Consider the following 70,797-nt stretch of genomic DNA (forward strand, 5'->3'; position numbering starts at 1 on the left):
ACAGAGGAGGAAAGGACTCAAACTGGACTTTCCACGGAGGAAAATCCAGTGTAGAAGAAGAATTAAGTAAGGTATACACCTCCTCCACTGACCCGTCAATATCAAAATTTTCAAACCCTAAATAAGCTAGACAAGCCTCTAGAGGGTCCTTTACAAGAATGGAAAGTAAAGCCTCCTCCATAATCCCATCCACAACATCCACAAATAAGCACTCCTCTCTCTTATGGGATTGCCGGATGCTTGGAAAATATTGAGTTTCACTTGCATATTCCCAAATGAAACATCCATAATCCCGGTATGACAATTTATGCGGGCATTGGCCGTAGCCTGTCGGCCTAAGATCACAGGGATTTGTTTCCTAGAGCTGGCTACTGGTTCCATATCTAAAACCAAAAAGTCAACAGGAAAATAAAGCCTATCGATCTTTACTACCACATCCTCAATCATGCCACGTGGCACTTTGAGGGATCGGTCAGCCAATTGGAGAGTAATAGTAGTGGGCTTCAACTCACCAAGCCCGAATTCTTCGTACACAGAGTACGGTAACAAATTAACACTAGCCCCTAAATCTAATATGGCCCTATCAATGAAATGGTCCCCTATAATGCATGCAATGGTTAGGGCACCCGGGTCTTTAAGCTTAAGGGGTGCGTCATTTAACAAGATGGAGCTTACTTGCTTCATGAGTATGACCTTTTGGGACACATGTGTCCTAGATTTACATTTTTACGTACAAAGGTCCTTCAAAATTTAGCATAGGAGGGTACTTGCTTAATCACCTCCAACAGGGGGAGGTTGATTTTAACTTATTTAAAAACCTCCATCATCGCTTACATAAATGCCGCCTTCTAATTAAAAGGGGACGGTATATCAAGGCATTAAGGAAAAGGTGCCTTAGGCACATATGGTGCCTTAGGCTCATGTGAAGTGCTAGGGACTAAGTCATCCCACTTAGGTGTTTTTTCCTTACCCTTGCTCTCATTGGGTGTACCACCGTGGTCACTCTTCTTAGCCCTAGTTGCATCAAACGTAACTGGCCGAGGCTCTAACTCCCTCACACTTCTCAAGGTAATCACCACTTGCACCTGCTCATGGTGTTTTCCATTCCCACCTGACCCCTCTACCACATATTGACCCTTAGGGTTGGCCACAGTCTGACTAGATAATTTTCCCTCCTCTCTCCTATTCATGTTATTAGCCATTTGACCTAATTGGGGCTCTAGCTTGGCAATGGAGTGAGTATGTGAGTGAACTACTGGTGCCAACCCCTTAAGTTCTGAGAGAACTTCCAACACCTGAGCCTCAAAGGCAGAGTTGACTTGAGGAACAGGTGGAGGTTGTGGTTGTCGGTAAGGTTACAGTGGTCAGTAAGAAGATTGGTTGGCAAAATTATTAAAATTCTGCCTTGGTGGTAGATGGTCATAAGATGTGCCTTGTGAAGGAGGTCTGCATGAAACGTTATGGTGGTTCCTCCATCCCGGATTGTATGTATTGGAATATGGGTTATACTCAGGTTAGAGAAACCTTGAGCCACATTCACATGCTCTTAGACTAATTCCGGGAATTGTGATACCGAAGGGCACTCACTCAAGTCATGAGCAGGGCTCGCACATATAGTACATGCCTCGTGAAATTGAAGCTGATCTTGTTATATAGAGGCATGTCCCGTAGCTAATAATTGGTTCATTTTTTGGGATAATGCCTCTACTGGTTGGGTTAACTCTAGGTTTTGCCTTACCTCATAAATGCCCCCTCTTTTCGGGGCTCAAACTACTTGTTGCCGGACTTGCCGGGCTGCAGAGGCATAGTGAAGGGAATTATTACTTAAATTCTCAAATAATTGCAATGCCTCGGCATCATTTGTATACATGAATGTCCCACCACAAGAAGAATCCACCATTTGGCAGCGAGGCTTAGTTAAGTCATAGTAAAAGGTTTGAACAAGTTGCCAATCAGACACTTGGTGGTGGGACACTGTTGGAGAAGGTCACGAAGTCTTTCCCATGTCTCATGAAATTGTTCACCATCAATTTGAGCAAAATTGGTGATAGCTTGTCTAAGTTGGTTGGTCTTACCAATGGGAAAGTACTTCTCCAAAAATTTCTGCTGTAATTGGTCCCATGTTGTGACAGAATTAGCGGGTAAGGAGTTCAACCAATATTTGACTTTGTTCTTTAATAAAAATGGAAACAAATGCAACATTAGGGCCTCATTGGTGAAATTCTGGATTCTCACTGTAGAGCAAATTTCCAGAAATTCATGCAGATGTTTATAAGGGTCATCATGAGCAAGTCCATGGAATGATGGGAGCATTTGTATGGTGCCAGATTTAATCTCATAATGAGCAGCAGTGGTGTCGGGTAACTGGATACATGATGGTAATGTATATGCAGTGGGTGTGAAGTAATCCTCAAAGGTCCAGTTGGGCCCATTTAGGCCATTTAGATTTGCTATCTCTATTGGTTTGAGGTATGGATATGGATATTCAAGCCTAGGAACACGAGAAGAGGCTTTAAGTGTTCTAAGAGTCCTTTCCAGTTCAAGGTCCAAATTCCATAATTCAAAAATGGTGCTCGTGCATACATTACTCTCACACACACACACACACACACACACATACACACACGCATTAAGTTCCAACTCTGTGCATTAAGTTATGAAAGCAAAATACCAAAGGGAGAAATACTCATAGCGATTTAACAAACACCCTTTACTCGTCTTGCGGGTGCCTGACGTATAGACGTTATCCCCAATTTCAACTTAAGCTCTCTAGTTATAGCACTTTGGTATTTTGCTTGTGAGTATTTGCTTTTGTTTTCTTTTTTTTAGCACTTTGGTGCTGCGGTTTGTTTTTAAAGCTCAGTCGCGTTCCGTTCGCACTTCGGTGATAGCTCGACTTACAAATACTTCGCACACTTAGCAACACAAAAGCATAAAATCCTAAACTAAAAGTTAAAATAAGAATGTAACTTTAAATTAACTAATTTCGCTAGAAGTCCCTAGCAACGACGCCAAAATTTGATGGGTCGTTTCACACACCAAATATAAATACTAAACTATATCAAATTCTTTTAGAATAATGACAAGTCCAGGTATCGATCCACAGGGATAATTGTGAAATTAAACTAATTTAATTGCTAAATTCCTAAATTAATTTTGATTAAAAGGATTGAGGGATATTATGACTAAACAAGAATTAAATGAAATTGAGAAATTAAATTGACAATTGAAATTAGGGTTTAAGATACTGATTTTTGAGAAAATCTTAGGGCAAAGAATTCACCACTAACTATATAAATAAGACTTAACAATAACCATCAATTGCAATCTAGTTTGAACTACCCAATGTTTCACAACTACAAGTTTAAAACATTGATCAAGGGGATGGTTGTGTTCAATGTATAGGCATGAGTCATCTCAAGTAGCACGACGTGTTTGCTTTAAACTATGGTAGCAATACGACCCATCTCTCGTAGCATGACTCATCTTATACTTTGAATACAACAACAAAGAAAACTAATGTATGAAAAGTATTAAACAATCACAGAGAGTAAAATACTTGAAGAGATGGAAAAGAAAAATATTATAAACTTTTAAAGTATCCATACATTTATTCAAATTGTTTCACAATCAAAGCTTTAAGAAAAATCCCTTTATGTGGTTAGGATTTCATCAAAATCCTAAAATTGGAAGACTAGCCACTCATGGAGAAGTGGGAAGAGGAAGAGGAAGAGGATGAGAAAGAAGCCCCCATCGAAGTTGTCCTTCAAGCTTGAAGAGAATCACTCTTTTCAAACCCTAGTCTCCTTTTTTCTTCAAATAATTTTCCAACCCTTTTACAACCCATTTTTCTTCCTTTTATTTCCAGCAGAATAGACTGAAAATTTCACGCATGCAACCTTAGGTGGGCGTTCGAGTGCCCATATAGGCGGCTCAAACGATGATGGGCCGCACGTGCGGTGAGATGGCAGGCCGGACTTTTTCGTTCTTCACACGGAGAATCTGCTTTCGCGCCCTTTTTGATTGAATATGTGTGTTACCTGTCAAATCTGTACAAGTGTACAAAACACATCATCTCCACCAAATAAACAATATTGAAAGACTAAAAATGTAACTTAAATGGCCTCAATGTGATACCTTTCGGCCTACATCAATGTGATATCCTTTGGATTAAAAAATGTACCTAGTAAATTTCAAAATATAATGAATGAAATATTTAATGCATTTAGTCATTTTCCCATGGTATACATTGATGATGTTATATATATATATAATTTGATTTATTTTCATCTTTAGTGAATTTTTTTACTCAATTTTTAATTTTTAAAATCATATAATTGAAACAGATCTAAAAAGTAAAAAAAAAAAAAAAATCGTGGGGAAAAAAAAGAAAAATATGTTTGGTTTCACTTTTCAAAAAACACTTTTCAGAAAATTTTACTTTCTTATTTTTCATGTTTTTTTGTTTTTACTGATTTTTTTTAATATTTTAAGCAATTTTTTTAATTTTTAGGCATACCTAACTTAAATGTATCTAAAAAGTAAAAAATTTGTGAAGAAAACCTTTTAAAAATTCACTAAATACCCAAAATGCAAAAAAAAAACGAGAATTTAGTACATTTTTTTGTATTTTTATGTATTTATTAATTTTTTAAAATATTTTTTCACAATTTTTTTACTTTTTAGATATATATAAGTAAGGTGCATCTAAAAAATAAAAAAAAATATTTAAAATTTAAAAAATATTCACTAAAAATAAAAAAAAAATACGAAAACTAAAAAACTCAAACCAAACACACTGGTGGTGTAACTCAGAGCACGGGTAAGATCATCCAAGATAAAAAGGCTCAGGAAAAGTATATAAACATATCAAAATAAGGAGAATTGATGAAAATAATAGTTTGATTTCTAATAAGATATATTTATAGTCTTTTCAAGTTTCTATGATAGTAGAGTTGATTAGTAACATTTAATGTATTCTTAACAAATACCCAACTCTTGATGATATTTTATATTTTAAAAAAACAAAAATTGTTATCAATGCTATCATATACATAATTTTCAATGTATATCATCATTTATATATTTTTAAAAAAAAATTAGTTGACCTAATAATCACAAATGTTTGATTTTATAGTATTTGTCATTGAAAAAATAAATGACAAAATAATAAAAAATATTACCATTATCCAATCGACTTATTTTTTTCATAAATAATATATATTGATAATAGTCATATAAAATAACTGATTCAAGTTATGAAATGAGACTTATGAGGGAAATTATTCAATACTTCCAGAGCACCACGTGTTCATACTCCAAACTAATCACCAATTAATTAGTCCCATGTTATTTCCTTATTTTCAACCTAAATCGTGGGCCCTTGTGTCTCTCCACCAATCAAAACTTTATGAAGCACCACGTGTTCATATTCCGAAAATACTAAATAATCACCCAACGTATGATAAGTCCTGTGAACCTCAAAAATTTTCTCATAATGACAAATGACCTAAGAAGAGTCCAACTCAATCAAAAATTACCCTTATTTCGATTTGAATTCGAATTTCACTATCTTTTTTTTTTTATTTTTTTTATGGGAAATTGATATTAATGCAATTTGCAAAGCATCGAAAGGAAGATACCCCCCAGTGCTACCCAACTGGAGTGTGAAGGGTGATGGGGTGAATGCCTTATTGGCACTGACAAATGCTCCCTTCCTCGTTCACAACGCCTGCTGCCACGTGGAGAGCATTTTTTGGCACTATTAATCATAAATATATATATATATATAGCAGACTTCCCAAGCATCTTCATCAAATTTCTTTTTCATAACCATCATTTTAGAGAGAGAGAGAGAGAGAAAGAGAGAGATGGAGATGGAACTTGGAGGTAATGGAGGCTTCCATGGCTACCGCAGACCCCCTCAAACATCCTCTGGTACGTATATGCATACAAAATACATATTTCTCTAAAATCTCTCTCTCTCTCATAAAGAATTCCTAATCCTAAATATTTATATGTATGTCCTGTTACACCATCAAAAAAATAAAATAAAAATTATATATATCATCTATATGTATATATGCATGCTTTTTTATAATCTTTTAATTAATGGGGCAATCTTCTTCTATAGTCTATTTCACCCACATGCAAGTGTCTACAGTTAGTTTTAGCTCTCTCTCTCTCTCTCTCTCCATGAAAACAAGCTTCATTCATTCAAGGCTTTGTCACCCACCTTATGTATTTTGTGTATTCTATGTGTATTCTAGGATTTGCCATTGAGCTCAGTTCATAAACATGTAGGCATTGTTCTGCATATAAATATTCTCATATGTGATTTAAGATTTATATATATATATATATATATGTATGTATAGAGTTTGATATGCATTTAATGTTATACAATGAATTTGATGATCATCATTTGTCTTTCACGACCTACTTTATCTTTTGATGTTTGATTCTTTTGTTTTGGGCGTTTTGTTTGGACATGGACCACAAAGTAACTAACCTCATTTAAGCTCATAAAACTGACGAAATTTGAGTGAGAAAAACGTGAAACAAGTGGCATGCATGCAGTGTGTAGCATAGCATCTCACTTGAACACTGCCTCAACACTTGTCTTTCATGCAATTCCCACCCTCATCTCTCTCTCTCTCTCTTCCCTTTTTCTCATGACCCGGAAACTGCACTAGCTGTTTCCATCTTCCGGGCAGGTTTCCCGCATTACCCATTGATTTCTATATATATATATATATATATCAGTTTTTAATGCCAACCGTTACATATGGAGATTTTGAAATTTCAATATCGATATTTATCAATGTATCAGCTAATATGATTCGATATTAGCTATATACAAATGTATCGCCTATACTATAACACTCACCTCCCCGCCTCACATTGAAAGATAGCATCAGTGATGTTGGGCATACAAGGACTACTATTACCTACTAAATAACTTAGTTTTAAGTATTTGGATCATATTACTAGATTCACAAGTTATTTAGGCCAATAAACGGTGGAGCGTGTGGTTATTATTTTGAACTAATCATGAGTTTGTCATAATATTCGGATTAATTGTTAGTACCCGGACGAGGACGTAATTGTATAATGGTCGTCTCACATTGGAAATTTGTATGGATGATCTTAGACATATAAATAATCTCTAATTTGTTATTAAATAACTTAAACTTAGGATTTTGGATCTTATTGATAGACTTACAAGTTATTAGGTCTAACTTATAAAGCATGGGTACTAAGACAAACATATCATACATGTACCGGATATTTATTGGCGTATAGTATTTCGTATTATATTTCTGCATATGTACTAAATACACGAAACACATATTCAAAATTTTTCTTCTTAATTTTAGGCATATCTAAACGTACCTAGTATATACTCAAGTTATACCGTACCTTAGTCAAAATAATATTTTCTTTTACTGCAGAGATAAAATTCTCTTCACTAGATTTCTTTTTAATTTTTAATTTTATACTTAGTATGATTGTAAAATTAAGCTATGATTTTTAATATAATGACATTTAATTTTGGATTATACCTTTACTTTTGATATTAAATGTTAATTGTAGATTGAATCTTAATAAATTAAGCCATTTAATCAATTTTTGTATTACTCTAAATACAAATGTACCAAACTGTACCTGTATCTCTTTTTTTTTTTTTTTTTTTTTTTAATCGATTTACTCATATTGGACCAATTGTGCCCGTACCGTGCTTGATAGGTCCAACTAACAATGGGGTGTTACAAACCGATACGAATATGATGCTATTTAAAACGTGATATATATATAGTAGAACCCTTACATGCTACAAGATATCTAAACAATTTTATTGGCTAAAAACACACTAGAATTTAATGTTATATTTAGATTATAAATTTATATAGAAATTTAGAAATTGAGAAAAAAAAATGACCTTACATTTTATTTATATATATATATATATTATTTAAATTCGTGATCCAAATGTAATGTAAAAAAAAGAAAAGAAAAGAATACTGTGTTGGAAACGGGATGTGAAATGAGTCCTTAATAAAAGAAACGAAAAAATGTTTAAAAATGAAACCGCAGCCAGGTTGCAAAATTTGATTCTCGATTAATGTTTGCCTGCGGTCTCGTTTAAAAATATATTATTTTAATTTTTTATAAAAAAAATATATAAAAAATAAAAATAATAATGTAATAATTTATTATGACCTTTTAATTTTTTTAATTAAAATATGTAGGCCTTGTTTGGTTTGATTTTGAGAGAGTAATTTTGGAGAAAATTTTTTAAAATTTTGTTTGATTTAATGATTTTAGAAAAAAATTTCAAAATTACTTTCTCTCTTTTACACATCAATCAATCACTTTTTCTCTCTCTTCTCTCATTGTCAATCACTTTTTCTGTCACACACATCTACTGAACTACAATAAAATATCAAATCATTCCAAACTTCCATACTCCAAAACTATTTTCAAAATATATAAGCAAATAAATTAAAAAAATTTCTAAACACTCTCTCTCTAAATTTTTTTTAAAAAATTTAACACGTAACTAGAAGACAGCAGATAAGGCGAAAACAATGAATTTGAACCGCTCTGTGCAAGGTTGTCTGGTTGTGTTTGTGTCAATGTTCATTTGTCGGTACTTAGATTTGTCTTCTTGTACTTGATTTACTTTTGTTCTCTATTGCCCACCTCCAACTCATACACTCACGTAGTGTGTGTGCTCTCACATGCACTGCACGTGTCAGAGTTCCATCAACATTAAGGGGTGTTTTGAAAAGATGGTTAAAAATTAATTTTTTTTTATGAGAAATGATATGACTCAAAATAGATTAAAAATTGATTTTTGACTTTTTTGACATGTTGCCAAAATAGCCCTAAGGTTGATTTGGAAATTGGTTATTTTGGTTAATTTTTTAATTGATAAATTATGTTGATAGTTTTTGCATTTATCTCTTGTATTATTTTAGTTCATGTAATTTTAATTAATTCGATTTTGACATTTAATTTTAAACTTTGTATTAATTTAATTTAATTGATAATGTCGATTGTACTTTTTGAAGGAAAGAGATTGACTCACTGAGTTAAACACGTTTATAATTTTGCCTATAAAATTATTATGCATGTTGTTTATGTGCACATTTTTTTTAATCAAAAAACACTAACTTACCGTTGTAATCAATTAGATTAAATTGAGACAACATTACAAATTCAAAATTAAAATCGAGTCAATTAAAGTTACGAGGTTCAAAATGACATAATGGCCAAAATATAAAAGTTATCTATATAATTTACCTTTAATTTCATATTTTTAATGAAATTATTGTATCATGTCATAATTTGGTTTGCATTAAAAAATAATCAATCTTAACACACTAATTTTTGTCATTATATGTTTTGTATCGTTAAATACATATTATGTTTAAAAAAAAGTCGTCATTAATATTGGAAAAATGATATGTAATTCTATTTTTTAGATTTATTTTTTAGACTCAATGATGTATAAGTGAGATGACTGGTTGATAATTATAGAAGATATAAGAGAGATAACAAATAAGAGTGATTAGTTGATTGATCATTAAGTTTGAAAAATAAGTCTAATTTTGGATTGAATAACACTACTCTTAATCTTTGTCTTCTCTAGTGCATTCTATTCTTGAGCTAACCTTCTTGCCAACTGGTCAAAAGTTGGATTAGTGCAGATTAGTTCAGTAGATCCACTATCACTCACAATTTTTTTTTTTTTTGAATAAAAAAATCTAAATTTTATTAAAAATTTGAAATTAAAGGTACAAAAAATAGAATGCAATGAGAAAAATTCAAAAAATATAAACTACCCCTATGCTAACTATCACACTCATTGATGATCTAAATGTGTTTGAATATAAAACAATGTTTTTAAATGATGTCCTTGTAGGTAGGTCATATAAAACAATGTTTTTGAATGATTTATATATTCACATAATTCTAGAAGCTTTGATTCGAATTTTTGAATTTAATTTTTTAAAAATTGAATTTTTTGTTTTTCTTACTTTTTTGTTTTTAGTGATTTTTTAATATTTTAGTCAATTTCTTTTTTATTTTTTACATGCACCTAATTTAGATGTACTTAAAAAATAAAATATTTGTAAAAATTCAATAAATTCACAATATTACGAAAATGTACTGAATTTTTTGTTTTTGCATTTTTGTTATTTAGTAAATTTTCTAAGAACAAATTACACTAACGATCCCTATAGTTTGAAGTTTGTATTATTTTGACCCCTAATTTTTCAATTGTGATATGTTTGACCCTGAATTTTAAATATTATTCCAAATAAGGATAATTGAAGATACCATTGCTTAATTTTAACGGTAAAAGTGTCAATTTGATAAAATGTAAATTAATTTGACAAAAATAAATGCCAAAAAATATTTTTGAATTTTTAAAAATTATTTCTACATACTAAAGATAAAATTATGTAAAATTTATATATCTTTTAGACATTTATTTATTTTACCAATTAATTTTTATCATGTGTTTGGATGATATTACGTAATGGGTGGTTGTATTTATTTTTATTTAATTAGTTTATGTTTTGCCAAACATCAAATATGGCGACAACTTTGATATCATTATTAAACGAATCTATTAAATCAAAAAATTCAAAATTAAAAATATTTAATATATTAAACATATAGATTACGCATTAAAATTCTAACAACCACCCATTACACAATCATCATCCAAATACATAATAAAAATTAATTTGGTAAAAAAATAAAAATAAATAAATGTTTAAAAGATTTATTAATTTTACATAATTTTATCTTTTGTGGGTAGAAATAATTTTTGAAAATTTAAGAATTTTTTTTTGATATTTATTTTTGTCAAATTAGTTTATATTTTATTAAATTAACGATTTTGCCTTTGAAATTAGGCAATAATATTTTCAATTGTTCTTATTTGGAACAAGATTCAAAATTCAAGGTCAAATGTGTTACAATTGAAAAGTCGGGGATTAAAGTGACACGAGTCTTAAATTATAGGAACTATTAATGTAATTTGTCCATTTTTAAAATAATTAAAAAAATCTCAAGTATTATATTTTTTTAATTGTATTTATATTAAGTGTATCTAACAAGTAAAAAAAATTATTCAAAATATTAAAAAAATACTAAAAAAAATAATTGAAAAATAAAAAATTCTATTTTTAGAAAATTGAATTCAAGAAATTGGAACCAAACAAGGTGAATAATTCAAATCATTGAAGTAGGCCTAATGGTAAGTTTACTTAACAAAACTATGAGTTTAATCCTCTCCCAGATGGAAAATGATAGATATTCCTACTTAGATTAGGAATTTTTTCTTTACCAACTATACGGGTGTGGTCTCGGTTAGCTCTTAGATGATCTTCACATTCCAAAAAAACTCCTCAATCCTTTACAGATTGAACATTTGTTGTTCCATAAACAAACTCATCTTCAAAAATGGAAAATGAGAAAAAGTTTTGTGAAAGGATCGCTAATCTTAAACTTGTTCAAGAGGTTAGCCTCTCTATCAAGTTTAAGAAATCAAATTATAAGACTCTTATGAAATTGTAGGCGTGTTCGTTGATTGTTGCTTGGCCTAGCTTTTGGATTATCCTTGTATGTTAATTTACTTGTTAGATTTTTGTGTAGAAACTAAGCATGTGTTTCCCCTCCTCGAAAGATGTGTTGCCTTTAGGCATGTAATGAATCTTACTGTAATATTTATTTTTAGTATAAAACTTATGACTTGTCTATAAATAAATAAAAAAACGTGTGTGGTTTCACATGGGTGTGACATTCAAACCATGTAATTGGTACAAAAATTTGTAATTTAGCCGGATATGTATCAAAATTTCTTTGGAGAGAAATTGGACCTTTATTTATTTTTATAAAAATAAATGCTAGTAATATATTGTCTCCCGATATTAATTATTGAAAAATAATTCATCCCTTTAATTTTGCCCCCTCCCTCCAATTTCACCCAAATGATGTAGAATTAGAGGAGGTTAAAGATGAGAGAAAATGAATGTGGGATTGCTTCATATGAGTCTTAGACACGTCATTGGGAGTAGAATTGAGGAAGCAACAATTAGAGAGATATACTGGGACGGTTGATTATTACAACAATTTAAAATTTTAGAAATAAAAATTTATAAACAAAATTATTTTTTAGGAAGAAGATATTTTAATTATCAAAAGTGTCATTATTATATTTTTAACGAGAAATTAAAATTTGGTAATGAATTACTATTCTTTTGAAATGAAAATTTTCATCTCAAAAATTTAATTTTTTTTGCCCGCAATCATTTTTGTACCTAAAAGTACATTTATTAGCAATATTTTAAAATTGTTACTAAAGATCCTTTTTTAACTTTTCAAGACAAACGTTTCGTAATGACTCACATGTTAACCAAAGGTGGTCTCCTAATATTTTTTATAATAAAATGTTTACTTTTGAAAGTGAAAATGTTTAGTCCTAAAACTTTTATGTGTCGTAGTGTTGTGAATGAATTGAGTTTCAGGGCTTGTTGAATTCTACCATCCACTTCCACTATGCAGTTATTCAACACACTAACAATAGTAATTATCTTTGTCTACTTTTTATCAGGAATGAAACTGGATATGAAGCTGCCTGAGATCAACAACAACAACAACAACAACAACAACAACTACTTCAACTACCACCACTCAGCCACCACCGATGACAACGAATGCACCGTGCGCGAGCAAGACCGGTTCATGCCAATCGCCAATGTCATCCGAATCATGCGCAAAATCCTACCTTCACATGCCAAAATATCGGACGATGCCAAGGAAACAATCCAAGAGTGCGTGTCAGAGTTCATCAGCTTCATCACAGGCGAGGCGAACGAGCGTTGCCAGAAAGAGCAGCGAAAGACCATCACTGCCGAGGATGTCCTCTGGGCAATGAGCAAATTGGGCTTCGATGACTACATCGAACCCCTCACTCTGTACCTTAACGGCTATCGTGAGTTTGAGGGTGATCGCGGGTCCTTAAGGGGCGAGCCCTTGACCATGGTTAAGAGGCCCGGTGAATTGGGTGGGTTGGCTTTTGCACCTGCGCCGTTTCACTTGAGTCATCACCATGGTTTCTTTGGATCAGCAGCAGCAATGGGTGGGTTTTTTAAGGATGCATCGAATGCAGGTTCGTCACAAGCTGCAATGGCTAGCGTTGAACACTATGTCCAGGCTCACAAGTGAATAAGAAATTGGTATGAGAATCCTAGATCTGAAGGGATCAAATGAAGAAAACTTTGGTTCTGTTAAGTGGTTAATTCAGGTGATGTTTGGGGTCTTTTTTTATTTTTTATTTTATTTAAGGTTGGTTATTGTGTAAGCACAACTAAGGTGCCTTTGTCATGCATGCAAAATATTGCTGCTTTTAATCAAGTGCTCCTTATTTCAAGTTACAAAGGCCTTGCAACCTTCGATGCTGATTTTGCACTTTATTTATTTATTTATTTTGGTAGTAATTCTATGTACACCAAAAAAACAAAAAACAAAAAAAGGTAATTAAAATATCATAGAGTGTGTTCGGTTTGTGTTTTGAGATAAATTTTTTTTAAAAAATAATTTGGAGAGAGAGTTTAGAATTTTTTTTGATTTATTTGGTTGTATATTTTGATAGTAGTTTTGGAATTTGGGAGTTTGAGGTGATTTGATATTTTGTTGTAGTTGAGTAGATGTGTGTGAGAAAAAATAATTGAGAATGAGAGAGGAGAGAGAGAGAGAGAAAAAGTGATTAATTAATGTGTAAGAGAAAGAAAGTGATTTTAAAAAATCATAAGGTGTGTTTGATTTGTATTTTGAGATAAATTTAAAAAAAAAAAAAATTTTGGGGAGAGAGTTTAGGATTTTTTTTTGATTTATTTGGTTTTATATTTTCAGAGTAGTTTTGGAATTTGAGAGTTTGAGATGATTTGATACTTTGTTGTAGTTGAGTTGATGCGTGTGAGAAAAAATGATTGAGAATGAGAGAGGAGAGAGAAAAAGTGATTAATTAATGTGTAAGAGAGAGAAAGTGATTTTGATTTTTTTTTTTCAAAAAAATTGAACCAAATAAAATTTTTAATTTTTTTTTCAAAAATTATATCTTGAGATACAAATTAAATTAGTCCATAGTACATCATAAAATCATTTTAGAAATAAGATATTAAATAAAATAAGACGTGTGATAAAATGAAGTTAAATTAAAAAAATAAAATAAAATAAGGTGGTTTGGGATATTCTAAATAAAAGATTGTTTGTCATGTACTAAAAAAGTCAAAAAGTCACTATCCTATTTAAGTCCATCATCTTATTTAAGTCACATCACCTCTCTATTTCATCATTTCAAACCCAACCCATATTTTATAAAAAGTCAAAAAGTGCATTTATTTAAAACATCCCAAACCACCCCTAAGTGTACTTTTTAACTTTTTATGAAATATGAATTGAGTATGGGTTGAATTTAAAGTAATGTAGTAAAGTATTGATGTGACTTAAATAAGATAATAACTTTTTAATTTTTTAAAATTATGTCAAATAAAATTTAAATTTGACCAATGTACATGTATTGCCGGCTCATTTAATATAAAATATGAAACAATCTTTACTTACATGACATGTGATAGAGTGAAGTGAACTTGAATAGAGATGGAATATAAAATATGAAATAAGTGGACTTGAATAGAGATGGAATATAAAATATGAAAGGGTAATACTAGATACCATTAAAAGTGGTGTTCTAAAATAATTATTAATGATGTGGCATTTACTTTTTCAAAAAAAAAAAAAAAAAAAGACACAACAAAATTGTGACAATAGATACTGCTACATTATTAATGATAGCACTAATTAGTACTCTTACTCATTTTCTAATATGAAATCATCTTTACTAACAAGACGTGTGATAGAGTGAAGTGAAGTTAACGATGGACATCGTTCAACAAGAGTCCGAATCCTCTCCAGCCAAAAGTTCCTCCTGTCCTCCGATCAAGGGCCACGATTTGGCCACGTGGCCCTTTGAAGATCTACGGCTTAGATAAAAAAAAAATGAATTTCGTTTCTCTGCAAAGCAACAGAAATGAAAGGAAGAAGAACAGAGAATGCATTTTTTTTTTCTTTTTTTCTGCATTTTTCTGATGCAGATATTTTGGAAGAAGAAAAAGAAGAAAAATCAAGATGATGAAGATTTGTAGATCTGGATCTGCAGAGGATTTTTTTTTTTTTTTGTTGATGAAGATGATGATGATGTTGAAGATTATGATGTTGAAGATGATTTCATTCTTTTCTTCTTCTTTTTTCTTGTTTTGGGCTTCAAGAACAAGCTATATGGATCTCAAACAGAGCTATATACATACATACAAATGAAGATGTATTTTTGACTTTTTTGTTCATAAGTTGTACAGTTTCAGATTTGAATTTCTGGGGAAAAAATATTGTTCCTATAGTTGTTTTGGACATAGATTTCAACTAGGTATTGATATAAAGTGTTTTTGGCTTGTGGGTTGTTGTTGTTGATGTTTTTGTTAGTTTGGGCATTGATTTCAACTGGGTAATTTTTTTTTTTTATTCTTCTTCTCATTGTGATAAAGCTAAACTGAACCAAAAAATTCTTCTTCTTCTCACTGATAACTCTCTCTCTCTCTCTCCCTCAAAACACTTAATTGATTATTCCCCTTCACATTTCAGTTCTGTTTTTTTTTTAAATTGATATTTTCAATACAGATCTGTGAGTAAATCTGTAAAAAAAAAAAAATCAGATTTCAAATCTGAACCAATTTCAAATCTGAACTCTCAACCAATTTCAAATTTGAACCAAAAAAAAAAAAAACAAAACAAAAAACACAGCATCAAAAAATCATCAGATATTGATGATTTTCAATAAAAAAAACGCATCAAATATATTTTTCTGCAGATTTTAAAATTTTGCGTTTTGATGATCTTCAAATATATATTGATGATCTTCAGAGATATATATTGATGATCTTCAAAGATCTGATGCGTTTTGAAGATATATATTGATGACTAAAAAATATATATTGATGATCTTCAAGAATATATATTGATGATCTTCAAAGATTTTTGAACACAGAATCTGCATCAAAACTAAAAAAAAATTCTGCAAATTTTTCTGCAGATGTTGATGATCATCAAGAAATTTTTTTTATGCAGATTTGAAATTTGATTTTTTTTTTTTACAGATTTACTCACAGATCAGTATTGAAAATATCAATTTAAAAGAAAACGGAACTGAAATGTTGAGGGGAATAATCAATTAAGTGTTTTGAGAGAGAGAGAGTTATCAGTGAGAAGAAGAAGAAGTTTTTGCTGAAAAACGAAATTTATTATTTTTTTTATCTGAGCCGTAGATCTTCAATGGGCCACGTAGCCAAATCATGGCCCTTAACCGGAGGACCGGAGGGATCCTTTGATTTTAGAGGATTCGGACTCGTTCAACAAATATGAAATCATCTTTACTGACAAGACGTCTGATAGAGTGAAAGGGGGTTAATTTGATTGAGGATGTACATCAGGTCATCACAATGGATGTATTAAAATTGTGTATTAAAGTGTGTTATATGGCAAAAAATATTAAAAGTGAGATCGAAAAATATGTGTTAAGAGTTTGTTAATTTAGTAAGTGAATAGTGAATGAATGGTGGTACAATGGATGTGTTAAAGGGTGTGTTAAGGTGTGTGTTAAATATATATATATATATATGTATATATATATATATATATGTATATTATAAATAAAATAAATAAATAATTTAGTTTAATTAAAAATTTCAAGTCCAAAAAAAAATCCCAACAAGTTAAAAATAAATAAATTTGCCGTTGACCGGTCAATTGGCCGGACATTCGGCCAGTCAACCGGTAAAACAAAAAAACGTTCCCCTTCACTAGCTAAAACGCTAGCTGCAGATAACAAACATATTAACACACACCAACTAACACACACCACTAACACACCTACTAACAGCTCCATTGTGAGAGAAAAAACAGAAAATAACTTGCTAAAAAATAACAACTGATACTAAAACACTTACTAGCAGCTCCACTGTGAATGCTCTCAGTCGGTTAAACTCTGCTAGTAGATGTTTGGGATAAATTAAAAAATGGTATTTTGTTATTTATATATATTTATCTGGATCATATTAATTAATATCTATCAATATTTTTTTTCTATTTTTTTAATTACTTTTTCTTACTTTTTTATATATTTTTTTATTATAAAAAATAAAAAAATATACTTATTTAAAACATTTCAAACCACCCCTTAGTTTTACTATGTTTTTAAAATTTGAAAAAAAATATTTTATCACTTAAGGTTGTGCTGATAGAGCGAAGTGAATGGATTTGAAGATGGATGGATAAAAACGTAATTGACTTGGTACAGTGATATTTAAATAATTTTTTTTATTGAATTGATAATGATGATTTTGGATTCGTTTGGAATATGAATTGATTTTTTGACTATTAATTTGGAGTTAAAAAATTTTATTTGGGATATGTTTTGATTTTTTTGACTTTTGTAAGAAAAAAAACAAATGATTATAGATTAGATGTGACATTTTGTCATATTTGACTAAAATAACTTATTTTGTTTTATATGACTGATTTAGCCCAAACTAATATCCCAAACAGGGTCTTTATTATTTTGATCATTGATATAGATTGTTTTTTTTTCCATAAAATCGTATCAATTAAAACGATTTGATTCAATGCAATTTAATTAATTTAGGACTGTTTAACTTTGAGACACTTTTTAAAACTATAGTATAATCGTTAATTTATGTAAAACTATTAAGTTAGTCATTTGTCTACCACTTCAAATATATCTAATCCATCCATTTAGTATATACTTTTCAATTTCTAAATTAATAAATGCTATGATTTCAATAATAATGACTTAGAATAAAATTGATATATAATAGGGTTTTACTAACTTAGGTTATAGAGATAATAAAATTAAGGAAAAATTACGACATTAGTTCATATACTTTGGTTATTGTGTTATTTTAGTTCCTTTAATTTTATTTAGCTCAATTTTCACCATGAATTTATGACTTTATTTCAATTTGCTCTAATTAATTACAATTTTTAGCAATTTTTTTATTTAAAATACGGAAAAAATGTCATGTGTTATATTTTTAAGAGTAAAATTATAAACTTACTCAACTCAGTGAGTTTACGTCAACCAATTTAGTGATAAATTTTTTTAAAAAAAATAACGATATTATCAATTGGAACAATTTGATACAAAATCTACAATTAAGGGTTAAAATTGAGCTAATTGAAAGTATAGACTAAAATGACACAATGAGTAAAATATAGGGATTACTAGTGTAATTGTTCCTAAAATTAATTAATTGAGGTTAATAATTTATTATACTTATTAATAGCATTATATTATTAGATTATATATATTATAAATTAAATATATGTTGAAGTGGTTGGTTTTGGTTTAATTCGGCCTATAAGATACTTGAATTGGTACCGAACTAAAAATAAAAAAAAATCAAATTAAAAAATTGTACAGACCAATTCTTTCTTGTTAAAAAACAAATTAAACATAATTGATTCGGCTTTATTCAATCGATTTGGATGATTTTTTCGCACATCCTATGGGTGGATATCGGCCTGTCAATCGACTCAATTCAATCTTATTTTTACAAGATTTAGGAAATATATTTTAACTTTTGAGACTGATTAGGTTAATATTTTAAACCCTTTAAAATAATGAGTTGGACCTACGACTTGTTTCGGAATTTATTATTTTAGTTTTTTTTTGACTTTTTATAAAAAGATATGTAAAAAAAAAAAAGAGAATGATATGACAATTCTTATAACTTTTTAATTTTTTGAATATTTTAGCCTATTGACAAACAACCAACCCGCTGAAATATTTATACCTCTCAAGAATAAGGCCTTGTTTGGTTTGTGTTTTAGAAAAGTTTTCTAGATTTTTTTTTTAAATGGAAACTAATTTGATAAAAATAATTATCAAGAATATTATTTTAGATTTTTAAAAATTATTTATGACCTCTCAAAGATCAAATTATATAAAAATGATAAGTATTTTTTTTTATTTCTTTCACCAAAGTAATTTTTACTTATTTTGAAAAAAAATTCTAAAATAAATTTCTGAAAATAAAACCATGACCTTAGTTTCTTGTATCAAACTGTAGTACCAAAAATGCGAAAAAAATATTTACTACAGATTCTATATTACTTAAAATTCGACGACATTCCCAAGAGTTGCTACCAGATCATAAGTCATCATTTACATTGCAATGTTTCAATGCTAAAATCGCTACTTGTATGTTTTTGGTAATATTTACGTTTTCAATTTATATTTATAAAAAATTTATAAAATAATTTTTGTTTATTTTTTGTTTATTTTTAGAAAAACATAAACTATAAACGCGTTTGGTAATTGACAAAATATTTTAAAAAAATTAAAAATATAAAAAAGAGTGAGAAATGGCAAGTGGTGGCAAATGGCGGCGGAAGACGGTGGTGGAAAGTGGTGATGGTGGGTGGTGGGTAGCTGGTGGCAGGTGGGCGGTGGTGGCGGGTGGGTGGGTGGGTGACGGTGGTGGGTGGTAGCGAATAGGTGGTGGTGGTGGTGGTGGTGGCGGCGGCGGGTGGTGGTGGCAGGTGGATGGCGGATGGCTGATGGTGGTAGGTGGTGGCGGGTGGGTGCTGGTGGCGGGTGGTGGTAGTTGGTGAGTTGGTGGGTGGGTGGGTGACGGTGGCGGGTGGTAGCGAGTGAGTAGTGGTAGTGGTAGCGGCGGTGGCGTGTAGTAGGTGGTGGCGGTGGTGGCGGCAGTGGCGGGTAGTAGGTGGTGGTGGCAAGTGGGTGGCGGATGACAGGTGGTGGTAGGTGGTGACGGTAGGTAGGTGGGTGATGGTGGCGGGTGGTGGGTAGTAGCAAGTGGGTGGTGGTGGCGGTGGTAGTGGTAGCAGGTGGTGATGGCAGGTGTGTGGCGGATGGCGGGTAGGTAGCGGGTGGGTGAGTGGGTGGGTGGGTGACGGTGGCGGGTGGTAGGTGGTAACGAGTGGGTGGTGGTGGTGGGTGGTGGGTGGTGGTGGCGGGTGGGTGGCAGGTGGTTGGTGGTGGTGGGTGGCTAGTGGTGGCAGGTGGGTGGTGAGTGGTGGTGGCGAGTACGTGGCGAGTAGTGGTGGCAGGCGGTGGATGGTAGTGACAGGTGGTGGGTGGTGGTAGGTGGATGGCAGATGGGTGGTGGGTGGTGGTGGTGGTGGCGAGGGGTGGGTGGTGGTGGCGAGTGGGTGGGTGGTGGGTGGTGAGTGGTGGTGGCAGGTGGTGGTGGTGGTGGTGGTGGGGGGGGGTGGGTGGTGGTGGCGGAAGACGGTGGTGGAAAATGGTGACAGGTGGTGACTAGTGTTGGGTGGTAAAAAAAAAAAAACTGAAAACTCAAAATGGAAACACATTTTTTGTGTTTTCATTTTTTGGCCAAATTTATAAACTGAGACTACTGATTTATAAATCAAAAATTTTACCAAACAAGTTTTTATTTGAGTTTTATAAATTTTTGTAAATATAAACAGAAAATTGAAAACGTAAGTGTTAACGACATTCCCAAGAGTTGCTACCAGATCATAGGTCATCATTTACATTGCACTGTTTCAATGCTAAAATCGCTACTTGTATGTGTTGTACCAATGGTGTAATTAAACCAAACAAACAGATTCACAAACAATTTAAATGCAGAACATGAAACATGTTGAACATACCAGTTGAATAGAATTACATAATAAACTAAAATGAGAAAAAGAAAGTAAATAGAAGTTTGCACTATACAGTTTCCTTAAAACAGATTCGTCGCCTTACCGGTTGGGTGCTTGAGGTTTGTTCGACGTCTGTCTCCTAAGATACGATCATTGAACCAGCTACAACAAAGCACCAACTGCGTAGCTTCGGTGAACAAAACACAAGCAGCACACTCTCACTAGAAAGAATAAAAAGCTGGAGGAAAATTTTCTGGTATGCAAAGAAAGCAAATTTTGTAGTGTGTAAGAATGAAGGAGAAGGGTCTCCTTTTATATACATGGAGGGAGAGAGAAAAAGACTCCTGCCATCAAGGTACATCACAAATGCAGAAATCAATTTTGTATTAACTTGCAAAATTGATGGCTTAAAGTCCATCATGAATAGAGGAGTTACCAACTTTATAATACACGTGTTTTTGTGTATATATTCCTGCAGCCCACAGATCTGGCTTGGCCCAAAAAGATTAAAATGGGTGGGCCGAGCCCAACCCCTACACTCAATCCCTAAAGACTCAAGCCTCAAGCCTCAAGCCCAAGCCCAAGCCCAAGATCTAAGATCTACGAATCACGGACCCAGACCAGGACCCGACCCAGTCTAGTCTAGGTTGGTGGCACGTGCGCGTGGGGCAATTTTTGCATAACCAACTTGGACCATAGTCTTGGCCTAAGTCCTTCCTTGAAGCATCTATACATCCCTTCCTTCGAACAATTTGAATGCCCCCAAAGGGCTCACACCCTTAGGCAAAAAATCAGATTTAAATATCTATCAATGCTCTCATCTACAATCAATGTGGGATACAAGGTTTCACACATTTCCCAACATCTCTTTCATGAGGCTAATTTAATGAATCAATTTCTTATTCAAATCTTAATGGTTTTTGGTCATTTTTTTATGGTGTAAGTCATTCTTTTTGTGGTGTAAAGATTTACTACAAAGAATCTAAACCCACTTTTATCTACCTCAATTAAGGATTGACACCCACTTTAATATTGCATTAAAGTCACCAAAAAACCATTATTTTTCAACAATCCCTCACATGAATAAAAATTAACTGAATAACAATAAATGAATAACGCTTAACAACAAAGACTCAGAGAGAGAGAGTGCAACAGAATCCTGAATCGAAAAAAGTAGCTTTTGGCTTTGAACTCTTTCTAGTGAAGTCTATCAGATTTACTGGCTGCCCAGTGAACACGAAGTCTTGAATTGTTATGCCGTTTATGTAAACCAAGACAACAGACCTCACATAAGAATTTCTCCAGCCATCGTTCTGTTCTCAATGTTGTGTTCGGTTTGGCCCTGGAACACTAGCCTGGTTCAGTGAGTGATTTAAAGAATTCGGCCTTGGCAATTCTTATAGAAGCGGTCCAACTTCACACTCACATAGGTGACTCTACTTGAGTATCCTGCTATACTCAGCTCAACAGCTCAACACACTAGAGTCAGTAAAAGCTCAACATAACCTCTACACTTGCAGGTATCACTGATAAAAGGAATGGCTGGAGGTTTAACCTCCTTAGTGACATACCACTGTTACACATAATTAGGTTGTCCCATTGAACCTAGATCTTGGGATCTCTAATCAACTAGGTTGGGTTTCCATTTCGATAACACCTTACACTAAAGGTCTTAAACCCATTCATTCTAACGACTTCTCTACTAACACTCGATTTAACCCTTTGGTTAGCAGATCTGCAATGAAAACTCCATTTGAGAGTAGTTGTCGTATGGAATTATGTCTACCACAAATATGTCTAGACTTTCCATTATACATATTACTATGTGCTCGTCCAATAGCCAATTGGCTGTTACAATGAATATAGATGGCTAGCACAGGTTTCGACCAACGTAAAATATCTTCAATGAATTGGCGAAGCCATTCCGCCTCTCTTGTTTCTTTATCCAACGCTATAAACTCCGATTCCATCATTGATCGTGAGGTACATGTCTGCTTGGAAAATTTCCAAGACACGGTTGCCCCTCCAAGGGTGAACACATAACCACTAATGGATTTCGAATCCTTAACATCAGATATCCAATTTGCATTGCTATAGCCTTCTATTACTCATGGATATCTGGTGTAATGCAATCCATAATCCCCGGGAAAATGGAGATACCTTAACACCTGAATGATACGCTTCTAGTGAATGGCATCAGGATTGCTTATGTATCAACTATGCCTGCTTATAGAGTAGGCTCTGTCCGACTTTGTACAACTCATCAAATATGTCAAACTCCCAATGACCAGAGAATATTCTAGCTGAGAGACACTTTCACCATTATTCTTGGTCAAGTATAGACTCAAGTCTACCAGTGTCCTAGACACACTTGTGTCTGATTTATCAAATTTCTCAAGTATTTTCTCAACATAGTGAGATTGAGAAAGTACAATATCATCAGATGTTCTGGTAATCTTAACACCCATAATTACATCTGCAAGACCCATATCTTTCATGTCAAACTTAGTGTTCAACAATCTCTTGGTAGTTCTAATTATCGCATCATTACTACCAACAATGAGTATATCATCAACGTATAGACATAAAATGACAAAACCTCTGTTAGTGTCTTTGATATATATGCATTTGTCACACTTATTGATTTTGAACCCATTTGACAACATAGCGTTGTCAAACTTCTCATGCCATTGCTTAGGAGCTTGCTTCAAACCATACAATGATTTGACAAGCTTATAGACTTTCTTATTTTGTACTGGAGCTGAAACCCCTCGGGTTGCTCCATGTAGATTTTTTCATCTAAATCTCCATTTAAGAAAGTTATATTTATATCCATCTGATGTATCTCCAGACCACGTAAAGCTGCTATCGCAATCACCATGCGAATGAATGTAATCCTTGTCACAGATGAATACATATCAAAGTAATCCAAGCCTTCTCGCTACTTGTATCCTTTGATAACTAGCCTAGCTTTATACTTATCCATTGATCCATCCGTTTTCATCTTTCTTCTAAAGATCCACTTAATTTCCAAGGCCTTACTACCTAGGGGTAGATCAACCGACTCCCAACTATGGTTCTATAAGATGGAGTCAATCTCACTCTTATTATTTCTTTCCACAAAGGACTTTCAGGTGAAGTCACAGTTTCATAGAAAGTTTAAGGTTCTCACTCTAACATATAAGTCAAGAAGTCTAGACCAAAGGACTTTGCGGTCCTAGCCCTTTTACTTCTTCTTGGCTCATCTACTTCCTCAGCTTGATCAGCTATTTGATCATCTACGTGATCATTATTATTTTCAGCATCTTTCACTTCTTTCATGGAACTCGAAACCCCTTCTTGGAGACGACAAGGAAATACATCTTCAAAGAAAGATGCATTTCTTGATTCCATGATAGTATTCTAGTGTATATCTGGAATAGCAGACCTATACACAAGAAATCGATATGCACTGCTATTATGTGCATAACCAATGAATATAAAATCCACTAACTTTGGGCCTATCCGAACCTGCTTGGGTGTAGACACTGCCACTTTCGCAAGACACCCCCACATTCGTAGATATTTATATGAAGGCTTATGGTCTTTCCACAACTCATATGGAGTCTTGTCTACATTCTTCTAAGGTATTCTATTAAGAATGTAATTCGCGGAGAGAATTGCTTCCCTCCACAAGTTCTGTGGCAACCCAAAACTTATTAACATCGCATTCATTATTTTTTTTAACATCCTATTTTTCTGCTCATCAACACCATTTGACTGAGGGAAATAAGGCGTTGTAGTTTGGTGGATAATCCCAAATTGAGCACAAATCTCAGCAAACGTGGATTTATACTCACCACTACGATCACTTCTTAAAGCTTTGATCTTACGACTCAGTTGATTCTCAACTTCATTCTTGAAAAAAATAAATTTATCAATTGCCTCATCTTTGCTTTTAAACAAATATACATAACAATATTTAGTGCAAACATCAACAAAAGTGATAAAGTACTTGTTGCCACCATGTGATTGTACGACTTTCAAGTCACACACATCACTATGCACTATCTAAAGGCTCGGTACTTCTTTCAATAGAATGAAAAGAAGTCAATGCCAATTTTGCTTCTACACAAGTTTCACACTTGTAATTTGGATTAATCTTGAAAGATGGTATATGATCTAATTTGATTAATCTACGCAAAGAGTCAAAATTTGCATGACCTAGTTTACCATGCCATAAATTAGGAAACTCAAGCACATAAGCAGAAGAAGAGGATTTCTTATTCAATTTTGGGATAATAGTCATTACATTTAGCTTAAACATACCACCCGATATATATCCCTTCCCCATATAGATCCACTCTTGGTCAACACGACCTTATCAACCTCAAACACCATGTGGAAGCCATGCTTACTTAAGAGCAACCCCAAGACAAGGTTTTTACGAATGTTCGGCACATATAGGACATTGTTCAGAGTCAGATCTTTTCCTGAAGTCATCTTCAGGACCACCTGGCGTTTACCCTCAACGGTTGAGGTCGTAGAATTCCCTATGAACAACTTCTCACTGTTTGAAACTAGTTCGAAAGTTGTGAAACATCTTCTTCTTCGCACAAATGTGGCGAGTGACCCCAGTGTCCACCCACCATTCCTTTGAGTTTGACCCCACCATGTTCACCTTAGAGATGACAGCTGACAGATGCATGTCGTCCATATCTTGTGACAAATCCTCCATTTCAACCATGTGAGCCCTGCTTTTGTTTTATGGAGGGTTCTTCTTGTAAGGTTTCTTCTTCTTGCGGCAATCAACTGCCCAATGCCCATCGCTTCCACAGTTGAAGCACTTTCTATTAAACCTATAAAATGGTTTCTTTGGCTTGTAGACCGGCCTTTTGGAGACACCGCCTCTAGCCCCCAACTTTGAGCTTTTGTCTGTGGATGATTTTTTCTTCACCCTCGAGGACTTGCCATGCTCAACCACATTTGCTTTCATAGTGGAGGTACTCCCTTCTTTCTTCCTCAAGTAGTCTTGAAGTCTTTCCAGTCCTTAGGTAGCTTCTCAATTAGCTCAGCTACCTGGAATAATTCACTCAGGAACATTCCCTCTATGTGAATCTCGTGCAGAATTACTTGAAAATCTTGGACCTGACTAATGACGGTTTTTGAGTCCACCATTTTGAAGTCCAAAAACCAGCTGTCATGACCCAAACCCGCCCCTATAGGTTTAGCATCGTAACCGGCCAGTAATTCTTAGATTACCAAAGGCCTTTGAACATATTAACTCAAAATAAGGGGTTGCGGAAGCAAATTTATAAAACACACATAGTCCATTGAGCTGTGCTGACATACATGAGACAAAAATTTAAAACTTAATTTCCATAATTAAAATGTCATGCCCACGTCATCATTCATACATATAGACCAACAAAAGACTTGTTCAACTTAACAAAAGAAATACAAAAGATCTTTATCATGATTCACAAAAGCTTGAACATCGCAAAAAGGGAACCTCCTCGGCAGGCACTGTGGCTGGCTGACAAAAAGGAACTCCAAGTCATCAACTCTAAACCTGGTCACGTGCCTGGTCGCCTACATACATACATACATAAGGTAAGTTGGAGCCCAGTGAATAATAACAAAGTAAAGATTTTAATGAATGATGTCCATAATAGATTCAAAAATCATATTTCAAATCCCTTAACAATCAGAAACATAATCATGTTCGTATACTCAAATCATGTGTGGTACATCCATTAGCATTAACAAATCACATTGGTCATTCATATCAAGTCTTAATAACGGAACTTGACATACATAGGCCATGATATTGTTTCCCCCGAATAAGGGCCTTATGACCATAAGCCACAGTATTATCTCCCCTGGGCGAGGACCTTTGCTAAGGATACCACAAATACATTTCAAAGAATTGGGCCATCATTCATGTAATCTCAAAATAGCATTTTATACCATTCGTTTTAGAAACAGATCATATTGTATCATAATGTTCAAAAAAGTATTCCTTGTTGAACATAGCTTTACAAAGTTATTACTCACAGGTAACTTCAATAGCAGAACAAATGGATCAAATAACTCACAGCGTGTGACCTACACAAACACATAACGGATACACATTGAAACACACGCTCAGAAAATACTTAACTAATTTTGTTTCGTTCTTAGTGTGTTTCTAGCCTTTATTCTCATTATTATGTCTTAATTAGGACTTAGAAATGCCTAAGATGCAATGAGGATGCCAAAATATACTTCAGAACACTTAACAAAATTTTCATAAATAGGGCAGTCTGCTTGAGCGCAACTTTCGTCGCTCGAGCGGTTTATAAAGTCTGCAAAAGTACTAGTTTCTTGAATTTTCCTTTCAACAGACATTCGACGGTCACTCGAGTGCAACTTCGGTCGCTCGAGCGGTCAGCAAAAGTTTGTAAAACTTCTGGAAGCTCCCATTTTATGCTCAAGCGGAAGGTAAAAAACAAAGGTGGCTGCTCGAGCACAGATTCTACTACTCAAGCGAACCCCCAAACTCTGCAAAATTACTGGGAGCTCGCATTCTACGCTCGAGTGTAGACTCCACCGCTCGAACAAAGGGTGCAAATTCTGGAATTTCCAGATTATAGATTCAAGTTCAATGCTCAAATTCAAACCAACAAAACATATCCTTTTCGGCCCAAAACTTGAGGAAACAATTGTAAACTTATAAAACATGGTGAATTCAAAATCATTTTGCAAAATCAAAGCCCAAAAACATGCCAATTGTGCAAAATCAAACTTGGAACTTAAAGAACATAACATGAAAATAACATGCATGAATTGTCTTGGCTCCAAAGCTTTCAAAACATAATCAAATAAGGTGTTTAACTCAAATACGTGTTGAATTCTTAGAACAAAGCCAAAATGAGAACATGCAAGAGGAAATTCTTTGAAAACAACTTCAAAATGCCATGAAATATGCATGCATGCATGGCTTGAGTTTTAATTCTTAAGTTTTAGCTTAATTCTTGTGATTTATCTCTCAATTCCCTTGAATTCTAACATTAGCTAACTCAATTACATAACTAAAGGGTTTAACTCTTACTGTAGCTTCTCAATTGTGCTCTAGATGGCCAATTGTTTGAGTTTCCAAGCTAATTCTTCCAAATTCTCTTCAATTTTCCTTGGTTGATTTCAATTTCCCCTTCTCTCTCTCTCTCTCTCTCTCTCTCTCTCTCTCTCTCTCTCTCTCTCTCTCTCGATTTAGTCTCAAAGATGAGCGGTTGAGAATGTAAAGTGTATCAAAGGTGTTGGAAGTGGCCTTATATAGGCTCATTAGGGAGCTTAATCAATGTATGCTTAAGTTAATCCACTATACCCATGTTATTCCAATTATTTGGTTCCAAAGAGAATTTCAATTAAACCTACCATAAAAATCTAAAAATTCTAACTAACACATTAACCAAGTTAATTTCGTGATCAGATGCCGATGAGGCCTTCAATTCGCATACCAAATTGGAAATACAAATAGATATTCCTTCCATAAATAAATATAAATGTAAATAACATACAACACATGCAATTAATGCAAAATCTCCTCTTAATTACTTGTTAAGCATTCTGAATCATGGTTTAACAATTAATCACAGGTCGGGGTTATTATAGTCTTCCCCCCTTAAAGAGTTTGGTCCTCCAAATTTGAGTTACCTTCGTTTGGAAAGAATATCGGAACCAAAGGGAACAAGTCAGGGTATCTCTTCATCATATCCTCTTCGGTTTCCCACGTTGCATAAGTACCCCATGATTTTGCCAATCAACATTCACCAACAAAATTTCTTTGTTTCTTAGTCTTTTGATTCAGTGGTTCACAATCTAGATTAGTTGTTCCTTGTACGTAAAATCATCTTTCAGAAGCACATGAGTCAGCTCAATCACATGTAACGGATCTTTCAAATAATCCCGAAGCATCGTGACATGAAAAACATTGTGCATATTCTCTATAAAGTGGAGGTAAGGCCACTCAGTATGTTACTGAATTGATTTTCTCTAGAATCTCATACGGGCCAATGTATCTCGGAGCCAACTTTCCTTTCACTCCAAATCGTGTTTACCCTTTCATAGGAGTTACTTTAATAAACACATGATCCCTAATTTCATATTCCCTGTCTCGTCTTCAGACATCGGCATAGCTCTTTTAACAACTTTGAGTAATTTTTAGTCTCTGTTGAATCAGTCTCATTTTCTCTGTCGTCTTTTACACAAGTTATGGTCCCAATAACAGTCTATCACCTACTTCAGCCCAACAAATTGGAGATTGGCATTTCCTACCATACAATGCTTCATAAGGAGCCATTCCAATGCTTGAATGATAGCTGTTGTTGTATATGAATTCAGCTAGAGGGAGGTAAGTCTCCCAATTCCCTTGGGAATCTAACACACACATCCGTAACATATCTTCCAAAGCTTGATTGATTTGTTCAGATTAGCCGTCTGTCTGTGGGTGGTAGGCATTATTCAGTCGCAGTTCAGTTCCCAAAGCTTGTTATAAACTCTGCCAGAATTTTGATGTGAACTTAGAATCTCTGTCAGATATAATGGATACTGGTACACCGTGCAATCTCACAATCTCATTCACATAAATGTTAACTAACTTATCCACATTATAAAAAGTTTTAACAGGCAAAAAATGGACAGACTTAGTTAAATGGCCAACAATGACCCAGATAGAGTCCATACCTCGAGAAGAGCGAGGCAATCTAACAATGAAGTCCATCGTAATGTGCTCCTATTTCCATTCCGATATTGGAAGCAATTGAAGTAATCCAGCGGGTCGTTGATGTTTAGCTTTTACCTGTTGGCAATGCAAAAACCTAGCCACAAAATCAACAATACTTTTCTTCATTCCAAGCCACCAGAAATTCTATTTCAGTCATGGTACATCTTTGTATTTCCCGGATGCATAACAAATTTCGAGTTATGAGCTTCGGTCGTAATACGTTTTCTCAGTTCAGAATGGTGCGATACACAAAGTCTACCCTGAAATTTTAACATATTGTTTTCATACACAAATCCCAACCTCGGTTTTGATTCATTTTCATCAACAATCTTCTTCATAAATTCATCTTGTAATTGCTTTTCTTTAACTTCTTTAACTATAGCTGGCTGAGCAAAAATGATAGCTAGGATTCCACCATGTTCACGCAAAACTACTTCAATTTAATTTCTTTCCAAATCACACAACAATTCTTTCTGGCCAGTGAGCAAACATGACAAATTCCCAATAGACTTCCGGCTTAAAGCATCTGCAACTGTATTGGCTTTCCTTGGGTGGTAAAGGATTAACTCGAGCCATCTTCTCTGTCTCATGGTTAGTTTTTTTTTAGTAAAGAAATATTTCAGGCTTTTATGGTCAGTGTATACTTCACAAGTCACTCCATATAGATAGTGGCACCAGATTTTCAAAGCAAACACCACAGCTGCTATTTCAAGATCATGAGTTGAGTAGTTCTTTTCATGAGGTCGGATTTAACGAGAAGCATAACCAATTACCTTACCATTCTGCATTAGCACACACCCCAGACCCTTGTATGAAGCATCACTGTAAAATTGAAACCCATCGGTTCCATTGGGTAATGTCAGAATAGGTGCAGTTACCAATCTAGTCTTCAATTCTTAAAAGGCTGACTCCCATTGAACATTCCAATCAAATGATACATTTTTTTGTGTCAACTGCGTCAACAACATGGCAAATTTAGAGAAATCCTTCACAAATCTGCGATAATAACTTGCAAGCCCCAGAAAGCTTCTAACTTCTGACACATTTATTGGTCTAGACTAGTCTACAATGGCTTTAATTTTTTGTGGATTTTTTGTGGATCAACTGATATGCCATCCCTATTAATTACATGCCCCAGAAATGTCACACTGTCTAGCCAAAATTCACATTTTGAAAATTTTGCATAAAATTTTCCTTCTCTCAAAGTCTATAACACAATTTTCATATGGTTCTCATGTTTTTTCCTACATTTAGAGTAGATTAAAATATCATCAATGAATATAACAACAAATTCATCTAGATATGATTTAAACACCCTGTTCATAAGGTCCATGAAGGCAGCAGGTGCATTAGTCACCTCAAATGGCATTACCAAAAACTCATAGTGCCCATATCTAGTTCTGAATGCAGTTTTCTCTATGTCTTCTACTTTAACTTTTAGCTGGTGATACCTGGATCTAAGGCCTATCTTAGAGAACACTTGCGCTCCCTAGAGTTGGTCAAATAGGTCATCTAATCGGGACAATGGGTATTTGTTCTTGATAGTTACTTTGTTCAATTCCCGATAGTCTATACATAGCCTCAAAGATCCATCTTTCTTTTTAACAAATAGAACTGGAGCACCCCAAGGTGAAATGCTCAGGTGAATAAACTTCTTATCTAACAATTCCTGCCGTTGAGTTTTCAATTCTTTCAATTCAGAGGTTGACATTCTATATGGGGTTTTGGAAATTGGTTGTGTTCCAAGTATTATATCAATAGTGATCTCCCTATCAATTAAGTCCCAAGGCAATTCACTGGGAAACACATCGAGAAATTCACAAACAACAGGAATAGCTTCCACATTAGGACTATCAGAAGTCTCAGTCAAAACACAACGCAGATAACCCCTACATCCCTTCTTAAGCAGTTTAACAGCTTTTATGGCAGAAATCAAATATGGGGGAGGAACTACCCCATTCACAACAAACACAAACTCAGGTAAACCAGATAGACAAAACACAACAGATTTATTCACATAATCAATAGTTGCATAGTACTTTGTCAACTAGCCCATACCCAGTATGTAGTCAAAATGATCAATATCCAATGGCAATAAATCAATATACAACGTCACATCACCAATCACAATATCACATGCCAGATAAATATAAGCACATATCATAGAACCCCCAGATGGCGTAGATACAGACCATAAATAATTCATGGGTTCTAAAAGTCTAGTTAATTTTCTAGAAAAGGCATGCGACACAAAATAGTGTGTAGAACCAGAATCTATCAAGACATGCATTTTGGGCGCAAATAGAAATTATACCTGACACCACAGACTCGGTGTTCTGTACATCCCCAAGCACTAGTACAAACACTCTCCCTTGCCTTAACGTTTCATTCCCGATGTTACCTCTAGCACTAGTTCTTGCATTTAACCTCAATACAGAAACAAATCTGGCTGAACTTGTTGCGGGGCGATTGGTATTCTCTGTCCCAAACAGACAATATTTCATCATGTGGCCAACCTTGCCAAACTGGTAATAGGCACCAGATGCACGGTAACATACACCCTTATGCTTCCTTCCACATTTAGAACAAACATGTGTAGATCCACTACTCTAACTAGAGCTATTGGAGGATCTTGTGTTTTGCTTCTTTGAAAATGACCGACCCTTTTTGAAATTGAATCCGGATCTCTTACCTCTCTATTCAGTTGTTGGGACTTTAGTTTGTCTCATTGTGGCCAAGTTGGCTTCAACCATAGAGCTCTATCAAGCACATCAACGTACTTGGGCAGTTTCAATACACCGGCCCGATCAAACACATCTATATCTAACCCTCCTTTAAATTTTTGAACTTTCTTATAGTCCATATCCACCATGAGAGGAACAAATCGGGTTAACTCAGTGAATTTAGCCTCATACTCGGCTATAGACATGTTGTCTTGATTGAGTTCTTGGAATTCAGACACCTTGCGGTCTTGAAAGCACTGGGGAAAGTACTTTTCATAGAAAATCTCTTTGAATTGATCCCAAGTCAAAGTCACACTACTTTCATGGACAAGCATCCACCAACGTCGGGCTTCGTCCTTTAAGGTGTATGTGGCCAACAAAACTTTTTGAGTCAAAAAAAGTCGGTGGCTTTATCTTATTGAATTTCTGAGTCAAGCTGATGATGTCTTTGTTTACCGGTTCTACTTGGACCGGAGGAGAGGGAGGAGGCAAAGGTTGTTGTCTTTGTTGTTGCATTATTACTTCTATCAAAGCTTCAAACATTCTTTCCATTCAGTTCATCTAAGTCTCGGAAGATTCAGTTGTACCATCACTTCTTGTATTTTCCATTTGATATAAGTAAACAGAGCACTAATAAACATAGGCAAATAATTCTCTTCACACTGTTCAATTTCAGTGCATTCTTTTCAATTTCATAGGTTCATGTTCAGATTTAGTTTTCACATTTACAGAAATTAACACACACACTCACACATGTAGATGTGATGTCCCTAATTCTTACTAGGACATCTTATAGCTCATATGGACTCGTGTATGTAGTATAATTCATGTTTTGATACCACTCTGTCACGACCCAAACCTACCTATATAGGTTTAGCGTCGTAATCGGCCAATAATCATTGGATTACCAAAGACCTCTGAACATATTAACTCATAATAAGGGGATGCAGAAGCAGATATATAAAATATGCATAGTCCATTAAGCTATGCTGACATACATGGGACAGAAAATTTAAAACTTAATTTTCATAATTAAGATGTCATGCCTGCGTCACCATTCATACATATAGACCAACAAAAGACTTGTTCAACTTAACAAAAGAAATACAAAAGATCTTTATCATGATTCACAAAAGCTTGACCACTGCAAAAAGGGAACCTCCTCGACAGACACTGTGGCTGGCTGACAAAAAAGAACTCTAGGTCATCAACTCTAAACCTGGTCACGCGCCTGGTCACCTACATACATACATACATAATAAGGTGAGTTGGAGCCTAGTGAATAATAACAAAGTAAAGATTTTAATGAATGATGTCCATAATAGATTCAAAAATCATATTTCACATCCCTTAACAATCAGAAACGTAATCATCTTCGTATTCGTATCAGAAACAGAGTCATATACATATTCAGACTCAAATCATGTGTGGTACATCCATTAGCGTTAACAAATCACATTGGTTATTTATATCAAGTCCCATAATGGAACCTCCAATACCAGGTGTCACATCACATACATAGGTCACGGTATTATTTTCCCCGGGTGAGGGCCTTATGACCATAAGCCACAGTAGCATCTCCCCTGGGCGAGGGCCTTTGCTAAGCATACCACAAATATATTTCAAAGAATTGGGCCATCATTCATGTAATCTCAAAATAGCATTTTGTACCATTCGTTTTAGAAACAGATCATATCGTATCATAATGTTCAAAAAGTATTCCATATTGAACATAGCTTTATAGAATTATTACTCACAGGTAACTTCGATAGCAGAACAAATGGAAACAGCTCACGACACGTGACCTACACAAACACATAACGGATACACATTGAAACACACGCTCGAAAAATACTTAGGTTATTTCGTTTCGTTCGTAGTGTGTTTCTAGCCTTTATCCTCATTATTATGTCTTAATGAGGGCTTAGAAATGCCTAAGATGCAATGATGATGCCAAAATATACTTCAGAACACTTAACAAAAATTTCAAAAACAAGGCAGTCCGCTCGAGTGCAACTTCTGTCACTCGAGCGGTCTATAAAGTCTGCAAAAGTACTGGTTGCTTGAATTTTCTGCTGGACAGACGCTTGACGGTCATTCGAGTGTAAAGCTGAGTAAAAGGGTATCCGCTCGAGCGCAACTTCAATTGCTCGAGCGGTTTGTAAAAGTTTGTAAAACTTCTGGGAGCTCTCATTTTACGCTCAAGCCTAACTTTAGTTGCTCGAGCCGAAGGTCAAAAACAAAGATGGCTGCTCGAGCGTAGATTTTGCCACTCGAGCCAACCTCCAAACTCTACAAAAGTACTGGGAGCTCACATTCTTCCCTCGAGCGTAGACTCCACCGCTCGAGCGGAGGGTGCAAATTCTGGAATTTTCATATTACAAATTCAAGTTCAAAGCTCAAATTCAAACCAACAAAACGCATTCTTTTGGGCGCAAAACTTGAGGAAACATATGTAAATTTGTAAAACTTGGTGAATTCAAAATCATTTCGCAAAATCAAAGTCCAAAAGCATGCCAATTGTGCAAAATCAAACTTGGAACTTGAAAAACATAACATGAAGATAACATGCATGAATTGTCTTGGCTCCAAAGCTTTCAAAACATGATCAAATAAGGTGTTTAACTCAAGTACATGTTGAATTCGTAGAACAAAGCCAAAATGAGAACATGCAAGAGGAAATTCTTGAAAAACAACTTCAAAATGCCATGAAATATGCATGCGTGCATGGCTTGAGTTTTAATTCTTAAATTTTAGCTTAATTCTTGTGATTTATCTCTCAATTCACTTGAATTCTAACATTAGCTAACTCAATTACATAACTAAAGGGTTTAACTCTTACCTTAGCTTCTCAATTGTGCTCTAGATGACCAATTGTTTGAGTTTCCAAGCTAATTCTTCCAAATTCTCTTCAATTTCCCTTGTTTGATCTCTCTCTCTCTCTCTCTCTCTCTCTCTCTCTCTCTCTCTCTCGGTTTAGTCTCAAAGATGAGGGGTTGAGAGTGTAAAGTGTATCAAAGGTGTTAGAAGTAGCCTTATGTAGGCTCATTAGAGAGCTTAATCAATGTATGCTTAAGTTAATCAACCATACCCATGTTATTCTAATTATTTGGTTCCAAAGTGAATTTCAATTAAACCTACCATAAAAATCTAAAAACTCTAAATAACACATAAACCAAGTCAATTTCACGATTAGATGCCGATGAGGCCTTCAATTCGCATACCAAATTGGAAATACAAACAGATATTCCTACCATGAACAGAATATAAATGCAAATAACATATAACATATGCAATTAACGCAAAATTTCCTTTTAATTACTTATTAAATGGTTTAACAGTTAATCATTGGTCGGGGTTGTTACACCGGCCAATGACAAATTTCTTTATTCCAGCATCCTCGGTCTTGTACTTCTTGTCCAAAGCATCTCACAACTCCTTTGCTGACTTCTTGGCATAAAACACATTGAAAAGTGGATCTGCCAAGATGTTCGGAACATAGTTCCGCAAAGGAAGTCTGACTGCTTCCATGCATCTAGAGCCACGAGCTTCTACTTGTCTTGCTCATTCTCTTCTACAACTGATGGATCTTCACTCAAAAACCTCACAAAGCTTAGAGTAGTCAGGTAGAACAACATCTTCTGCTGCCACCTCTTGAAATTCACTCCTGTGAACTTCTCCAGGCGCTCATGATGGTTGAGCTAGCCTCTTGGAACAGCAAGAGCAGCAATATGGTTGACCACAGAGGTCACAGCAACCGGGTTGACCACAGAGGTCACAGTAGCAGCGGTTGGAAAGCCAGTTGCCCCGAGGTTCTGATCCCCACCAAGATTAGCAGCAGTAGCAACAACATCGGTAACAGTTGCCATTTCTGAAAAATATAACAGAATTTCATCATTTTGTTGTTCCAGAAATCAAACTTAACACTAAAAAATCCCGTAGTCTAAAATTTAATTCAAAACTTGTCTCACCACTTAACCTAGAATCGAACATGGTCAGGAATGTTTCCAGGAAGACTGGAGGTGTCACATCATTCCTACTTAAAATCCAGTTAACCTTTTGACAAAACTTTCAAGAGCATTTTGACTCCTAGTTCATGGGAAACAATTTTTCGAATTAAGTTTTTCAGGAGATGAACTACGTTAAAACCAAATCAAGTTCCAAACCCGCATGCAATTTAAAAAATTGCTAACCCAATTACAAGCAATTTAAAACCAATTGTTACAACTATTACAAGCAAATAAAACTTGCTTTAACACATTGGTAAAATAACCACAATTAAAACTCGAACAAAACTTGCTTTAATGATAAAGAAAGTAACCAATCCATAAGGATTTTATTTAGTCCAAAAATTCTTTCCACGCTTAGGTATTATTGTTCAACACAAAGGCTAGTAGTCCATGTTTTTGGTTCTACATTCCCAAATACTATTTTGTAGTTATTTTTCCAATCCCTTTCGCATAGGTATTCCTGCGAAGAAAATTAGTAGAAAATCCTAAGAAAATACAAACCAAACAATCTAAAGAAACTTGAAACCATCTAGCAAACTATTTAAGAATAAAATTAACTAATGAATTAGAATGCTAGATGAGTTACAAACATAAAACTTATAACTCCACAATTAAACTAAATAAAAATTTAATAGCCAAGAGTTATATATATAAAATTATTACACAAGTTACAAAGCCTTATAACTCCTAAATAATTAATATGAGTTTAGTTCACATTAAACATGCAAATAACTCTAGCAATTAAAATCATACAAATAGTCTAGAAAATAATAAGCATGTAACAAATTAAAATCTAGAATAAACATGCAACTAGGATTGCAATCTAAATCATGTAAATAATTCTAGAAATAATAAGCATGCAGCAAAAAATTAGAATCTAGAAAATTTTGAACATGCAAATTATCTTACAATTCTAGAATCTAAAACACATGTGAATTAAACTAGAAAAATAAAACATATTTAGTGTCTCAATTTTAACTAAACAATTTGAGACTCATGAGTATACAAATTATATTATGAAACTATAAAATAAAGAAGTATACAAATCATGGTAGGAACTCATGAATCATGCTCATAGAATAAAAATATGCTAAAATAAACAAGTATGCAAAATTTACTCTAGATTTAGAAATACAAGTATTCTAATTAAATTGGAAGAGTAAAACATAACATTGCATATATAATTTACATATAAGAATTCTGAAAAATTACATGGTAACAGGATAAAATATATATAAACATATTGGACTTCTAATCATGATGTACTATATGAAACAGTGGCCTATTTTCCTCCGAAACAGTGGCAGTTAGATAGAATCTTTTACAACAATGATTCATCCCACTAAAAATATCACCACTAATAGCACTAATATATTAAAAAAATAAAAAAATACAACTCCAAGACCAAAACATCACATCATTAATGGCGGGACTCACTGCCACCTAATTAGTGGGAGCACTAATTAGTGCTCCCAAGCATTTTTCAATCTTTTATTATTCTAATCATACACTTTAAAGAACAAAACAGTGGCCTTATAAATTAAATTGAAAGTCTTAGAAAGAATATAAGCAGTGCACAAAGACCCCTAATGAACCTGATTTCTTATATATTACTTGCAGAAACCAACTCCCAAAAACGGTAACATGTAACAATTAACAGAAGCAGAGAAAACTCCTACAGAATTAACTGAATCTATATGTCCTAATTCATGCACAATATATATAATTTGTTTTAAGTTTGTTGTACCAATGGTGTAATTAAACAAAACAAATAGATTCATAAGTAATTTAGATTGCAGAACATGAAACATGTTGAACATACCAGTTGAACAAAATTACATAATAAACTAAAATGAAAAAAATAAAGCAAATCGAAGCCTGCACTAGACAATTTCCTTAAAACAGATTTGCCACCTCACCGGTTGGGTGCTTGGGGTTTATTCGACGTCTATCTCTCAGGATATGACGGTTGAATCAACTACAGCAAAGCACCAACTGCGTAGCTTCGGCGAACAGAACACAAGCAACACTCTCTTACTATGAAGAATAAAAAACTGGAGGAAAATTTTCTAGTATGCAAAGAAAGCAAATTTTCTAGTGTGTAAGAATGAAGGAGAAGGGTCTCCTTTTATACACATGGAGGGAGAGAGGAAAAAGCTCCTGCCATCTAGGCCCATCACAAATGCATAAATCAATCATGTATTAACCTGCAAAATTGATGGCTTAAAGTCCATCATGAATAGAGGAGTTACCACCCTCCCCACACTCAAGCCTCAGGCCCAAGCGAGGAGTTACCACCCTCCCCACACTCAAGCCTCAAGCCCAAGCCCAAGCCCAAGATCTACGATCCACGACCCACGAATCACGAACCCCAACCTGGCCTGGTTCGATCTGGGCGGGCAATACACGCGCGTGTGGCAATTTTTGCATAACCAACTTGGAGCATAGTCTTGGCCCAAGTCAATCCTTGAAGCATCCATACCTCCCTTCCTTCGGAATATTCAGATGCCCCAAAGGGCTTACATCCTTAGGCAAAAAATGGGATTTAAATACCCATCAATGCTCTCCTCTACAATCAACGTGGGATAGAAGGTTTCACACCTTTCCCAACACTTCTTTCATGAGGCCAACTTAATTAGTCAATTTCTCATTCAAATCTTAATGGTTTTTTGTCATTCTTTTTGTGGTGTAAAGATTTCACTACAAAGAATCTAAACTCACTTTAATCCACCTCAATTGAGGATTGGCACCCACTTTAATATTGCATTAAAATTACCAAAAAAATCATTATTTTCCATCAGTATTTATAAAGTATTTCTAGCAAATTTTCTATCACGATGAGATTGAGAGATTTGGTTTCTAGGGTGAAAATTTTGATTTTTTTATTAATTCTTGTCCGTTGTCATAAAAATAAATAAATAAAATAAAATTGGCATTTAATTATCCCCTTATTAGGAAATTTAGCCAAAACCCCATAGGTCCAAAATGTTAGTGGGTAAAGGACAACTCAAAATGTTTTACTTCCTAAGCCCCTGAGCAGGAGGTGTGTTCTTCATAAAGGGCAGACTAATATTTTTTTTTTTTTTGGATAATCTTGTCCTAAATATATATCTCACAGATTTTAATCAAATTTGTTAGAGAGATGTGGCATTGAAATTGATTTGAGATCGAGCCTTTCGGAGGGTTGGTGAGCTTGATTTTGATTGAATTGATTGGCATAAGTTTTTCTTCTCTATATTTCTTCAAGCTCGAAGCTCCGAGTTTTCTGGTTTTGGCTTCTATTTTTGCCTCAGAGTCATTGGAGTTTTCGGGTCATTTGAGAGGGGTTTCTTGGTCTTGGAACTGACTGTTGCTATTATTTTTCTAAAGAATTGACTTGCATGAAGAATTTCACCTACTGTTTCTTTGACGAGCACCGCCGGCAATAACATTTTTTTGTCATTACCATGTATTAAAGACAATCAATCCAATGAGTCCATTGCCCTGTTTGATGAATTCCAGAGAGAGAGAAAGGGACCTATATCTGTTGGCAAATTTCTAATTTATTTTTGTAAAACTTCCTTTAGGTGTGTTGCATTGTTGTTTTGTTATTGAATTGTTGTTGGTTTGAATTATTATTGATTTGTTTGTGAACTTATAATGAAATAACTCGTAAAGTTTCTTTCAGTTCATACTCTGTTTTTTTTTTTGTTATTGATGCCCTGTTGATCAAGACAGTAAAGTGTTACTCTGGTAGTCAATAACATGTTACTGTTAATCATAGTAACATTTTAATGTTAAATAGAGTAAAATGTTACTGTTTATGTCAATTTTGATGACATTTTATAAAAAAAAATTTATAGTCAACCTGGATCTTGTTTGATAGATTTTGATAAGAAGATTCTAAAAATACAAATTTTTATTAAAAAGTCACATCTAGATGAAAAGTTGTATCATTTTAAAGTTTAAAATATTAAATTAGTCATTATGGATATTTTGGTAATAGTAGTATGTGTTAAATTTTTTAAGGAAACTTTTTTATGATTGTCCTCAAGGTATTAAAGTTTTATTTATTTATTTATTTATTTATTTTTTTGGGGTGGGGGGGGGGGTTTGAACATAGATTGATTATATAGGCCTAATATTCGAACTGGATCAAATTTAAACAAACATAAAATTTCTTATTAAATAATGCAAACCCGACTTAATTCTAAATGTATCTCATTCCTGCCCAATAAACAACAGTCTACCCTATCTTTGTTTTCAGTAAATATAGTAACCATCTATGTTAAAATTATACAATTTTAACTTTTCATCTATCTCTGTTTAAAATCACAAGTACCAATTTTTTTTTGGCATATATGCCATTATTTATTTGGATAAAGCTTGAGACCACCATTTCTTCATCCCTAAAAGGGCCACCAATTAGGTGCCACTCCACTTCAACATTCAACTCATCAAAAATAAATCCACTCATCTTTTCACTAACTTGAAGTTTCATAAATTATAAAGTGACCCTAAAACTTTTGTATAATTTTATAATTAGACTTTTAAATTTAGTTTTCACTTATGAGACATTGTGAGACCCTCAATCTTAGCACTAGAGCCTAGAAATCAAATCTAGGAATAATTTTAAACATGAAAATTCAATGGTTAATACATGATATAATAGATGTAAAAAACTTTATACATCTTGATCATAAAAATAGTAAAAATGAAACAACATGACTATTAAATAGTCTAATGGATATGAGTAAAGAAAATTTAAACATTTAAAAAAAATCAAAATATCATGATTACTGAAATATTTAAAAAGTTAAGAGAAATAAAATAAATTTCTATTAAAAATTAAAAATAAAGTTTTATTAAAAAAATTGAAACTTCTTTTACGATAATTGAACAAACTAAAAAATTGCAAAAGATGAAAAAGGTCATAATGGTAATAATACATCCACACCAAAAACTCCTGTAGGAGGAATATTTTCAAAAGATTTTCAAAAATATTTGAATCTATATGTGGATAATTATAAAAAAGAAAAAGTACTTAAAAAATCAATAAGCGATTCTATTGATCCAGCTGAGTCAAGAGAACAATACTATCAATCAAAAAGAAAAGCTGAAATATCCGAATTAAATAAAACATTTGGAAATTTTGGTTTTTGGGGAAATCCTGATTTTATTTATATCTTTGGAGATAATGAAGGAAATTCTTCTAAAAATGAAATAAAGTTAGGAAAAAGAGGACCATTAAAAACTCATATAAAGTATGACTTTATTCCTAAGTTGCAAAAAATGAGTATGTTACTAAATATGAAATATATCTTGATCTAGACTGCATAACTAACATAGAAGAAGTTATAGATGATTGGGCTCAAGTAATAAGAACTGTTGTAGTGGGACAAACTATAGACGCCAGTGGTCTCAATGTTTTTGTAAAAACTACTCTAAGAGGTCAAGTTGCAAAATTTTGGAATATTCTATTAGGTAATGATAATATAAGAGCTTAATGGTTAGCATTAACTATTGCTGAAGAGAGTATCGTGCTTATGATAGATAGCCTTAAATGAGAATTTTGTGGAACAACCCCTAACCAATTGGGAAGTCAGTAAAAAATAGCATTTACAAATCTAAGACACAAATATGTGATATGTGCTATTTTGAAAATTATGCTTGTGAATATAAAAAATGATTCTATAAATTAGATCTAAAAAATACTATTCATTGAAAAAAACAATTTATAGCCAAACTTTCCAAACCATGTGATGAACTATCTTAAAAAGAATTTGAAATATTATTAGAAAAGAATCAAATATGTGATTGTTTAGGAGGGAGAATGGCTTTTGTGCAAGAAGTTATAAAGAAATATTGTGTAGAATGACAAGTTATAAAAGATATGAAATATGCATATATGGATTATAGCTATTGTTCAAAGACTGAAGATATGGGAGGAAGCTATTATTATAAGAAAAACCAAAACCTTAGGGGTAGATATATTAGAGAAAAACAAAATCTAAAAAATTCACAAAAAATAAAAAAAACCTCCATGTCCAAAAAAAAAATAATAATAATAAAAAATCTATTGAAGAATGCAAATGTTGGCTTTGTGGAGAAAAAGGACATTTCGCAAGCAAATGACCTAACAAACAAAGAAAACCTGTTAAACAAATATTATTTTCTGAAGAAAAATATGAACCAGTATAGGGATATGAAATAGAATATGACGATGAAGTAGAAAAACACAAGTTAGGATATGAATCAGAATCTGAATATAATTCTGATGAAAACAATGAAGAAAACTTAGAAAAAGCTTTACCTAGAACTATTTTTATGATAAAAATTGATTCAGATGATGAGAATGAAATGATCCATTTTCCTAAGTCAGGAGAAAGTGAATCATTTGAAATTTAAGAATAAGAATTTTCTGTAAATGATTAGAAAATGTGAAAAATTTTAAATAAGGAAATTTATAAAAACTCAATCTTCAAATTTCAATTCAAACTGAATTTAGAAATCTTTGAAGGAAGAACTATTGTACAGAATGTGTATTTAAATAAAAATAAACAGATTCATATTTAATTAAATTTAAATTACAGAACAAGAAATCATGAAACTTAATCATACTAGAGATTACAACTTGATGAACATAAATATATAACAAAATAAAATACTGAAAAAAAAATAGTAAAAGGAAGCAAATCAAAGCTTTTGTGATATCACAGTCTCTTTAAAACAGATTCGTCGCCTCACCGGAGGTGCTGGAGGTATGCCGACATCTGTCCCCCAACATACGATGGTTAGAACCCGCTAAGTCAGAAGCACCTTTTGTTTAGTTTCGACAAATTGACAATGGCAGTACTCTCTCACACAGAAAGAATATTATAAGAGTAAACTGACTATATAATTTAAGAGAAAAAAAATTATGTGTTCAAAACCAAAGATGATGGTCTCCTTTTATACACAATGAGGGAGAGAGGAGGAGCCTCCCAACCATGAAGACTAGCAACAAATGCAAACCAAACTATCCAACTAATGCATAATTAATCATACAAAACTGATAGAGAATAAGTGTGTAAGTTACACACACTATATACACGTGTATATATTAGCAACCACACAACTGACCTAGCCCAAAAAGACTAGGTTGGTGGACCACCAATCCAGCCCAGTCCAAACCTAACCCATTCCAACAAGCCTCAAGCCTTAAGCCCAAGCCCAAGCCCAAGCCCAAGCCCAAGCCCAAGCCCAAGCCCAAGCCCTAAGATCCACGACCCACAGACCATAGACTCGGACCCGGCCAGGTCCGGATGAGGGGGCGGCATGCGCCCGTGTGTCATTTTTTGCATAACCAATTTGGACCATAGTCTTGGCCTAAACCCATCCTTGAAACATCCATAACTTCCTTCATTCGGAAAAGTTGGATGCCCCAAAAGACTCATGCTCTTATAAAAAACTTGGGATTTAAATACCCATCAATTCTTTCCTCTACAATCAATATGGGATAGGTAACTTACACTATTCCCAATACTTCATTGTAGACACTCCATTTTTGACCACCCTTATGACTTGGGTGTCACTGATTGATCACTCGATGATGAAAGTTATGTTGTGAAAATGTTTGATTTCTTCAGCAAAAAGAGCTTCTAAATCCCAACCTTACACCTCATTTTTGGACTAAAACTATTTTGCCCAAAACTATTTTAGACCTTAAAGCCCTATTTTTCAAGATGTTTTTGAAAATGTTTCTACAATGTTCCGAGGCTCACATTTCATAAAATATTGCACTTTTCAGTAAACTGGGTAAGGGAAAAATGGAAATAAATGGAAGGGAGGTGAACTCTTTGAAAATTGGAAGAGGGGGAAGAAAACTAGTTGGGTATCAAACCGTTAAGAAGGAACTAAGTAGCCTTCACTAAATCAGGTATATCTCTTTGTACACTTAGACTTTAGTTGTGAGGCCACCACCATTGGAAAGTGGACTTCCGGGGCTTCAATTTAGACTTAAGAATCTCCCAAAGCCGAGTCCGAATAAGGGAGATATGACTGTTTGAAGTTAGGCATCAATCCGGTTAAGATAGAAATGAGTAACTTTACTAAAATAGGCATATCTCTTTGCACACTTAGAATTTAGATGTCAGATTACCACCATTGGAAATTAGACTTCCGGAACTTCATCTTAGACTCAAGAATGACCTAAAACCGAGCCCAAATGAGGGAGATATGCCCATTTGAAGCCAGCTTGGAAGCAAATTTTTTTTGTGGCCGGTAGGTGGCCAGCAACCACCATTTGTGGACAACAAGCCACCATTTCTAACCAGACGGCCACCACTTCTGGCCGGACGACCACCACTGCTGGCCTACTGGCCACTAGAATAAAACCCAGATATTTTTGCCAATTGTTTCCACAAAGCTCCAGCTCTCCCTTTTTTGATATTTGCTCCAAAATTTTTCCACTCTCTCTTCAAAATTTCTACACTTTTGCCTACATATCCTTAACCTTTGCCTATACACCCTTAACCAAACCTTCTCATCTTTGAGATGGGATACTTTTGAGCTCGGTTTGAGCTCTTGAAGGATGTGTTGTCTTGATTTGTTGCCTAGAATTGGTCTTCTTTTCAGGAGGTATAAGGCTTTGTTTGTTGCTTTGTTTTATTTGTTATTACTCTTGCAGTTTTCCAACTGTTTTTGGGCTATAAAAACTTTTTATTTTTTGGCTAAAGCTTGGGTTTTAAGGCTATCAAAGGTTGAGGGGTGATTCACCCTTCTTAGCACCTTGTTTTGAAGGCCTTTTCTCTTGTGTTTCTCATCCTTTTACTAGTTGAGGGGTGATTCACACTGTTTTTTAGAGTTATTTCAGTAGCCAAAATCAAGTTTTGAAGTCCAAATTTGGAGGGGTTAGCCTCCCCTCCTTGTGTCTTGCTTACTAGCCTAACTTGTGCTATGTTTTAGCTTATTTTTCTAGCTATTGTTAGCTCAATTCCAGCATATTTTAGGACTATTTTTAGACTGTTTTAGCACTTTTTTGGTTGATAATTGCATTTGAATTTTGTTTTGCATGCTTGTAGTGTAATTGTCCTCATGAGTTTGGGGTTTTAGGCCTTAGACACCATCTTCTTTGAGTTGATTGCATTTATTTATGGCTTTCCATACTTGTGATCAGTCTTAATCACCTCCGTAACCTCTCTCCTTTCTTGGGTTTTGTTTTTCTTTGAAAGTGGTTTCAACTTACTTGTTTGTTGAAGCATGAAATTGAGATGTCATGCTTAATGGTTGAATCCCTTTGGGGGTTCATTACCAACGGTATGATGTTTTTTTCATGCCCAAAGCAACTCTTGGTTTGAGCCTTCTTTCCATTAGAGGACTTAATATTCACTTTTGGACTCAATGAATTAAAGAATGGATGGTAATTAAAATGAAGTAATTAAAATGGGACTAAAATGGTGAAAGATAATAATTGGTTTTGTATTCAATCGGACGTTAATTGAACACGTGGAAGCTTGAGGCATTTCATACTCATTAGTGATGAAGTGGTTCAAGTTTCCAAGGTCTCCACTTCCTTTGATCAATTCATGAAAGTGAGGAGGTTAGAGTCTTATTTTGTTGCATTTATTGAACTTGCACATTTTGATTCATGAGCCATCATGCAATGAAATTGCTTGAGTTGATAGTTTGTGGACCAAGTTTACTACTCCTTTGATTTGTTCATGAAAATGAGGGGTGAGTTGTGCAAACAAACCCTTGAGAATACCTTATGCATGCTTTGTTTTCTCTCTATTACAGCAAGATAAACTATGCAGCAGTGGCCGGCAGGCCACTTTCTATGGCCGATCGGCTATCACTGGTGGCCGGCAGGCCCTCACTCCTAGCTAGCTGGCCACTGATGCAAAATTCAGCAATGTGTTTTTTAAGCACGGCATAGCCATTCTGGAAGTGGACAAAGGTGTAAGTGTTCTATGGTGCAACAGAGGCCTTCTGGAAGCAAAACAATGGCTTTTTGGGTGGAAACCGAGCACGTACATTAGCATTCCTCGCATATCGAGCCTGTTTAGTTTAAATATTTAGCGTAGATGTTTGTTGTAATTAATTAGTTGTACCTAGTTAATTTTGTAAAGTGTTGTAATTAATTAGTTAGTTAACTAGTTGTTCGATTTCGTCTTGTAATTATTTTAGTTAACTAGAATAGTTAATTCATTTGTTGTAATAATTAGTTAAGTAGTTTAGCTAATTTAATTTGTGTTGTAATAATAGCTTTAATTGGTTAGCTAGTTAAATAGCTTAGTTCATTCGGACCCTCCTTCGTGAGGGCGCAAACTTGTAATAATGTGTATGTCTTCCAACCCCACGTCTTTCTCACTTTTATTTACTAGCTTATGATGGTTAGTTTAGGGACAACACGTTTTGTTTAGCATACTTCATGTTTGCATCCATTTGTATTGCACCAAGGCTCGGTTCATCATTCTAACTTACATTGTTAGTTTAAAAGCTTCTTTGAATATGTGCTTAGATCGCATATTATCAAATTGATTCATATGTCATATTAGTAGCCGAGCCTATTAGTTGCATTTTCGCATGTGTCGCATTAGTCATTTCGCATAGTTAGGAATCATGCATTTTTCTAGCTCGTTTCTCTTTCGGCTTGGAGTACTAGGTGAGCCTTTACTCGCTTTAGCATATTGCATTGTCTGTGATTATTGTCATGTCTAGCATGCTTACCATGAAGCTAATTGCTTAAATGATAAACTGTTTGAATGCTTGTGGATGAAGGCTAGTTGCTTGAATTGGAATAATTTAAGTAAATGTTCATATGCGATCACTTTTTCAAAGTGGTACATATTCGAAACAATTTTCAGACCAAACATGAATCAAGTGTTCCAATTCCTGCAAGTTAGTCTATACTTGTGTGTATGCGTATCACATAGTAATGCTAGCCTAATAAACCGGAACAAGAGCATATACTATACATAAGATTTATATCATGGTTAATAGAGGCCGATCTTTGATCGAGCGAGTGGGGGTGCTCAATTCATGACTTTCCCCTCTCGTACCTAAGTTCCCGAGTCGAGACAATCTTGGTGATGATGGACACGTGGCCTTTGGCACGAGTCATGGGTTTTCTAGATTTCCCAAAAATATTTAGGTGGTGACTCTGTATCTAGCAAAGCAGTTCATTTTTGGCAATTTGATTCAAAATCGATTTTCCTAAAGATTTGTCAAATTGGGACTCTTTGGTGATTATTTATTTCACATTGCACTTGTGAGATTAGATTCAGAACCGCAGAGTCTGATACTGTAGGGCTTATTCATCTTCCGAAAGAGGGTGCGAAAAAGTCAAGCTACACTCATTCATGTGGCCAACTTTATAAGATAATTTTTCATTCAATTCTCAATGTTTTTTGTCATTCTTTTTGTGGTGTAAAGATCTTATTACAAAGAATCTAGACTCATTTGATCCCACCTCAACCGATGGTTGGGATCCATTTTAATTTCACATTGAAGTCACCATAAGACCATTTTTTTTCCCAACAATCCCCCACATGAATAAAAATTGACCGAATAAAGAAAAATGAACAATGTTTAACAACAAAGACTCGGAGAGAGAGCACACAAACTAACTCTTTATTAGAAAAGATAGTTGTTGGCCTTGAACCTTTTGTAGTGAAAGCCTATCAAATTTACTGGCTGGCCAGTGAACATGATGTCTTGAACTGTTCTGCCATCTATGTAAATCGAGACAATAGACCTCACATAGGAGTTACTTCAACCATTGTTCTTGTTCTTGTTGTTGTGTCCGGTTTGCCCCTGGTTCAATGAGTGTTTTTAAAGAATTCGGCCTTGTCAATTCTTAAAGAAGTGGCCCCACTTTTCACTCACATTGGTGACCTACATACGATATCTCATTATATCACGGCTGACTATTCACATCACTTAGGTCATTAAAAGCATTAGCCTAACCTTCCACTTCCACAGGGTATCACTATATAAAGGAATGGGTAAGAGGATTTACCTCTTCAGTGACTCACCCGTTTTACGTAGTTAGGTTGTCCTTTTGAACCTAGTGTAGACACCCTATTTTGACCGGCCCTAACACTTGGGCACTTCCTTTTGATTACCCAATGATGACAATCAGAATGTATTTCTCACATAATCCTCAAGAAGAGAGATGAAATTTGAGCTTTATTCCTAACCCTAAGCCTATTTTGGTCAAGTGTTTAAGCCCCGTCGGATACTCGGAGTGAAGTTGGAATGAACTGGACTGAAACGGAGTTGAACTAGAGCAAAATGGGCATTTTCTTCTCTGGCGAGTCAACTGCCCGGTCTTTTGGCCGGTCAATCGGCTGGTCGACCACCCAGAGACAAATTCTCCCAGTTTTTGTGTTGGTTCAGGAGTGGCACGTCACAACCCATTTTTCTGACCCATTATGCATTGAATGCATGTATACTCATCCTCCATTGCCTAATGCTTAATCTATTGAAGGTAATGCTCCACTTTTGTCTTCCATTAGCTCCATTAGTGCTTCATTAGTACTTTATTTGCTCCATTATCTTCATTAATGCTCCATTCTTGTCTTCCATCATTTCTCCACTTGCATTGAGAGGAGACGGAGGATATATTAAGTAGAGAAGGCTAGAGATAGAAAAGAAGAGAGTTTAAGCTTTGAATTCAAGAGTTAGCCAAAATTAAGTGTTAGTTGTGAACTTCTGTTTTCTCAAGCTATACACCATATCTCATCTTCTATTACAAGAGTCATCCAATTCATGTTATTATAGTTAAATTCTAGAGATTTGATTAAAGAGAGGGTAGTCTTTGCCAAGTTAAAGAACCAGAAACTCATTTCCTACACTTGTCTGAAACCACCATTCTAGCTCACATTCCAAATTTTTGAATTGAGGATTAAGAACGCAATTCATAACCTTGAGGGTGATCAAGAGAAAGTTTGGAAATAAAGAAGTTCAATCTTTATTTGGAAGTTCTATCTTGTATTCGTTTTCTTACTTTTATTTCATATTGTTTTGTTGTAATTTAACCGGAAGTAATTAGTTTTCAATTCTTCCTTTTCTTTCACTTCTATTCTGTGTTTGTTTTCTTGTTTTAGTTTCATATTAGTTTTATTGTAATCTAACCGGGAGTGGTTAAGTTGAGCCACCTACATATTCGTAGTTTGTTCTTTTCTCGGTGTTGCAACAAGACAAGTTTTGCTAGGCCAAGTTGGCCGGCCGACCTATTTGGTCGGCTAGCCAGCTAACTTCTTTTGGATGGAACGGAGTAGTCTTCTGGTGTTGAGCATACCAACTTCCGATGGTCTCCAAGGTGCTTGAAGCTATGGTTTCTATTTTCATTTGAGAGTTTTATGAGGTTTTCATTTTGTTATAATATTCTCTCTCTCTCTCTCTCTCTCTCTCTCTCATTTGGTTTGTAATTATACTTTCAAGTGTTGTAATAATTCCCCATCCCACTTCTTTCTATCTCATTCTTTTACTTGCATTCCTTATTTGTGCATAAGCATCATATTTTGTTTTTCATCAAATCCATGCTTTGCATCCATGTTTCATGCATCTTGATTTGGCTGAGTTTGCATTTGTGGATTTAATCAATTCCTTTGTGATTATGTGTGCTGCCTCATGTTCTTGAGATGATTCACATGTCATATATTAGAAGCCGAATCATTAGTTGCATTTCATGAGTGAATTGCATTAGGATTTTATATATAAGATCATGCATATTTCGCTAACTTTGTTTTGTAGCTATTCACAGGACGTTGGTAAACATGTAAGTTTTTATGTTTTAGCATCCTGCTTGTGTGCGTTTTTCTTACTATGTTTATCATTCTACCATGAGGCTGCTCACTTACTTGATATAACTCTATGAATGCCAGTGGATGGAGGTTGTGTTTCTTAATTTGAAATGATGCTGATTTTTATGTTTGTAAACTCAATTTCTTTGAGTTGTACATCTTCAAAACTCTTTCAAACTATATGAAATCAAGTTATTCCAAAGTGGGTGGCATAGCCTATACTTGTATGCTTCACATAATAAATTGTAGGATTTATTTAATAACCGGAATATGGATATATAAAGTTAATAAAACTCATATCATGGTTCAGTAGAGGCCAATTTTTTTGGTCGAGTGAGCAGGGGTGCTCAATTAATGACCTTTCCCTCTTATACCTAAGGTTTCTAGCCAAGCATCCTTGCTTATGATGAACAGTGGCCTTGGTATGATTCATGAGTTCCTAATTTTCTCAAAAATATTATGAGGCGACTCTAAGATCTGGTGATGTAGTCTATTTTTGGCAAAGATTTTGTATTAAAACGAATTTTCCATAAAAGTTGATAAATCTGGACTCTCATCTATATTTCACCTTGCACTCATGAGACTAGAACAAAAAAGTCGAGAGTCCAAATTGTTTAACGCGCAAGGGTACCCTTCGGGCATGTTACAGTTTTTGGCAACTCCACTGGAAATTTTATGAAATCTTGACTCAAACTCCATGATATGACTTTTATTTTCAAGTATATGTTTATTGCATTGCATGCATGGGTGCACTTAAAGTACCTATGTTGCCCAAATACTGGTGGGAGTACAGACAAACTTTTTGTGACACTATACCTATCTCTACGTTACTTTTAAGGCCTTGTGTTATAACCTTTTGAGATCTGTCAAACAGATAGTTCTACTATCTAAGGTTCTTAAATTTCGAAGAGAGGCTATATTGACTCTTTTGACTTCCTGAGATCTTCATTGATTATTACCCAAAGGACTCTTTGATAACGTCATCTTAACTTCAACCCTTAGAGTAGAGCCAACCTTGTACATATAGTGAGCTATAGTACCTTCCAAAATTATAACAGAATGCTCTCCCATTTCTAGAAGGTATGATACCGCTTGTTTGAATAGTGAAGCCCTAAATCATTTAAAAGCTAGGATAGGGTAACCCTAACCCTCATAAGGGTGTTTGTTCTCTTTCCTGCTATGTGCTATGTGCAATGTATGGGATCAATATAGGGATTCTTAGATTTAGATGAATGGTTCAGGCATTTTAGTTTGTGGGGTTAAGTTCAGTTTTTCAGCATGATTTAGCAATAATTAGTTGGGTTGGCATGTTGCTGAAATTTTGATTGGGGGTTCCGTTTTATTTTTGCAAGGTAGTGTGGCACCATAGCTTCAAAATGGTCTGATATCCCTCAAGTTCTATGGCCTCGCATTGGTAGGCTCTGTAAGATTGCAGATTTGGTTCAAGGACAACCAGTGTTAGTTTCTTTATTACCAGCTACACGAAGAAAAAGAGCGAAAACCTTATCAACTATCCAGAGTACCCCTTCCTCAGTGATGGCTCAGGTTCCAAAAAATATAACGGACATGTTGTTGGCTCTTCAATGAATTATGGATGCTCTTTCCAATACAGTTGCCACCATAGTGATGCTCTTGTTGAATTGCGACGCCCATCTAAGGCATCTGCTACTCAACCACCTCCGGTGATTCATCAAATCCCACCTCCACTAGCTAAGAAATTTCTTGAACCCAACTTACCAAAAGACTTAAGGGTTCCTGCCCAATCATCAGGCGGACTTTTTCCCTTTCCACAACCAACAAGAGGGCTCTTTCCCCTAGAAACGAATGAATTTGATCCGACTATGCTAAAACTAGTCAAGTTGGAGAAAATGTTTAAAAGGTCACAAGGAATTAACTCTATCCTAGACATCAAAGATGGGTATACTAAAATAGTTGTCAAGTTGCCTGAACAATTTAAGATGCCACAGATTGATAGATTAGATGGTTTTAGTGACCTTATGGTACGTATTCGCTTATTTTTTGATGTTCTAAAGCTTATGGATTTGACTCGTCCACAAAAGTTATCTCTATTTGGACGAACTTTGTTAAGAGTGGCTGCCATCTGGTATGCCAAGCTAGAAGGTTCAGCGAAACATAGTTGGGAAGAATTGGCTGAGGCTGTCATCACCCAATATGCTTATAACACTCAGATTGAAGTAACCACTCGGGAGTTAGAAGCAACTCGACAGGAACCAAATGAAGGTTTTGTAGACTTCATTACCAGATAGAGGGCCAAGGCGGCGATGATGACTAACAGACCACCGGAGAAAGATCAAATTTGCATGGTAGTAAGAAATCTACACAGAAAAATGTTGTGGAAAATGATAGTTCTTCCACTTTTCACTTTCAAAGAGGTGCATGAAATGAGAGTTCAGATATAGGATGTCATTAAGTAGGGAATTATAGTGGATGATAAAAAGCTGGTATGAAAGACCTTTGGCCGTAATCCAAACACTGCCACCAGCAGTAACAAGGCATAGAAATCTTCTAAGGTTAACTCAGTCACTACCACCACCACCACCAGAATAGCCAACCCCTTTGCCAACGCGGTCCACAAACAACAAACTCAGCCCGAGCCTTAACTAGAACCTTCAACCCACTCCATATGTCCCTTACCAAAGCCATGAAGATCTTGGTAGAAAAAAGGGTATTTCAAACCTCTTGGCCCACGACCTCTTCCAACCAAACATGACCCTACCAAATAATGTGCCTTCTATCAATAGCCTGGACACGATATCGACCATTGTTTCTATCTTTATCATGAGATTCAAGATCTCATTGACAATAAAGTCATAACTCCCCCACAGCCACCAAAACCCAATCTCACTACTAACCTATTGCCACTCTATGACAAAGTCCCACCACCTCTTCGTCTTAACTTTATCCATACATTAGCGCCCACTTTTGACCCCAGCATCTATATCACACCATCTCATCTACCTAAACCCGAGGTACACATTTCTAAGAGCACTAATCTATGCATGATGACCTCCAACCCATCTAAAACTCGAGAACCCTATGGTAGTAGTAGTAAAAGCCAAAGAGGAAACAACTGAAGTGTTTGTGATTGAGGCTAGGAAACTACCAGAGGAAGGATATGATTCTAGCAAGTGTATTGTACCCATTGATCAACTGAAGCCTGAGGTTGTTCTTCCTAACTTATTTTCTATCGATTTTGTTAGAGAAAATGTACCTAAATAGGGGTTTGATGACTTGGCCGACCCAGAGTAGAACTTGGCCAATTTCTAGTCCTTTGAAGAATTAGACCTTAGGAATGTGCAGATAGGATGGTGGGATCCGAGAAATTCCAATGTCAATCATGGTTGGTCAAGTAGTGGTGAATTTTCAAATGACGAAATCGAGAGAAAATGGGATGAACTAAAAATCAACACCCGAAAATCTAAAGACTACAGTAAAAGAAAGGGTTCCAGAGAGAAAGAAGAAGAATCAGAAAGCCAACCAGAGTACACCGTGGGGATGATTCGAGTAGAGCCTGATAATTGCCTTTTAGTCCACGAAGGCAAATGGTGGGATGATAACAACCTGCAGCTCGCCCATATTGACAATGAATGGATAAGCAATGTGCCTGGCGAGACTTGGTACTCAGAAGAAATTGATCATTTGACTAGGAATGGGCACTACTTCGAGCCCCCGTACCTAGACCAAGGAGAGTCCTCGGGCAAAGACAAAAAAATTGAGAAAAAGAAAGAAGTGGAAGAAGTCCTGGTTCTAAAATAGTTAAAAATAATCCAAGCAAATGTCTCCATCTAGGGGCTTCTCATGGCTTCCCAAGAGCACCGATAAGCGATGTTGTCAGCTTTAAACAAGGCGAAGCTACAAATTAACTCAACTCCAGAACAACTGGTGTCACTAATCACCCTAAGAGAAATAGTCCCTACAATAACCTTTGTCGACAAAGAATTACCACCAAAGGGATCAGAACACAATAAGCCTCTGTATGTGTCACTGAAGTGTAGAAAGAAATGGATCCCAATTGTTTTGATTGATACTGGATCGGCTATCAATGTTTGCCTTTTGCACACTGCTTATGCGATAGAGCTAAAGCCGTCATATTTCACACCCACTACTCAGTTGATCCAGGCTTATGATAATACTAGTCGGGAAGTTATGGTGATAGTCAAAATGCAAATAACAGTGGGTCTATCTGAGCACAAAGCAAAATTTCATGTTATAGATATCCCTACAACATTTAACTTGCTATTGGGAAGGCCCTAGCTCCATTAGATGAAAGTTGTATCATCCACAATGCATCAATTGGTAAAATACCCATAGACGGAATAATTGTCACTGTCTTTGGAAATTCATCCACTCATCCTCCCCCAGAAGTCACAACGTCGCTGCTAGAAATACAACATAGGGAGGAGGATGTGTTCCTCTCAAGCTTTACATTGGTAGAGGCCCAGCTAGTTCAAACACTCATGACAGAAGACGAAGGTGTATACATTAGTGCCCAATCAATCTGCTTCATAAGTAAACTGGTTAACATTCTTGAGATGGGATTAGGACAAAGTGGCAAGAAGGGTATTGCTACAGCTGGTGAAATACCTCATAACCCACATGCATTTGGACTAGGGTATGCACCTACAGCAGATGACTGGAAAAGGCAAAGTGAAGAGATCAAGGAGAGGATCAAGGCAAAGATAACCAAGCGATAGTTTGAGTTGGTCTATAAGCCAATTCGTGGAACTTTAAACGGGCTCTTTGTTCGGGAAGGAGAGGATTTCCCTTTTTGTGGGTTTTAGGAGCCATGGATTGACCAGGAGGAAAAGAAGAGATATCCCGAGTTTGAAATCTTTTTCGATCATTAGCTTTCTGATAGCGATGAGGAATAAGCAAATCAAAGTATCGTCATTGGTCAATACAGTGATGTCAATTCTAAAAGCGATACAAAGGACGTCCTGGGTCTAACATTGGTTGATTTGTTGAAAGAGTCTGATACTAGTGTTGAACCAATGAACTTAGGGGATATGAATATTTCTATGATTAGAAAAGGACTACCTGTCAACTGCTCAAGCTTTATCATGGATGCAGTAAATGGCACGCGAGCAAATTGGCATGTTAAAAAATGTTTTATTGAGAATTCTGAATTGGTTATTGAGTATGAGTCCGTTGGGTTTGTGGGGTTTGAGTCAGTTTTTTTTTTTTTGGGGGGGTAAGTAAGTCATAAATAAAAACAAAGAGCTAACACAACATACAAGGGGCATGCCCCAGGCCCTACCCATAACTATACTTCAGAAGAAGAAAAAAAGTAAATAAATAAAATAAAATAAAATAAAATGAGCAACAACAGACCTAACCAAAGACACTAATGGCTATACACAAATACCAAACAACTAACAAACTAAACATCTCACAAACAATTTTACAATAAACCAACGGCAGCAACCAGCACCATAAAGAGACGTATTCTTGGAACCTAGCATAAGAACCGAGAACACTATCACAGCATAAATGGTCACCTCGGAGAACAAAACATCCCTTGCACATCCCACAAGGGTAGACACCTAAATACACTAATAAACACAACCTATAGACAATTAAATATATAGGAAATAAAACACATTTCTTGACACCATCGGCGCTCCCAGCAGCCAACAACTCGCTTCCATGCTTTCGAATTTTAGTGATTCCCCATTTTACAGCCGCATAATGTATTAAACCGTGCTTCCATTGATTAGGGGAGCCTCGCACAATCCTACATCCACAAACCGTGTCCCTATTGTTCCAATAAGAACTGCTAGCAGCAAAGAGAGAGCTCTTCCTTATACAAAACTGCCACTCTTTCCAGCAACCTTTGAGTAATGCATCACCCTTCCTTAAGTTAAAGTAGCCTGACCAAAATAAGTGGAAATAGAAAAACCACACATTAATAAAATATAAACACACATTTTCTGGGCTCACATGACTCAACACACAATTTAGATTCTCACTCCACTCAAAAAACTTCAGATCCATGTACCTGCAAAACAGAGGAAGATAAGTAGACATGAATATATAACAAACACTCAATATGGCTAGTAGAAATGGGGTATGGATATTTGTGTATCTCCCATAACACTCAAGCCACTGAGATTGGTTATTATCACTCACAGCTAGCAGTTCCATCTTATCCATGTACCTACAAAATGAGCAAACCATAAGAAAACACTCAATTTGTGCTACCATCACTCAACCCACAATTTACTGAACTCTCAACTCCCATCCCATTTGTTGTTGCTTTCAGCACAGTGTTAGGCAGCCTCCAGGAACTCAAAAACCAACTGTCACTAGGATGCAATTTGAGGTTAGTAATAGACATTACTCGAAATCTAATCATATCCACAATGCCTTTAATCACAATCTCTTCAGGAATCTTTTCCTTTCTAAATATGCAATTGTTCCTAACAATCCAAAGCTAATACACAGTACAAGTAAATGCAAGTCTTGTGACCACAGCACTAAGAGATTTACCTTTGACCGTTTTAGAAACCAACTGAACAATGTCAGGCCAAAGGAGATGGGGCCAATTCACATTAAGTTTCCCTTTAATACTCTCCCAAACTCAACTAGAGAAGGGACAATCAAAGAATAAATGGTTATGATCCTCATAAGGGTCATTACACAAACACACATAGAGGTTTGAGATATACAAAACAGTTTAAGCCTATCCCCTATGTTTAACCTCCCCAAAATAGCAATCCAAGTAACCATACTTGCCTTAGAGATATTATGAGGACCCTACAGTAGCTTCTCCCAAGAAACTTTAGTAAAAGAATTCCTGAACCAATTCCAAGTTGAATTTATAGAAAACTTACTATCAGAAGACGGCACCCAAATAACAGTATCATTACCAGAGTTGGGAGTAAACGTAAGCGGGGTGTGCTCAATCAACTCCTGTAAGAAGCTCCTCCTTCTCCTGGGCCAACTCCAAGAACGATTATTAACAATCCTACTAACCTTAGCATCCATCCCAAAGGTAGTATCATAGACAACTCTAGCACCAAACCTCGCCCACAAAGATCCAAGAGGTTGCCAATTGTCAAACCATAAGAAAACATCACCCCCATTCCCAATTTTGTGCAAAATCAAAGGGTAAATGACAGGACGAAGGGATAGAATTTTCCTCCAGACCCAAGAAGGGTCACTAGGCATTTTAACCCTCCATAGACTTTGACCTTTAAGTAAATAGGATTTCACCCACTGGCACCACATAGACTGCTCTCCTCCGGAGAAAAGAAACCAGATATGCTTGGCCACTGCAGCTTTGTTCCACACCTCTATGGATTTAAAACCAAGACCCCCTTCAGATTTGGGGGAGCAGACATGCTCCCAAGACACTTTAGCCCCATATTTCCTAAGCTCACAACCAGACCAAAAGAAAGATCTAAAGAGACTCTCAATAGATTTGACAACCTTCTTTGGAAGGATAAACAACGAGGACCAATACACTTGCATCAAGAAGAGAATGGATTGAATCAGTTGAGCTCTACCAGCATATGTAAGACATTTGTTAGTCCAACTCTTGATTCTATTTGTAATTCTCTCAACAAGTTTGTCGCAATCACTAGATTTCAACTTAGTTAAGATTAAAGGAACACCTAGATATCTCACTGGTAATACACCCTCATTAAACTTGACGACATTAAGAAGCTCAACACGCAAATTCTTCTCACACCCCGAGAAAAAAATATGACTCTTATGGGGACTTGGAGACAACCCAGATAGGCTTTGGAATTCATCTAATCCTTCCTTAATTACCAAAACAGTAAACACATCCCCTTTGTAGAAAATCATAAGGTCATCTGCAAAACACAGATTCACAATTTTAGTTTTATCACACCTCCAATGGAACTTAAAATCAGGATAGGTAGATTTTTCAACTAGAATTTTGGAAAGAATCTCCATCGCCATAACAAAAAGATAAGGGGACATGGGGTCACCTTGTCTCAGACCCCAAGCCCCTTTAAAGTACCCATGAAGGCTCCCATTGATACATATGGAGAAAGAAGGAATTGTAATACAAGCCTTAACCCAACAAATGATATTTGGAGGGAAACCCATAGCTCTAAGGACATCAAGAACAAAATCCCACCTAACATTATCATAAGCTTTCATTATGTCAACTTTCATTGCACATCTTGGGGTAGGAGAATTTTTGTGATAGCCTCTCATAAGCTCTTGGGACAAGAAAATATTGTCCGAGATTCTCCTACCATGGACAAAAGCTTATTGCACAGGGTCAATGAGGTCAGGTAAGACAACTTTAATCCTATCAGCTATGATCTTAGAGATGCATTTGTACAAAGTGTTACAGCAAGATATAAGCCTGAAGTCACCAACTTTCTCAGCATTAGGAGTTTTGGGAATAAGGGCTATTGTTGTGTTGTTGAGAGCTTGGATAAGCTCACCAGACCGAAAGAATGATTTGACAGCTACCACAACCTCCCAAGACTTCTTGAAAAAACCAGCAGAATAACCATCAGGGCCAGGGGCTTTGTTAGGTTTAAGAGAATTGAAAGCATCAATAATCTCCTTATCAGAGACCTCCCTAGCAAGATCATTGAACTGATCCACAGACACCCTCTTATTGACAAGTTGGGTAATTCTATCATAGCCATCATAATTATCAGAGAACGGTTTCCCAAAAAGATCAGTGAAGGAATTCACAAATGTGGCACAAATCTCTTCACTTTTTGTCACCCTAACACCATCATTCAACACAACACTCTGGATCCTACCCTTGTTAATATTTCCCTTAATAGTCCAAGAGAAGAATTTAGAATTCTTATCCCCATAACCCAACCACTGGACTCTAGACTTTTGATGTGCAAGTCTTTCCTCCACACTACTGAGATCCACATACTTTGCATAGGTCACCCTCTCATAGGTTTGAAGATCACCATTGAGAGGGTCTTTGTCAAGTTTGATTTGAGCACTAACAAGTTGGTCCTTAGCATAGGACACTCTAGTAGATATATCACTAAACTCTTTTTTATTTAGATTTTTCAAGATAGGCTTGAGGGTTCTCAGCTTTTGGCAAACCCTAAACATAGGGGACCCCTTGATGTATTTGCTCCACACCTCATCAACTTTCTGAATGAAATCAGGATGATCGGCCGAGAAATCAAAGAATTTAAATGGTTTCCTAAAGTTAGATACTTTAGGATCCAAAGTGATTACAGCCGGAGAATGGTCAGAGACCCCCCAAGGCAGGAAGAGGGCAGAAGAGTTAGGGTAACTCGTAAGCCACTTCTCATTCACAAGAGCTCTATCAATCTTGGATGTGATATATGCTCCCTCACTTCTTTTGTTAGACCAAGTAAATTGGCACCCAGTATAAGACAAATCCTCAAGGTCAGCATCAAGAATCATATTATTAAACAACTCCTTAGAACTATTCCAGCTGGCATTACCACCCAATTTTTCATAAGAGAATCTAACAGCATTGAAGTCGCCAAGGCATATTAAAGGAGAACTCACATGATTCTTAACTAAAGAGCAAATTTCAGCAAAACAGGGCAATCTTAGCACATGTTCATTTTCAGCGTATACAAAAATAGCAAAAAAACTAGTATCCCCTTCTAAAATAGTAACCCTAAAAAAAAACAAACTGAGCTGCCATCCTGATGCTAACAATATTAAAAAACTTAGGATCCCAACATATCCAAATTCTAGCAGCTCTATCTGGTTGTGAATTAAACAAAAGATTTCAGTTTTTCATGCTTTTTTCAAAAAATTTAGCTTCATTTTCAGATTTCACTTTTGTCTCCAAAAGACTCATGATTTTGATATTCTCTTTGTGCACAAGATCAAAAACTTCTTTATCCTTAGATGGGTCATTCAATCCTCTAACATTCCAAGACGCAATTTTTATAGACATGAGATATAACAAAAAAACACAACCAGAACCCAAAATAGACTATTTGCCTTTCTTCTTCTTCTGGCTTCCAGATTTGTCAGAAGATTTGCTCTTTGAGGAATTCCCAGACGAATGTATGTTCTCCACCCTCTCCCCTTTGTTACTTGGAGTAGATTTCTTGCTCTCTACCTTTGATTCCACTTCTTTGAGTATGATTTCTGTAGCTGGATGGATCAATTTAGCAATATCCATGATATCAGAATGGAAGGCCTCAACTTGTTTTGTTGCCTTGGTTGTAATTTCATCCTCCAGCGATGCTACTTCTTTGGTAACAATATCTGTAGTTGAGTCTGTAGTTGTGACCACATCCTCCAAGTAGGTATTAACACAGTCCTCCTTGCCCGAATCCACCCTGCCTACATTTGATGAACTCGATACCTCAATCGGTGCCACAGACTCCATCTCCTGGGAAGGCTCACCTACCTTTCGTTTCCCCTTATTCTTCACAGTGGTCCAGCCAACTTCTTCCCTACTTAAGTTCTCCGTCTCTTTTTGCAACTCAATCAATTTGGACACTTGGGCAGAAAAACATTGTTTGGTTTTGTGGCCAAAAACATTACAATGGGCACATCTAGATGGAACCCCCTAATATTCAACTCGGATTTCAACAGAATCACCCTCGTTTGTCATGGAAAAACTATTTGGAAATAGAGAATCTGCTTGTATATTCACACAGACACGGGCAAAGGAAATACGATTTCCAGAAGCTGTAAGTTGGTCCATAAACAAAGGAGTGCCAACAGCGCTAGCCATCCTGCTTAGACCATCCCCATTCCAAAATTCCAATGGAATATTGTAGAACTTAGCCAACACAGGAATTGTATTTTTATCCTCCTTAGACAACCTCATCATACGATGCCATTGTTTTAGGATCAACAAAAAACTCCCAACATACCAAGGGCCACCATCAAGGATATTCCTACAACAATCTTTATTTTCAAACATAAAAAAAGCAAATCCATCATCATTCTTAATAAACCTTTGTTTCTCCACATATTGAAAGCACTGTTACTAACTAAGGTGTAAGGTAATCGCTTATCAATAAAATAACCAACCAAACATGCCTCTAATTTGGCAAGAGGAGATGAAGGTGGCATTTCCACCACAATCTTATCCTGGGACATTTTAGGAGGAAAGTACTGTAGTTTTACCTCAGATCTAATAGATGTCGATGCTATATTTGCCCAAGATCTAGATTCCTGTCTGTATGTACCTCTGTCTCCACGGACCCCTCTGCCATGACCTTGAAGGCCACCACGAAAATTTTCCCAAAAGGTCCTGACTCTATCTCCTTCTGTGACATAACATCCCCTTCTTGATTGCTAACTAGATCAACCTGCTCGTAATCAGCATTACAATCTAGAACTGCTCGATTCCCTTCATCATTGATCCCTACACCCTCTGATTCAGCCATGATAGTTGTCTGTATCTCATCTTGAACCCTAACCGATTGATTTTCCCCCAAATCTGGAAACATCGTTGCGATTTCAGATCGCGTTTCCTCGTCAGCGATTTCAAACCATTTAGGGTTCAGAGACAGCAGTGTCGTCAAGGCTTCACGGACCTCAGAGTCCAACACTGTCTTTGCCTTAAACATCTTAAGTCGATCGGAGAGCTCCTTGATGGATTCGACAATCACACCCTTCATCTTGATCTCACTCTGCTGCGCGATATTAACTAGGGTTTCCAACTCTTGCGTAGTAATACTCAAATTCTTCGGGCTATTTTCCCCATAAAGTTCATCAGTACATTTACCCACATCTTTAAAACTTGATGATCCAATATTCACATCCGACCCTACACCAGAAACATTAAGTTCGGAGTTAGAAGGAATGATTGCCATCCGAGATCTTGTTTGCAGTTCAACGAAGAATTGAATACAGAAACCCTAGAAATGAAAAGTTTCTAGAGAGAATGAGGAGGTTCTCATTCTAACCCATACTTTTTATCTATTTTTTGTGAATATGGGTTCGAGTCAGATTTGAGTTTGTCTGAGATGTTAAGTCTTCTTTTGCTTTTTCTTTTTCTTTTGAGTCTGTTGCAACTGTTGAGTTCGAGATTCTAAATGAAGATGTTGTGATTTTTGTTTACTTCTCTGTGCCTATAGTTCATAACATTGATCAAAATTTTTAGAATTTTGATAAAATGAAGCGGAAGAAATTCCTTGGGATTTGAAAATTTTAATCAACTGGGAGGAAGAAAGGCGTACTAAGCCATTAACCGACGAAATTGTTTCCATAAATGTGGGTACTAAGATAGATCCTTACTTGGTCCAAATTGGTTCCACTTTATCTTCAGAGGAACATGAGCAATTTGTTGTTTTATTAAAATAATTCAAAAATGTTTTTGTGTGCTCCTATAAAGATATATCTGGAATTGATCCTGAGATTGTACAACATAAGATCTCTTTTAATCCCGAGGCCCGACCTGTCAAACAGAAGCTTCGCAGAATTCATCCAGATTGAGCATTGAAAATCAAAGAAGAGGTTACTAAACAAATCAATGTCGGGTTCTTGCTTGTATTAGAATATCCAACTTGGTTGGCTAACATTGTGCTAGTTCCGAAGAAAGATGGTAAAACTAGGGTTTGCATTGACTTCTGAGATTTGAACAAAGCTAGTCCGAAAGATGACTTTCCATTGCCATATATTGATGAATTGGTAGACTTCACTGCAGGGCATGCCATGCTGTCATTTATGGATGGTTTTTTGGGGTATAATCAAATCCTTATGGCTTTAGAGGATAGAGAAAAGACTGCATTTACTACACCATAGGGGACATATTGCTATAAGGTCATGCCATGTGGTTTGAAAAATGTCAGGGCTACTTATCAGAGAGCTACTACCACACTGTTGCATGATATGATCCACAAGGAAGTTGAGGTGTATGTGGATGACATGATTGTCAAGTCCAAAGATTGAGAAGGCCATTATACCACATTGAAGAATTCTTTGAGAGAATCAGGGAACACAAGCAAAGGTTAAATCCACAGAACTGCTCATTTGGGGTAACTGCGGGCAAGATGTTGGGATTTCTGATCACACAACAAGAAATTGAAGTTAATCCATCCAAAATTAAGGCCATCTTAGAAATGTCGCCACCAATGACTGAAAAGGAGATGAGGAGCTTTTTGGGCGAAGTGTAATTCATAAGGAGGTTTATTTCTAAATTAACCTGGACTTGTGACCCACTTTTTGGTTTGTTAAAGAAAAGAAAGAAGTTCCAATGGGATGATCAGTGTCAATTCCCCTTTGAGAAAGTTAAGCAGTATTTGCAGAATCCGTCTGTGTTATCGCCACCTGAGCCAAGAAAACTATTGTTTTTGAATTTATCAGTGACTAAATAAACCAAGGGTTGCATGCTTGAGCAAGAGTCAGACGAGAAAGTGAAGAAAGCCATCTACTACTTGAGCAAGAAGATGTTTGAATACGAGATCCGCTACACTCCCTTGTAAAAGGCTTGCTTGGCTTTCGTTTGGGCCACCAAGAAGTTAAGACACTACTTGTTAGCTCACTCGGTAATTCTAGTTTCAAGATTAGACCTTATCGAATATCTCTTTGAGAAACCAACGCTTACCGGTAGGCTAGCTCATTCGTTGCTTTTGCTTTCTGAATTCGACCTTAAGTATGTCGCTCGCAAATCTATTAAAGGAAGGGCCATGGTAGAATTTTTAGCTGATCACCCGATTGAAGGAGAATAAGATACGAATTATTCATTCCCAGATGAGGAGGTCATGCAGATGGAAGAAGACACTGGGAAGTTGTACTTTGATGGGGCATCCAATCAATTTGGCTATGGGATAGGTGTGTTGCTCATAGTGCCAAATGATTCCCATATCCCTTTAACTTTCAAACTTCGATTCAAGGTATATAACAACCAAGTAGAGTATGAGGCATGCATTACCGAACTGGAAGTCACTCTAGCACTAGGGGCAATAAGGTTAGATATGATTGGGGATTTGAACTTGGTGATCTCTCAATCCAATGGAGATTGGAAGGTTAAAGATGAGAAAATGAAAGTTTATCATCAGACTTTAGACATGTTGATTCCGAGGTTCGAAAGACTGACATTTACACACCTGGTGAGAGAGAACAACCGATTTGATGATGCGTTGGCAACCCTGGCCTCCATAATAGATATACCAGTTGGGGTTAAGATGTGTCCAATCCTGATAAAACAAAGATATACACCTACATATGAAATGGTAGCTGCAACATAAGAAATTCAAGATAAAACCCCTGGGTACTTTGATATGTGAAACTTTTTGGAAAGCGGTACATACCTGCAAGGGGAAAATGCCAAGGACAAAAGGGGGATATGACGTCTGGCTGCTCAATTCATCATCTGAAGAGATAAGCTGTATAGAAGGGGGCATCTGGGAATGCATAAGTTGTGTGTAGAGGAAGAAGAGGCAAAGCGTATCATGGAAGCCATCCATGGAGGAGAGTGTGGAGCCCATATGAATGGAATAATGATGGCTATAAAGATCCTTAGACAGGGATACTACTGGTTAACCATGGAGGGTGATTGTATCGACTTTGTTAGGAGATGCACAAATGTTAAATCCACGATAATAGCATGAATATCCCGCCAATAAAACTCTATAACATGACTTCGCTTTGGCCTTTCTCAATCTATGACATAGACATTATCAGGGCAGTCACACCAAAGGGTTCAAATGGGCATCAGTTTATTTTGGTTGCCATTGATTATTTTACCAAGTGGGTTGAACCACAGTCATTTTCAGTGTTAAAAGCGTCACATGTGGCCAAATTCATCAGGACTAATATCATTTGTAGAAATGGAGTGCCAAATGAATTAATTTCAGACAATGGCTCAAACTTCAGAGGGGAAGTGGCAGTTCTACTTGAGAAATATAATGTGGATTTTCACAAGTCATCAACTTATAGGCCACAAACCAATGGAGCCGTTAAAGCTGCAAATAAGAACATCAAGACTATTCTACGTAAAATGGTGGAAACCTGTAGAGATTGGCTAGATAAACTACCTTTTGCGCTTTGGGCATACATGACATCAATTTGAACGTCTACAAGGGCAACCCCTAATTCTTTGGTATATGGAATGGAAGCTATTTTGCCGATCGAATTAAAAGTGCCTTCATTGATGATTATGGCTAAATATCATATAGTAAAAGCTGATTAGCAACATAACCGATTTAAGGAGCTGGTGATATTTGATGAGCGAAGATTGAAAGTGTTATACCACATTTAAGGGTTTCAACTTAGGATTGCCAAAGCATTCAACAAAAAGAAAGAAAGGAACTTAGTGTTGAAGAATAATCGAGCTCCTATCCATAACCCTAGGGGCAAGTTTAGGCCCAATTGGACAGGTCCCTACATGCATTTGGATGGTTTAGAGTTTTTGTACCAATCAACATGGACAAACTAAAGAAGTATTATCCTTGAGAGGCTTGTTGGGTCAAAAACCCGAAAGGGCGGCCCAGGCAAAAGTTAGAGCATAAAAAATAAAAAAATAAAAACTTGCAAGGTCGAAAACCTGAAAGGGTGGCTTTGGAAAAAGTTAGAGCACAAAATGAGAGTGTTAATACCCAAGTGAACCTTAGCTAGAACTACGTATGGTTTAACCTCTTCGGAGGTTCATTACCAGGACATTACATCTCTCTCATGCTAAGCACAACTTCTTATTTGACACTTCTCTTCATTAGTGGACGTAATTATCACTTTTGGACAAAATGAATAAAGAATAGCAAGGTAATGCAAAAGAGGTTAAAATTGGAATAAAAATGGTAAACAAGAGTAATAAAATTGGTTTGGGTTCATCGGTCGTTATATTGAACATATTGCGTCTCGAGTCATTACATACTTTTTAGTGATGTTAAGGATTCGACAAGCAATGTCTACCACTACCCTTGAGGTAACTCCATGATAGGGAGATGGTTTTGTTGGTCTTTAATTTCCATTTATTGATCTTTTATCCTATCGATTCATAGATCACCGCGCAACAACTTAACGACAATTGATGGTTTGTGAATCGAGTCTACTCCTCTCTTGATCAGTTTCATGATAGGGAGATGCAGAAAGGACAAACATCCCCTAGAAACACTCTATTTTTGCTCTGTTTCATTTCTATGGCAGCAAGGTAGTACCCAAAACAGTGGCCGGCCGGTCATCTCCCAGTACGGCCGACCACTTTCCAAGGTCGACTGGCCACCCTATTTTGTGCAAGCTTTGTCATTCTCACGGAAAAATAGAGCAAAAGTTGAGGCAAAACAAACTAATTTTCTGACTGCAAGCAGAACAATTTCTGGGAGCAAAACAGAGAGGTTTCTAGAAGGATGTTCTCGATTGCGCACATGTGGCTCCTCGTCTCCCATTCCATTAAATTAGTGCTTTAATGTTTACGTAATAGCTAGTTAATTTAGCTTATTCAATTGTGTTGTAATAACTAGTTAATTAAGACATTCATTCGAACCCTCTTGTATAAGGGCACACTTGTAATATTGTGTATGTCTTCTAACCCCCATTTCTTTCTCCCTTTTGTTTACTTACTTATGATGGTTGCATTCATGTTTTAGTTTCATATATCATTACCATGTATACAGTATCCATTTTTGCATGCATTGGGTTCGGTTCATCACTCTAACTTTATTGTTACCATTTCTTACTTACTTGAATACGTATGCTAAATGCATGCTTTGAGTTAAGCCATGTGTCATTTTCAGAAACCAAACCTAGTAGTTGCATTTTGTATGTGTTGCATTAGTCCCTTGCATATTAGAACATGCATTTTTCTGACAATTTTCTCCTATTTTGACTTGCCTCGGTTGAGTATTAGATGAGGATTTCTCGCTTTAGCATATTGCATGTATATTAGTGTTTCCATATCAAGCATATTACCATGAGGCTAAATGCTTATTTGATATACCTCTTGAATACTTGTGGATGAAGGCTAATTTGCTTAAGTTGGGATGCATTTGATTGATGTATGTATGAGCTTGCTTTTTCAAAGTGGCACATAGTCAAAACACTTTTCAAACAAACATGAAATCAAAGCATTCCAAAGTGAGTGACTTAATCTGTACTTATGTGCCTCACATAGTAAGTTAGCATTAAAAATCAAAACAAGAGCATATAATGTACATAAACATCACATCATGATTAATAGAGGTAGATCTTTGATCGGGTGAGTGGGATGCTCAATTCATGACATTCCCCTCTCATACCTAAGTTCTCGAGCTGAGACACTTTGGTAATGACAGACAAGTGGCCTTTGGCACGAGTCATAGGTTTCCTAAATTTCCCAAAAATATTTAGGTGGTGAGTTTGAAATCTGGCAATGCAGTTTATTTTTGGCATCTCTGATGATTAAATGGATTTTTCTAAGATTTGTCAGATTTGGGCTCTCATTTGTTTAATCTATTTTACATTGCACTTGTGAAAACCAGATTCAGAACCATAGGAGTCCGTACTGTAGGGCTATCCAAGGAGACTAAACCCCTCTGAGGAGCACGAAAAGCAAGCTACACCGACCAACATAATGGACGGCCAGCTGGGAAAGGTAGCTAGCCGGCCAAGACCTGTGGCTAGATAGCTGTCACCCACCCACACAACCTTATCTTTTATAAAGGTCTTCTCTTGTTCTTTCCTTTAACAGAACATCATATTTTCTATAATTTTCTCTAAAAATGAAGATTTTTCTTATTGAGAGGCTCAAGGATTGGACGGCCACTTTGGATGGCACGAAAAAGGTAAATTTCAACGGTTTTGGCATAAACGCTCTTTTTTCATTAAGTCGCACGTCGCTTTGTTTTCCGTTCCTTCATGCCGCTGTTCGATGTTGGAACCCGATTACTCATGTGCTTCGCTTCGAAGCACAAGAGATGTGTCCTACTCTCGAAGAGTTTCAAGCATTAATGGAGTTCCGGCACAATGAGGAGATTATGCCTCAACCTCATTTTGGCCATGCAAAGGCTCTTGAACAAATGTGTAGGCTTACTTTGCATGAGGCTGGGTCCTTGGCTCATAATGGGGAGTTGGATATACCTGGCTTGATTCATCAGTTTTTCGATATTGGAGACAGAGGTGACCTTCTCTAACGAGGTTATCGTCAACATGCCCTCTGCTTATGTTTGCTTGCACACTTCTTACTTACCCCTAGTTGCAGCGGAGCTAGCATTAGGTTGATCGAAGTGGCCCAAAGTCTCAGGGAGGCTTAGAGTTGCATAGGTTTGGCGTTGGTCGAAACTTTGATGGGTTTAGATACCTTCTATTAGTGTGAGACTTCTCGATTTGTGGGGAGTCTACTGTTTCTCTAGGTATTATTTCCCACCCTCTCTTATTTATGATTTCTTACGTCACTTTGGCACCCACTCTCTATTTTCTCTCAAACCCCTTTCCTTATTCTTTCTCTCAACATACATCTCTCTATTATTTAATCTCTCTTATTTTTTATCTCTTCCCAGGTGTGGTTGATGGATAAACTGAAGGTCGTAGACCCTTGCCCCAAGTATTTGGCCAGATCCTACTTCTTTCACCACGGCTAATGGACTTTCCCACAGAGGGATTATGGTGCGACTGGATGTGCAACAAATTTACAGATGGCATTGTTTGGCGTTGCTCCTAGCTTAATTTGACTAAGATGAGTTATAGCATGTCTCGCCAGCCGGGTATACAGTTGATCGGCCTTACACACTACGTATTCTATTTTCCATTCCGGTTCAGACTCCAATTTGGACGTGAGCAGTACCTTCCAGATGAGAGGGTTAAATACCCTGCTCCATGTCCAGTCCGTGCTTCGCTACTGGCTCGATGCCTCACTTCTTGGAGAACAAGAGAGCTTCTGGCCCCTGCTGCTAGCTTTAGTTACACCCTTTCTGGTGTGTGCTTGGCTTGGCTTAAGGACGAGGCACAGGTTAGGCCATCCTTGGCTATAGAGACCTCCGATGGTGCAAGCAAAAGGCAGAGGACGATCACCTGACTTATCCGTGCCCCTAGTTTATTACTTTGACTTTTCTTTTCTCGTTTTCTATGATGTAAAAGCAATTTTGATTTAACTCGAGAGTTAGAGGATGTACATGTGTTTAAATCATATAATTAAGGTTGTGAGTACTGAAAATTTTCCTTTTTGGTCCAAAGAATGGTCTGTGTTGTAAAAAAGTGAAATTTTAAGAAAATCAACATCGTTAAAACTTTCCAAAACAATTTTCGGAAACGGTCATTACCTGGCACACATGGAATCAATCCTTAAAACATACAATCCCAAATCAAAAGAATCATAACTACCCATAACTGCATTCACCATCACTGCTCTGTTTTGCAACTGTCCTTTCTACCAAATGGAGGTAACACAGCCAAGCTAATAGATGACGGAAAAAGATTGCCCGATCAAACAAATAGACAGGATAGTTGAGTGGAAAATGGTTATGGCCGAACTTCGGGATAAAGTTGCCTATGTATCCCAAAGATGGGAATCAGGCCTTACGTAGTTCGGTTTGGTTTCACTCGAGTATTAACTCTCTCCTTTTGCGCTCTAACTTTTGCAAAAGTCGCTCTTTCGGGTTTTCAACCTTGCGAGCTTTATTTTTCTTTATTTCCAATTTTTCATGCTCTAACTTTTGCCTATGTCACCTTTTCGGGTTTTCGGCCTAGCGAGCCTCTCGGGGATAGTATTTCTTCAACTTGTCCATATTGATCGGTTGCGAGAACTCCAAGCCATCTAAATCCATAAGGATGATCGCTCCTCCCGGCCAGATAGATTTAATGATATAAAAACTAGTCCAATTGGGTCTGAACTTACCCCTAAGGTCATGAATGGGAGCTCGGTTGAGCACCATATCTCTTTTTTGAGGTTTCTGGATTTGACTTTCTTGTTGAAGGCCTTAGCAATTATACGCTGATATCCTTGGATGTGATATAACGCCTTCAACGTCCTCTTGTCAAACAACATCAATTCTCTGAATCTATTATGTTGCCAATCTGCCTCTATTATCTGACACTCAGCCATAATTCTCAGCGACCGTACTTCGATCTCAATCGACAAAACAGCTTCCATCTCATACACCAAATAATAGGGGGTCGCCCCTGTAGATGTCCAAATTGACGTTCTATATCCCTAGAGGGCAAAAGGCAGTTTATCTAGCCAAACTTTATAGGTTTCAACCATCTGTCACAGGATGTTCTTAACATTCTTGTTTGCAACTTTAATGGCTCTATTGGTTTGTGGTATGTATGTTGATGACTTATGAAAAGCCACATTGTATTTTGCAAGCAAATCTACCACCTCTTTTTTGAAATGTGAGCCATTGTCCGATATGATCTCATTTGGCACTTCATACCTGCAAATGATATTGTTCCTGATGAACTTGGCCACATGTGACGCCTTTAACACAGAATAAGACTGAGCTTCCACCCACTTGGTAAAATAGTCGATTGCCACCAAGGTGAATTCATGTCTATTTGAGCCCTTTGGCTATACTGCTCCGATGACGTCAATTCCCCAGATTGAGAAAGGCCATGGTGAAGTCATGTTGTAGAGCTTTGACTGTGGGATATTCATGCGATTAGCATGAATTTGACATTTGTGGCATCGCCGAACAAAGTTAATACAATCCTCCTCCATGGTTGACCAATAATAGCCTTGCCTGAGGATCTTCCTAGCCAGCATCACACCATTCATGTGTGTTCCACACTCTCCTCCGTGGATGGCCTCCATGAGACATTTCTACTCTTCTTCTCTGACGCAGAGCTTGTGCATTCCCAGATGGCCTCTTTTATACAACTTATTCCTGCATGTGATGAACTGGACATCCAGGCACCGTATTTCCTAT

The 70,797-nt window shown here is 35.8% G+C and overlaps 3 protein-coding genes across 3 annotated transcripts; 2 read left to right on the forward strand and 1 right to left on the reverse strand.

Moving 5' to 3' along the window:
- Positions 1 to 5,790: 5,790 nt before the first annotated feature.
- On the forward strand, positions 5,791 to 13,461 carry LOC114278602 (nuclear transcription factor Y subunit B-6). The gene is made up of 2 exons (XM_028220674.2): positions 5,791 to 5,937; positions 12,635 to 13,461. Exons 1-2 carry the CDS (start codon positions 5,871 to 5,873, stop codon positions 13,246 to 13,248), a joined length of 681 nt encoding a protein of 226 aa, XP_028076475.2. The 5' UTR covers positions 5,791 to 5,870; the 3' UTR covers positions 13,249 to 13,461.
- Positions 13,462 to 29,539: 16,078 nt separating this feature from the next.
- On the reverse strand, positions 29,540 to 31,736 carry LOC145799585 (uncharacterized). The gene is made up of 4 exons (XM_082889181.1): positions 31,589 to 31,736; positions 31,240 to 31,480; positions 30,304 to 30,412; positions 29,540 to 29,605 (listed from the first exon to the last, which is right to left on the reverse strand). The coding sequence occupies exons 1-4, from the start codon at positions 31,734 to 31,736 to the stop codon at positions 29,540 to 29,542; spliced, it is 564 nt and encodes a 187-aa protein (XP_082745307.1).
- A 31,993-nt stretch (positions 31,737 to 63,729) lies between these two features.
- Positions 63,730 to 64,209, forward strand: LOC145799586 (uncharacterized). The gene has a single exon (XM_082889182.1). It carries the CDS (start codon positions 63,730 to 63,732, stop codon positions 64,207 to 64,209), a length of 480 nt encoding a protein of 159 aa, XP_082745308.1.
- The last annotated feature ends 6,588 nt before the right edge of the window (positions 64,210 to 70,797 follow it).

Source organism: Camellia sinensis, chromosome 9, assembly GCF_055761805.1.
Source record: "Camellia sinensis isolate YWXY chromosome 9, ASM5576180v1, whole genome shotgun sequence".
NCBI lineage: Eukaryota > Viridiplantae > Streptophyta > Magnoliopsida > Ericales > Theaceae > Camellia > Camellia sinensis.

Bases quoted from the DNA above. Each gene is read 5' to 3' on its own strand.
- LOC145799585 (XM_082889181.1), bottom strand. From the start codon at position 31,736: ATGAATTATTTATGGTCTGTATCTACGCCATCTGGGGGTTCTATGATA. The intron at 30,413-31,239 runs GTCAACCTCTGA...ATTGAAGACTAG, and splicing joins TCCAAAACCCCATATAGAAT to ATTGGTAACTGCACCTATTC. The intron at 29,606-30,303 runs GTAATTGGTTAT...CATTGCCAACAG, and splicing joins TGCTAATGCAGAATGGTAAG to GTAAAAGCTAAACATCAACG.
- LOC114278602 (XM_028220674.2), top strand. From the start codon at position 5,871: ATGGAGATGGAACTTGGAGGTAATGGAGGCTTCCATGGCTACCGCAGA. The intron at 5,938-12,634 runs GTACGTATATGC...ACTTTTTATCAG, and splicing joins ACCCCCTCAAACATCCTCTG to GAATGAAACTGGATATGAAG.
- LOC145799586 (XM_082889182.1), top strand. From the start codon at position 63,730: ATGGAAGAAGACACTGGGAAGTTGTACTTTGATGGGGCATCCAATCAA.